This window comes from Myodes glareolus, chromosome 25, assembly GCF_982192425.1.
Source record: "Myodes glareolus chromosome 25, mMyoGla1.1, whole genome shotgun sequence".
Taxonomy (NCBI): domain Eukaryota; kingdom Metazoa; phylum Chordata; class Mammalia; order Rodentia; family Cricetidae; genus Myodes; species Myodes glareolus.
In genome coordinates this window covers 39617392-39689480 of record NC_142050.1, presented here as the reverse complement: position 1 = coordinate 39689480, position 72089 = coordinate 39617392, and the positions used below count along the sequence as shown (strand labels likewise).

Genomic DNA, 72089 nt, shown 5'->3' with positions numbered 1-72089 from the left:
AAGACAAGAACACATGCTACAAAACCCTTGTTGGCATTTCCTAAAGTTTCTTCTGATTGTCAGTTCCTCCATCTTCCAGTCATTTTGCCCCTTCAGTTCCATTTGTCACTGTTATAGCTAAGCTTTGGCTACATTTCTGTAGTCCAGAATACAAATCTACAAATACAAAACCTCTAACATATAGTTCTTATACCTGGGGGTCACTGGAGAGGAAACACATCTGATATGAAGAACCTTGCAGTTGGGTCTTATAAATAGACACAATCTGAGACATAGTCAGGCACTGCAAGCTTATGGCAGGCTTCTATTGTAGCAAAATGGAAACTGGAATTTAGGGGTGATTTAAGTTACAAAAAAATCTGGATTCAATAAAGAAGAGTCATCAATGACAGAGCACAACATTATAATCTTGTTACATATATAACAGAAACATCCATAATCCTCCTATTTTTAACTATACCTCATTCCTGTACAGAAATCATGTTGATCATTGCCCAAAGTCATTCTATTCCTCAAAGTGAGTAGAGAATTCTAACACAGGCAGTCGGACCTAGGAAACAGGGCAGTTATTTTTAAGATAGTTATCCAGGGCAATACAGATAATCCTAGGATAATTATGGTATATACCCATGGCATTGTTTGTATGCTCTCAAGGTTCCTGGGAAGCTTTAATATGACTTGAGAATGAGATGCAAATGTCTTGAAATTGTTGCAGAATTTGATTACCATATTTATGTTGTTCTCTACTGCCCTACAAATTAAGCCATTTCCTACTCAACCATCATCTTCTCATCCAATATGTCTAAAATCCCTGAAACTGGTTTGGAAATGTATTCTCTAAAATTCCACCTTCTTAGCAACTCTGGACCTCCCTTCTTCACATCATTCATGTTCCATAGAGACTTTTTAGTTCTTCTAATTATTAAAAGGATTAGCCAAGATGATATTAATTTAGGTATCACTGATTAATATTTCAGTTAAGGATGTTCAAAGAGTTTCATTATCTATCAGAACAGGGCTTCTTCAAAGTTACCAAAGCAACCTAAATTCATCAAGGTATTTCTTTATTTTCAATCATTTATTTATTTGTTTAACCACCCTACAGCTGTTTTTCCTGCTTCCTCTTTTCCCTCTTCTTCGCATACCATCCCCTCTTTGCACCACTCTCCCCATCCAAGGCCCCTCAGTTTCTCTTCAGTGGACAGAAGGCCTCCCAAGGAAATCGACAAATCTAGGTAGTCTAATGGAATGCTTTGTGATATATACCAGTCAGGATAAGGGTCCCCAAAACTGGAAAGATTCAGTCCCGCTCCCACTGAAATGGGATCCACAAGAAGACCAAGCACATAAGCATAACATATATCCAAAGGGCATAGGTAAGTCACATGCAGACTTCCTGGTTGTCAGTTCAGTCTTTGTGAGCTCTTATGAGTCTCAGTTAGTTGTTTCTGTTGGTTCTTGCAGTGTCTGCCTAGGTATTTCGAAGAATCCCATAGAGTCTTTCTTTTCTAACACTCTTGAATTTAATTTGGTAAAGCAGAGCTGTATAGACAAATGTTTGACTGACACTGGTTTCCCCATTCCAGCATTCTTCCAAGGATCAGCTGTTTCCCTCCACCTTCCCTGAGAATTAAATTTTTCTTGACACCTGAAGGTCTCCTACTGCCAAGAAATCCAAAAGTAGTTGACGTAAGAATCAAACAAGTGGAAAATATAGGCGTGTTTGCTCAATAAGAATTGATGACATCATACCCCCATCTCAACAGGCAGAGTTCTTCCTCTTCAGGCATATACAGTGCTCACTACCTTCTACCATCATGAATGCTCTCTAGATCCTGGCCCTTTGGGGGAGATGCTGATAAATTCTATGCCAAGTCAGGTTCCACCTTTCTAATTAATTCGAAAATATGAACTCCTCCTTCACTGCTACCTCTGTTACATTAATTCTGATATTCATGTTCTTTCTCTAGCATCTATTTTCAACATATTTGTAATCTCACAAGCTTCAGTAAAATTCAGTTTCCTTTAATGCCTTCTCTACAATATCCTTTGTTGAATTAAAGTCCTTGATTATCAAGGCAGAATGGGAAGCAAAACTAAGGGTGACTTTCTTGCTCATCTTCTCCCTCCTTCTGCTCTTCATCTGGACCTTGGGAGCTCAGTTCAATGCTCCAATGTGGGTCTCTGTCTCTATCCCCATCCATCACTGGATGAAGGTTCTACGGTGATATTAAAGATATCCATCAGTGTGGCTATGGGACAGGACCAGTTCAGACACCCTCTCCTCTGTTGCCCAAGAACCTAGCTGGGGGCATCCCCTGGGACACCTGGGAAACCCTCTAGGGCCAAGTCTCTTGCCAACCCTAAAATGGCTCCCTTACTTAAGATATCTTCTTCCCTACTTTCATATCCACCCTTCTTCCATCTCAATCATACCACTCCCCCAAGCTCTCCCCAATCTTCCCTTTCTCCCTTCCCCCTACCCCAGCCCAACCCCGTGCTCCCAACTTTTGCCTGGCAATCTTGTCTACTTCCGATTTCCAGGAGGATAAATATATATTGATTAAGGTATTGTGCTTGTGCAGCTCATTTAAATATGTAATGCATAACTAAGAAATATAGGATAATAGATAATTATTTATAATAGTCAAATTTCTAGTCATACTAGTTAGGTTTTCTAGATATTTAGAGATATATTTCATATAGGTATTCTTTTAATCTTTCAGAAACCTTCAGAACATGGCATTTAAAATGTTTTAATAACTTAGGACTTTTCATGACAATGAGATATATTTGCTCCTGGCAGCACCAATTACTTCAAGAGGAAGATGGGGATTGAAGAGGCTCCTTATGGAGTTTGTTAGCCATTTGGGCAAGAAACTGCTTTTACCTGGACTATTTGATGTTATTCTGTGTGAACTGGACATGCAAGACCCACAGAGAAATGACTGTTAAAGCTATCTAAATAAGGTGAGACAGTCCTTATGGGTTCCTCCTTCATGAAAGAGTCTGCCAGACATTCTGCAGAACACAGAAGAAAGTGACAGACAACCTGCCAATATAGGTGGAACTGTCTTTGAAATTTCCTGCTTCATGGAAAAGTCTGCTGGATATTATGGGTCAGTAGGCTGACTACGGGTGCCTGAAACATTACAGAAGAACTTTGGGTGACTGTCCAGACAGCGAGATGTTTCTGTCAATTCTAGAGTTTTGGAAGTTGCTTACAATGTACTTCTTGTTTACTAATTTTATGTTATATCCTTCTGGAGTCTTTGATGGTTTTGAAGGATATATAGTTATAGCTTTTCTTAGTTATGATGAAATGATAAAGTAGATATAAATATTGTGACTATATTTCTTGCTTGATGCCTCTTTTGTTATAAGTAATTTTACTGTGTTAAATTTAAAACCTTCCTTTTTATTTAAACAGAAAAGGGGAGGTGATGTGGTATTCCCTTCTGTATGCTGTGAAACTGTCTTGGCCTGTGATAGGGCAAACGAATAGAGCTAGGCAAAAGAATAGAGCTAAACTAAAATAGTTTAGTTTTTAGGGGAAACTAAACTGAATGCTTGGAGAAAGAAGTCAGAGTTTACAGACACCACATAGCTGCCACTGGGGACAGATGAGTTGGAACTTTAACTGGTAAGCCACAGGCACCACATTCTTTTGTGTTTTTGATCCACAAAAGAATAGAAATAGATTGAATTAATATGCAAGAATTAGCCAATAAGAAGCTAGAGCTAACAGGTCAAGAAAGCAATTTAGTTAATATAGTTTCTGTGTAATTATCTTGGGAGTCTTAGCAACCAGGAAAGAAACAAGACTACCTCTACAACACAGGGCCCCTGTTATCAACAACCTACCACTCAGACCATAGTCTGTCCAGATTTCCTGTTCCCCAACATTGGCTCTGCTGCTGCTGTTAAATGTAGTTATTTATAAAGTCTGTTTTGCTCGGTTTATCAATGAAGACTCAGAAATCAGATGTTGAGGTGAAAACCTGATAGCTCAGAGAGGCTAAGAAGCAACCAGTTGACCTTCCTTTTTGTCTATACATTCAGCAAGAGAGTGTTTCTTCGGATATCCCAAACCACAAAAGACCACTAAACTCCATGTCCCTCACTACTCCTCCATGTGCATCTCTCTCTGTCTTCCTGGCTCCTCTCTACTCTCTATTTCTATTTCCTGTCAGCTAGTTTCTGGCTTTGTTTCCTGACCAAAGGTTGATATATTGACATAATGTTAGATTTCACAGTGTGATCAAATACCCCATACCAGGTTTGCCCTAAAACTATAAATAAAAATACATCTTTTTACTATTAAGTTGCTTTATTAGTACATTTTAGAAGAAGCAATACAATGAGTAATTAACAAAGTGTGGCTGCTGTGAAAGAGGTTTTCTTTGCTTGTGTTTTTGTGGTGGTTGTTATTTGTTTCTTTGCCATTCTATAAAGGAAACTGCTCTTTAAGAAGATGCCCCACAAAAAACAGGAATAATACACACAACAATAAATATGAAATTTATAACACAAAAACCCAGAATCTCACACACACCACACACACACACACGAGAGAGAGAGAGAGAGAGAGAGAGAAGCAGACAGAGAGATGGACAAGGCATATCTCCTTCAAATGCTAACAGTTCCATAAGTACTGCATTCAAATACATTAAATTAGTTAGAAGGCCAAGAAAATGAAAGTTTACTTGTAAAAATGATGAATTGCTTCAAAGAGTTTATTAATAAGCTCATAAACAACATGAGAAAAAGAACTAAGAGCTTGGGTGAGAAATTGAGCAAGACGAATGGGAAATTTAGCCATGAGATTTTACAATAAAAAACATGAAACATAATTGTTATCATGAAAAACTCAAAAATGAAATGGAATTTGTAGTGGAAAGCATCTCTGAATGACAGGCTTGAACAGAAGAAAGCCAGGAAGAGGAACACTTTAAAAGAAGAGTTAATGCGGATACACCTCAAGTTAATTTACATAACAAAAACAGAGGAATACTGTTCTATTTCTTTTATGTGGTCACTATTACACTGATATCTAACTACATAAAACTCAACAAAGAAAGCATTGGAGTCCTATTTCCCTTGGCAACAATCAAAAAATCGCATTGAAAAAGTCATCCTCCATGACTAAGTATGCTTCTTTGCTTCAGGGTTAAATATATTCAGGAACAATACAGTGTAAGTAAAGCACCACATAAACAGTTTCAGTTACACAACTCGTGTGGTCATTTTCTTTGATAGAAAAGGTCTTTGACAAACTCGAAAATCCCTTCATGCTAAAAATCCTGAAAAGACTAGGGATATAAGGGAGAACATTAGAAATGACAGAGATGATTTACAGAGCAAGTGCACAGCCAACATTAGATAAGTGGATATAAATTTCAAGTATTACCTATAAAATCGCGAATGAGACACTATTAGATACTCTCTCTATATTGAATCAGTATAGTCAATGAAGTCTTAACTAGAGCAGTAAGGAGATCAAGGGGATACAAATAGGAAGGGAAGAAGTCTATTTATTTGTAGATGACATAATTGTGTATATAGAAGACCCTAAAAACTTTACCAGGAAGCTACTATAGCTGATAAATAGTTTAAACAAAGAAGCAGGGTATAAAATTAATACTTAGAAATCAGTGGCCTTTCTATAAGCTAATGACAGACTAAGAAAGCACTTATTAGGCTTAGTGAATTATCAAAAAGGAATGCATAAAGTTATAAGAGAGACAAGTTTGGGGCATGGGAGCTAGAAGGGGGAAATATGGTTAAATGTAATTATATTTCATTGAATAAATGCATAAAGTTCTCAAGAATAAGGAAGCTTTTTTGTTTTTAATTATTTTGAGATTTTACTATGCTTACAGTGTATCTCCCTTCTCTTTTCCTTAAAATTTATAGTTGTATGAAGATATGTATATGTACATGTATATTTTTTAGTTTAATCAATGCAGTCTGTATAATATTACTTGTTTGTAAGTTTTCTGGACTGGTCAATAAGTACTGAACAACCAATTGGTGCACTCATCCTTAGGGAAAACCACTTCTCCCATTTCCAGTTTCCTTGGTTGCTTATATTTCTTTGTATAGGTTTGAGTCCTCATGGGTGCTTTTCTCATCTGTTTTGGCATTTCCTTTGGTGTAGTACTTGTTCAGATATCATTTGAGCAGTCATGTTAGTAAAACTTCAAGGGCAAATCTTTTGACATTACCAGGAGACACAGCCTCATAGAAAATTTCCTAATTCTTTGGATCTTAGAGTCTTTCCGTCCCCTATTTTTGCAATGTTCTCTGAGCCTTAGGTACAGAATTATCTTGTATATATTACCAATGTGACTGGGTATTTTGATTCTGCATTTTTGATTCATTGTGATTTTCTGTAGTGGTCACTGCCTGTTGTAAGGACAGTATAACTTGATGAGAAGTTAAGATTATACTTGTCTATGGGCATAGGAAGAAATTTTATTCTTAAGCTGTTTACTCAGCTTCATTAAAATCAGAAACACTCCATTCTTTAGCAACATAATAGGACACATACTCAGTTTTCGTAGGAGGAGTTTCAGATATCACCTCTAAATTTCTTTCCCAAGCTGCTATGAAAAGTCAGTTCTCTTCAGAGATACTAATTCTTCATATCTGAAAATGAGATTTCACTGTCTATTATCTGCCTGGTTTATAAATCAGGGGAACAGAGGGTACAAGATCAAGGCAACAAGAAAATTCTTGCAAGAATGTGCTACGATAGAGTATGACTATCATGCTAGACTTTTATATTAGTTGTTGCTTAAATTTGATAACCTTAATTCTACTCTGTAAAGCCCACTAGGTCATCTAGAATTGCCAAATAATGGCATAAATATAAGATCCACATGGGACTATAATCAACAATGTGAAATGCAAACACAGAAATTAACTATAATTTCCCAAACTGAAACATAATGATTTAACATGCCAAGTATTGAATGGAGATTAGGATACTATTTTAGAGAAAGACATAAAATTATGTATGTTAAGAGAAATGTTATCAGGAATAGCACAGACTTTCAAGTGGAGTTTATACCGCTGGTTTGGTGAATCTACCCTACTCACCTCAGTCTAGAATATGAGGTACTAATTGGGATCTATAGCAGTCTTAGCCTATGATTATTGATAGCTTGGGGAAAGCTGATCTTAAGTGATAAATATAACCACAAAATATCAAATAATTATACTTCAAACTTTAGTAATAGTACACCATTGTGTCATGGCTATCAACATTATTTTTAGAACCTGAAGCCCAGTTAAGAACGTTCCCTAATCCACCCGTGCCTACCCAACATAACCAACAACTGCCCCTCCTCTCCTTGTCATAATATACTGGTCCACATATTTGGAGGAAGTTTACTTTTCCTTCAGAGGCCAGGCCAGCATCCTGAACCCCAGGAAATACTGCCCCTGCTCTTCCTGGAATTACTCAGCCTAACTCCAGCTGCCCCTCTTCTCCTCATCACCATATCTAAAACAATACCTCTGATGGAAGCCTTCCACCCCTTCAGAGATCCCTGATCCTGAACCCCAGAGGATCTCCAGCTAGATCAATGGCAATGCACATACACAGCCAGAACTTCAGCTTCAAACTTGGGCAGCGATGATCAAGCTGCTCATTGAGCCCACCCAGATCATCAGAAGTCAGCACAATGGCAGAAACCCTCAATTCAACTACAGGCCACAGAATTCCAGAGAGAAAATAGAAACAAAGGGTGAAAATACTTATCCAACAAAGACAAATTCAGAAATTATCACCTGGACCTATAATCACTCCAAATCCAGATGTGTTGGCAGAAGTTTCTGTCCTGCCCAGTCCTACAGCTATTCAGTGCCAAAGAAACACACAGAGGTCTACATTAATTATAAACTGGTTAGCCTATGATCTTGGGCTTCTTATTAACTGGTACATCTTAAATTAGCCCATAATTCTTGTCTGTGTTAGTCACATGGCTTGGGACCTTTTAAAAGTGAGGCATTCTCATCTTGATTCCTCTGTGTCTGGCTTCCTCTGTAATGACTACAGACTGAGCCTTTCCTCTTCCCAGAATTCTCCTGTTCTGGCCACACTGCATATACTTCCTGCCTGGCTACTAGCCAATCAGCATATTATCAAACCAGTACAATTGACAAATCTTTGCAGGTGATAAGACCATTGTCCCACAGCACAGATGCCTAAATGTAAGTGCTAGAATACAAACAGCAACAGTCAGGGTGGTGTGTCATCAGCAAAGCCTAGTCATCCCACTAAAGCAAGCCCTGGATGTTCCACTATAGTGGAAGAACAGGAAAATTAGCTTAAAACAAAATTTATGATGATGACCAAGGTTATTAAAGAGGAATTTAAAATCTGCCCTAAAGAAATCAAGAAAAAGACAACCAAAAAACTAGAATAAATCAACGAATCCCTTAAAGAATACCAGGAAAGTCAAGAAAAACAAACAGGTAAAGAAAACTACTCAAAGGCCTGGTACACTATGGAGGACCAGTCCAGTTCTTTTGCAGGTACCTAGTGTTAAAGTAGGAAGAATTTTCCCATGAGTCTGTCTGAAACCTGGCATTAGGCTGTCTGTTTTCTCATAAGAAAACATCATCAGTCCAGATAAGGGGAAAAATTATTTTGTTTGAAGCTCTATGCTGTGTCTTTGAAGAGATGACAGGAGTCTGTATAACACCAGTAAGACTAAAGGGGAGACAAAGATCCACATTCTGGTCTGGTGCTTTCTGCCCAGTGCCTAGAAAAGAAATCGTGTGCTCACGTGGCACCTGATGGACTCTAATACGGTGGGGTATGAAAGAGAAAAAGATAGAGTTATTTATATTCTGTAGAAAGAGGAAGATCTGAAAAAGTGAAATCAGGGAGGAGCAGGCTGGGGTAAGTAGCCTACTTGTCACCTGAGACCATGATGGTGTTCAAGCCTGAGCTGCAGCCAAGGGCCATGTCTTCCCTTGTAGCCCTGCTGCAGCTGTGGTCTTTGTTGGTGTCCTTGGCTCCTGTTACCACTCAGGGCTGAGAGAGTAGGACTTCATAGAGTTGGATATTATTGGCTTCAATACTAGGGAGAAATAATTTGAAACCTCATCAACTGCAGCACTAGGGAGGGCAGTACCTGCACCTGCATAGGAAGCTTAGTGGAGCCTATCCTATAGACAGTGATGTAGGCTAGATGACACTGAGATTGTGAATAGGGCAGATATGGCCTTGCCCTAAAACCTTAGCTTGCATTACCAGCTCAAACTTACCCTTTTATGTCCCACAACCACATACATTTTATAACTCTTTGTGAGTTTTCCCCTGAACTTAGTAGTAACAAGGAGAACTATAACTCTCTAGTCTTCAACTCCATTAGAGACCTGAGAAGGTTATATTATTGCCTGAGTAAACAGGAAGTGCAGAGCAAACAGCTTCCAAAACTTAGAAATGACAGAAACAGCTCTCTTTCTGGACATTTACCCAAGGTTCCTCTGTAACTTTGGGTCATCCATCTTGGCCTGTAGGCCTAGAATATGTGACAGACTTTTCTGGGAAGCAGGATTTTGAAGGACAGTTATGCCTTGCCTTGACAAAGTTTGGTAGTCACTTTCTTTTGTGTCCTCCTTGTCCAGTTTGGACAGCATACTGTTAGTCATTGAGGCAAGGGCAGTCTCTTGCCCAGGATCTGACAATTGCCACAAAGAAAATAAGCTCAATATGGAGTTTCTTTTATGCCCATCAACTTCTCTGTAGTGGATTGGTGTTGGCAGGAGCACACATAAATCATTGCCATTAAAGGCTTTGTTATTATACAATTTTAAATGCCACATTCTGTAGATCTTTGAAGTACTTTAAGACCACCTGTCTATCAAAATATATCTCTTTGACCTTGAAAACATACCTAATAGGACTGCAAGTTTGACTGAAGTAGGTGACTAACAATTAACCTATATTTCTTTATTATCCTAAATAGTTTGTAATAATAATTTTCAAGGGCTACAAATTTACATGATATTGTTGAGTGAGTTGTATTGGTATAATGCTTTGAAAAAGAATAAAAATGTATGTACCATAGGTTCTTAAAAATAACCTTAAATCTGTATCTATATAAAAAAATATCTTAAACAAAAGTATAAACATGTGTATAGTATAAAATGACCTCAAGTTTGTGTTAATATACAAAAATTCACACTAATATAAAATATTTAAGACTAGTGGTTTCATTTTTGGTCTAAAAGTAGATTTAAAAATCTACATTCTTATCCTATTACTTCTATACCCCCTTTTAAGAACAAGATCCTTAAATATAATTTTTGTTTAGCTTTATTTCAACTATTACCAATAACAACTTGCAACCAACCACAAAAATGAGGACAAATATACATAACACATGGAAGGATCAAACCACCCACCTCATCTCTTAGGAATGTGGGCATTATGTTCTTAGAATTACTTCCTGCTGTCTGGGGCTCATGGCACCATTTGGGGACTCTAAAAAAATTGGGATAATTGTCAAGTACTGATAGAGCTAGCTGTAATATTCATTATTCAACTTCTGTTTAATGGGAAAGTATAGGGCTTATTTCAAGTCATGGGTAGAGTATTTTGTGAGGCTGGATATTTTCAGGTAGACACCCTGAAATAATGCAGAGCAGTTTGTAGTCCTGAAGCTGCAGGGCAATTGGTAATGAAAAGTCCCCAGACTTTCTTAATACAAACTATACAGCTTTAATAAACAGAAGTAAGACTTACACCAGCATACACCAGAATCCAAACGATCTGACCTGATGCAGGAGCCAGGCGAGAGAGAGCTAGCGGGAGCACGCTTGCTAGGGTTATAGGCAAGCTTTAGCCCACGGGCGACACGCCCCACAAACAGAAAGTGATTGGCTGAACTTCCCTATCATCTCCCCCTTTTTTCTAAAATAAGACAGAACCAAACCAAATACAACTATATACAATAGAAGCAAATAATAAATATAAAGTTACAAACAACAAACAATGTTAAGAAAGAAACATATAACAAAAGTTCTGCTAAACATTCTATCTCAGGGAGTCTAAATAATGTAGATGGTAACTACAACTATCTAATCTTCAACTCCATCAAAGATCTGAGAAGGAAAATAATTTTACTCAAGCAGCCCAGAAGTACAAGCGGGAAACTTCCGAAATGTGCAATGAGTGGAAGAGACAACTGAATACCTGGTCAATCACCCAAAGTCTCGTATGCAATGTTGAGTCAACCAGGTTTGGCTAAGGCCTGATGTAACTGACATGCCATTTTTCAAAGGCAAGATACCTTTTAGGACTCTCTCACCCTATCTTGGCAAGATAAGACAATCCTGCTTTTATCCATTTATTAATATTCTGTAATTCTGTCAGTGGTTGAGGTATGGGCTTTTTCTTTGCCCAAAGGCCAGTTCTGCCAGGAAGAAGACAAGCTCCATGTGGAGTTTCTTTGGTGCTCAACGTTCTCTCGGGAGTAGAGCGGTGATGCCAGGAGTGATTGTGTCTCACTACTATAGAACTATGAGTTAGATTAAAGGCCATTTTCCACAGCTCTTTGTAGAGGTTGAAGATTATACTATCTATACTAAGTATGTTCTCTATGCACCTAAATAACCTGATTAGCCTAAATATAAATATAATAAACATATATGACTATGGATTTCTGTCTATCTAACTTGAAGACTAAGAGAATGAACAACTGTGCAATGAGTGAGGACAATGACCTCCAAATGCAAACGATGTATATCATTACATAAATATCTTAATCAGAGTTAGGAATGTAAATATATGTATATATATTAATACAAATATAGGTAGAAGCATACTAACATACAATATTCAATATATCAATGTACAAAAATCACCACCAATACAATTTTCTAAAAACAGTAACTCACAAATACCAATATATTATTATCCTATCACCAATCAATACCCCTTTTTTTGATAAACACCCCTGAATTTATAAAATACCTCCCCCATTCCCTCATCCCTATATCAATTATAACCAATCCCTAAATGATGTCCCTAAACCTGAGAGCAAATTCTACTGGGAGAGGGGACATTGTCCTCTAAAATTGCTTCCAGCTGTCATGGGGGCGGCGTTACTCTTAGGGGGTCCTGTGAAAATAATTGATGGTAAAATTCCCATATAAACATTTGGTGTGAGAGAGTTGTAAATAGTCTCTGAATAAGTTGAGGAGGTCTGGCCAGAGTGTTGTCAAATATTGTACATCATCCGTAACTGTTTTATGTAGCTGGTACCAAAAAACAGGTCTAAAAAATAGCGCTATCAACATTATGACGTCATAGTAACCAGGTGGAGTTGGTGTTGTGGGGCCCCATCTTCATCCTAGAAGCTTTAAAGATTACTGCAGGAAAATTTATTGTTTGTCATGGGAAAGTTAAACATTATCTACAAAGACATACACAGACATATATATATACATACATATGTATATATATATACATATGCATATATATATATTAATAAAGATAGAAACAGATGTAGGGAAAGGCAAAGAAAATTTATCAATTATAGTTATTCTGTCCCGTATCTTGGCTCTTGACATGAGACAGAAACTCTGGGATATCTCTTATCAACAGGCTTGGAAATGAAGAGGGACTGAGCCATTGTCCAACTTCAAAACCAGCTCTACATATTTATAAATAAATGCACATTTGTACATATTAAAAAAATAATAATACTTACCTAAACTATTTGGATTCATTGTTGATCCTCTTTGGGTCCTAGGCGGTTTCTATATTCAATTATCAAGGGTCTCTTGGATCCTTTGAAAATGAGTCTTCTCCTGTGGAGACAAGAAGAGAATTCTTCCCCCAACCTATATATTTCTCTTACCTTTGGTGTGATTATTATCCTTGGAAGTGAGTTATCATTTATCTCTTCCAAGAGGCTTCTCCTCTTCAAACTGAACCTTTATTAATTTTGATGGTATCCACAATTTTTCCTCTCCTGTGGAAACAAGAGCAAAGCCCCTTCCTCAATGCAGCACATCTCCTGGTTTCTACTGTGAGGTCAGCACATCCTTGAAATAAATTGGTTGATTTAATTCAGCGGACTTTTCCAATATCCAATGTCTTTCTGCAGCCGTTGTCCCCTTCTCATTAGCATTGAGAAAATTCAAGGTTAATAAAGCATTGTGTAACCTATTCCTGAGGGTATTTTCCACCCCTTTCTGTTTGTTCAACATATCTTTTATAGTTCGATTTGATCTTTCTATAACTGCTTGACCTGTAGGATTGTATGGTATACCTGTACCATGCTTAATATTATAATAAGTAAAAAATCATTTCATTTTCCTAGAAACATAAGCTGGACCATTATCTGTCTTTATCTGTGTAAGTATATGCATGATGGCCATAACTTCTAATAAATGAGTGATTACTGAATCCGCTTTCTCTGAGCTTAAAGCAGTTACCCATTGGAAACCTGAGTACGTGTCAATGGTGTGATGTACATATTTTAATTTGCCAAATTCTGGAAAGTGAAACACATCTATCTGCCAAATTTCATTCCTTTTAATACCCTTTGGATTGGTCCCTGCAGGCAATGGTATTTGGTTATAAAAAGAGCAAGTAGGGCATTTCTTTACAATCTCCTTAGCTTGTTGCCATGTAATAGAAAACTCTTTTTTCAAGCCTTTGCTATTGACATGATGTTTTTTATAAAATTCAGATGCCTGCAGCATACTACCAATCAATAATTGATCAATATCTACATTACCTTGTGCTAGAGGACCTGGCAGACCCATATGGGATCGGATGTGTGTTATATACATAGGGCAAAGCCTATTCCTAATCATGTCTTGTACCTGGATAAACAATGAGGTCAGTTCTGTATCATCAGGTATAAATTCAGCAGTTTCAATATGCAAGATAACTCTTTCTGCATATTGTGAGTCAGTAATTATATTAAGAGGTTCTTTAAAATCCCTAAGCACCATAAAAATGGCATATAATTCTGCCTTCTGGACAGAATCATAAGGACTTTGTTCCACTTTACTCAATTCTTCTGATTTGTAACCTGCTTTCCCTGATTTATTAGCATCAGTATAAAATGTATGCGCTCCGGTTATTGGAGCATCATGGACAATTCGAGGAAGGATCCAAGAAGTTCTCTTTATAAAATTAAGTCTCTTGCTTTTTGGGTAATTGTTATTGATTTCTCCCAAAAAATTAGCACAAGCTCTTTGCCATGGTTCATTGTCTTCCCACAACTTTTTTTTTTTTTTATCTCATCAGCAGTGAAAGGCACTATAATTTCTACTGGGTCTATACCTGCTAATTGACGAAGTCTCAATTTTCCTTTTATAATCAATTCAGAGACTTTTTCCACATAAATTTTTAATTTTTTACTTGGTTTGTGTGGCAAAAAGATCCATTCCAAGATAATATCGTCTATTTGCATCAAGATTCCTGTAGGAGAAATTCTGGAAGGCAATATAACGAGAATACAATTAAGCTTTGGGTTTACCCTGTCCACATGAGCCTCCTGTAATTTTTCTTCAACTATTGTCAGTTCTTTTTCTGCTTCAGCTGTTAATTCTCTGGGACTGTTCAAGTCTTTTTCACCATCCAAGGTTTTGTTTAAATGAATTATTAGATCAGGTGTTATCCCAACAGCCAGTCGTAGGCTGGGGATGTCTCCTAATAATCTTTGAAAGTCATTAAGAGTTCGTAACTGGTCTCTCCTGATTTGTGCCTTTTGTGTCTTAATTCTTTGTAAACCTATTTTATAACTTAAATAATTAACAGAATCTCCTCTCTGAATTTTTTCAGGAGCAATTTGCAATCCCCATTTAGGTAACACTATTTTTACTTCTTCAAACAGCCTTTCTAAGGCATTTTTGTTTTGATCAGAGATCAGGATATCATCCATATAGTGGAATATTATGGATTTAGGAAATTGTTTGTGTATAATTTTTAATGGTTGACTTACAAAATATTGGCACAGGGTGGGAGAGTTTAACATTCCCTGTGGGAGGATGGTCCACTGGTACCTTCTTGCAGGCTGAGAGTTATTATAAGTAGGCACTGTGAAGGCAAACTTTTCTCTATCTTTTTCTTGTAAAGGTATAGTGAAGAAACAATCTTTCAGATCAATAACTATAAGAGGCTATCCCTTTGGTAACAGGGAGGGCAGAGGAATTCCAGATTGCAGAGGGCCCATTGGTTGAACAACCTTGTTGACAGTTCTAAGATCTGTCACCATTCTCCATTTACCAGATTTTTTCTTAACAACAAATACAGGAGAATTCCAAGGGCTGGTAGATTCTTCTATATGTTGAGCATTTAATTGCTCTTGTACCAGCTATTCTAAAGCCTGTAACTTTTCCTCAGCTAAAGGCCATTGTTTAGTCCATATTGGTTTCTCAGTCAACCATTTTAGAGGCATGGCTGTTGGTATCTCTGAAGGGCCATCAATTGTGTTGTGTTCTTGTATAGCTCTAATGGCCGGTTTCTGCCATCTGTAATATCTTGTAATATTTTCCTCAGAAATATAGGCTCTAGAAGCAGCAGGAATGTTAAATTGCGTATTCCATTGCTGCAATAGGTCATGGCCCCATAAATTCACTGCAATATTGGCTACATATGGCCTTCATTTTCCTATTTGTCTGTCTGGACCTATACAATTGACCCATCTCATGCTTTGTCTTACTCGAGATAGAGTTCCAATTCCTAGGAACTGAATATCTACCTCCTGAAGAGGCCAATGTGGATGTCAAGATTCTGGAGTAATGATACTTACATCAGCACCTGTGTCCAGTAAGCCAGTAATAACTTTGCCATTTACACACACTCTTAGCTGTGGTCTTTGTTCATTTATAGAAGTCTGCCAGAATATGCGCGTACTTTGTCCTCTTAGATTTCTTGATTCATTCACCACATTTAACTCATCCTTCAGGCCAGGCATGGGGCATTCTAATTTCCCTGAAGAGGCATGTTCTCTGCAGTGATCAGAAATGACTGGAACACATTTGCCATGGGGGCCTGCGTGAGGCCCCCCATTGAGTTTCCCGATGGCAATGGGTTGCCCTGTTTATCTCTTGTTGACCTACACTCATTCGTCCAATGCCTGCCCTTTCCACATCTCCTACATAAACCTGAAGGCTGAGTCCTCCTATTCCTGTTATTCCTGGAAGAGGCATTATTCCTGGAATTCCATTGTCTGCAGTTCCTTTTCATGTGTCTCATTTTGCCACAATGAAAGCATTTTGTAATCTGATGTCTCCTTTTACCTTTGGAAATTGCTTCTTGCACCCATGTTTCATTGCCATAATCAAATGTATCAACATTCACTGTATGTAAAACCCATTCATCCAAAGGTGCTGATCTGATCTTTAAAGGCCCCAGGATCCTTTTGCATTCTACGTTGGCATTCTCACAAGCCAAAGACTCAATAACTATATTTCTTGCTTCTGGATCAGGTATCCCTATTTGTATAGCTTTAGTTAGTCTTTGTAAAAAGTCACTAAAGGGTTCTCTCTGACCCTGTTTTACCCTGACATATGATTCTACTCTCTGACCTGAGTCTTGAACCCTGTCCCAGGCCCTTAGAGCTGCTGTGGCACATATGGATAAAATGTTTTCATCATAAAGAGCTTGTTCCTGAGGATCAGAGTAAAGTCCTTCACCTAGAATTTGATCTAGAGAAACCTCAATTCCTTTCGCTGATTCTTGTTGTTGTGAAAGTCTGGCTTCTTGCTTGAATAGGCATTTGAAATGTCATAAAGGTCCGTTCTCCAAGACAGCTGACGTGAGCTGCTTCCAATCTTGAGAGGTGGCCCTGCTGCTAAGAGCCCAGGATTTTGACATCTCTCTAACAAAGGATGAATGTAGTCCATAATTCACAATTACTTGTTTAAATTCTTTCAGGTCATTCATATGTATAGGCTCCCATGTATGTTCTTTAATGACCTTAGGGTTTTTGGAGCCAGTTATCTTTTCTGATGTTATTACTGGAAAGGTAGGTATAACTCTGTATAGACTCAGAGTTTTTGGAGGTAAATGTTGTCTTTCTACCTTTTGCTCCTGTTCATTAGAGTCTATGATTTCCTCAGTCTTATTAAATCTGCTCATCATTGCCTTCTGCAAGTCCTGACTCTCCTGTCCAGTATTATGCTCCAAAGCCTTCATTAACGATTCTACAGCATGGAGCTTGTCCATCAGAGACACCATTTCCTCCCTGGACACTATCGCCTTTATTGATAATTCTAAGGCATGGAGGTTGTCTGTTAGAGATACCATATCCTTCTTGGACATAATCCTCATGGCATGTACTGTGCCTTCTTGTATGGAAATCCTGTCAATTAATCTATCATACCCTTTTGATAAAGTCCAATTTTCACATTCAATGGTTTTAATCCTCTCAGCTAATGTTTCAGCACTTACAGTCACAGACTGGAAGTTACGAGTCATTTTGATTGTCCCCTCCTTGAGAACTCCAAACTCTGATTTAGTTTCCTTCTTGAAAACTCCAAACTCTTTTTTGAGGAGGTTGGTGTCAGTCTGAATTGTCCTTAAGGTTTTAATCTCTGCCCTCAGCATTGCAGATTCAATCTGGAAGGACTGCATCGTCCTTATAAAATATCCAAACACCAGAAAAGTGACAAGCCCCAGAAATAACCAAGTAAGAGGAATATCAGAGACATCCTTCAGAATATCCTCCATAGCACAATTAAAAAAGCCATTGAACTTTTGGATAGTAATATTTTCTGACATTTTCAATCAAAAGAAATTGTACTTGTATGTATGTATGTATGTATGTATGTATGTATTTATTTATTTATTTTCAACCGAAAAGAAAAATCTTACCTGTAATGACTGTTGCCTGCCAGTAGGTGGCGGGGTGCACCTGAATCCACATGGCAATGGCAATCCAACAAGCAAACTCTAAAATGTATGCACTCAAATCCAGAGGTTAAATTCACAGATCGAGCGCTGGGGGAAGGCAGTGCCCAATGGGAGTAGCAAAAGCCAAGGAAGTTAGTTGCGTGGCCCCGCAAATTTGGCTAGGAGCTGGCTAGTCAGGGTAAAGGCCATGGGACTGCAAATAGACCCAGGTGAGGTGTGCTCTCAGACTGCTAGGCCCGAGCCACGAGGGAGGAAAAAGGCCCATGTTCGGGCGCCAGATGAAGCCGCAGGGCTATTGGTAATGAAAAGTCCCCAGACTATCTTAATACAAAATAAGCAGCTTTAATAAACAGAAGTAAGACTTACACCAGCTTACACCAGAATCTAAACGATCCATCTGGATGCAGGAGCCAGGCAAGAGAGAGCTAGCAGGAGCGCGCTTGCCAGGTTTATAGGCAAGCTTTAGCCTAAGGGCGACACGCCCCACAAACAGAAAGTGATTGGCTGAACTCCCCTACCAGTAGTCCAAAGCTCATCTTCAGGCGATGTGTATCGCTTTAGTAGTGTTACCATAACCCAGGTGGAATCATCACTGTGGGACCCCATCTTTCTTTTGGAGACTTCAAAGGTCACTTTTTAGGCATGGTCATGGTTCACTGCAGAAAACTTAATCATTTTAAATGCCTTATGCAACAGATCTCAAAGAAGTTAAAGGAAAATTATTTGTTATGTACATTTAGAGAACAAAAACTTAATTCCTAATTACCTCATACTCAAACCTGAAATCATGTACAAGAAGATAAACGAACCCCTTTCATAGAATTAGTTTGTACTTTGCATGATTGTTAATACTGTGACAAAAATTAAATATATGCATATATACATAAATTTTATAAACTTTGACATAGTATTTATAACTTAAGAAAATTCATAAAGAGTTAATATAAAATCAAAGAATTATAAGACTAATGACAAGTGAATAGTTCCTTAATTTTAGATTTTTTTTTGTCCCATATCAAGTGTCTCTTCTGACATGAGGCAGAGATTTTGGATTTTCTTTTAACAAGCATGCCTGAATTTAGGGAAAGAGAGAGCCATGCCCCAACTCCAAAGCCAGTTTTAATTTTTAATTGAACTAAGACTACAAAAAGACCATTTGCATTATATGTTTGTAGAGAACAGAAGAAAGATTTGAAAAGATTTTTGAAATATTGTCTTGGTAGAAAAGTGGTACACCAATAGGCCAGTTTACTTTTTTTCTTGGGACATTTTTTTCTGGATGATTTGTCCTTTTCCTTCAAGTGTCTCATTTGTTCACTGGTCTTCATATTCCCTAATTGGATGCCTTCATTTTTTTGGAAAGACAAAAACAAAACCCTGCTCCAACCTAACTTTTGGAAGTTTCCCTTTTGGCAAATTATATCTGATCAAATGAAAAGCATTTGTTATTCTTTTAAATCAGTTTAGATTGAATAGTCATAGTGTTTGTTGAAGTAGTGCTTCTTCTAATCAAGAGGTACCTGTCATTAGGTGATTATTTTGTATGGTGACTGGATAAATTAAGGTTGTTTGGGGCTGTTCCTCCCTAATTTCATAATGTAATAGTTGGATTGGTTCACCTTTAAATTTCTCTGTCTATATCTGAATATCTCTCTTACATGTTTTAATAAGAATTTTTTCCTAAGGCTTGTAATTTATCAGTCAAAATTGCATTATTTTCCTTAGTTATTAGTTGTAGAGCTTGCATCTTATCAGTAGTAAACTTTTCTAAGACCTGTATCAAATGAATATCCTCTCAACCAGTTGCAGCCCTACGCAAAGTGACCCCTACATCTGTAGTAGAAAACACAACATAGCTGGCTCAGTTGTGTAAGTGTGGGAAAGCTGACTCGAAGGTCATGAGTTCAGAAGAAGCAGCCCCACGCCTTGCTGCTTACTACAAAGGTTGAGTTAGTGAGGGTGGGCATTAATGGAGAAGTCACCCTGGTGTTGGGGATGAAGAAAAGCTCTTGGGTGGACCAGTGCAGCAAACCACCCAGACCCAGAACTAGAGCTATGAGTTGGCTGACTTCATCACTCACCCTATCTGTGATCAGCTCGAGCATATGAAGTGGTTTGCTCTGCAATCCAAAGAGACAGGATCTCTATGAAACAGGATAACAACGTGATATCCAAGGGGAGAACCAGTGAGGGTCTCATATTGAGGATATAGCAAAAACCAGAGACCTCAAACCAGACCAATGACTCAATTCAATGAACACTTGCAGGTAACAAATTTATGGACGAAAGGACTTTAAGAGTCACCGTGTCACAGATAACTTCCACAACAAGGCTTTTCTTTTCTTTCTTTCTGATTTATTTTAAATTTTATCTTGTTTTACCCTGGGATGGGGGTTGTGAGTGTAGAGAACAAATGGGAAAGGAAGCAGAGATGAATGGGATAGAGATGCATGATGTAAAATCCACAAAGGATCAACAAAAAGAAAGCTAAGTGTGCAAAAATGTTTTCTTTTTCTTTTTCTTTTTGGCAGCACATTCTCTTGTGTCATCTAAAACCCTAATTTTTCTCCACATACCCTGATGGTAAACCATACATCTCCATCATCTGTTTTTACAGCATGGTTTTGGACCTTTAGTGTAAAATAAGTATTTATTCAACTAAAAAAATCTCAACTTTTTAAGACATGAAAATCCAAATAGAAGCAATAAAAAAAACACAAATTGAGGAATTTCAGATATGGAAAATCTGGATAAGTGAATAGAAACTACAGATGCAAGCTTCACCAATGGAATTCAAGAAGTAGAAGAAAGAATTCCAGGCATTCAAGATACATTAGAAGAAATAGATTCATTGACCAAAATAAAATTTAGAACTAAAAACTCATTACAGATAATATCCAGCAAATCTAGGACATCATGCAAAGACTAAGCCTAGGAATAATAGGAATAGAAGAAATAGAAGAATCTCAGATCAAAACCCATAAATACCCATAAATTATATCTAACAACAAAGTAATAACCAACATTAAATTAAATGAAGAGAAACTCAAAAAAATTCCATTAAAATCAGGAGCAAATCAAGGCTGTTCTTTAAACTGTATGATAAAATTAAATGTAATCTCATATATCATTTTTCAATACACACCCTCTGCACAGGTTAGGTTTCAATAAATTTCAAGGTTGACCTTAGTGGCTTTGTTATCACACATTCACAGATCTTCTACAGGAACATTTACTCTTAGCTAAGTCTGACATGATAGCATTCCTGAAATAAGTACACAGAATATCAAAATCCTCCTATATTTTAAAGATTGATTCATGTTCATCCTCCTTGTCAATATACTAATCTCTCTACTGAAGGCAATTCTCTAAATAGAAATCTGACTTACCATTGTTCAGGCCTTTCTCACATCTAATATGGATTATGAACTTCTACTCAAACTTCCTGAATCTAGAAGATTAGGTAGTATAAATCGTTAATGCAGATTGCTAATAGAACCATGGAGGTGCTAAAACTTGACCCATAAAAGCATGAACAGTGAGAGTCAAAGGTCATGGCAAAGAAGAAAGGAGAATGTTGTATTGATTATTCTCTGAAACATATCAAGGAAGCTCCTACTCAAACTATGTCTCTCATACTTCAAATCACTTGCTATGGATGAATTTTGATAGAAAGGAAAGTCAGGTCACAGCCAGTGAAAAGCATGTCTGTTTCTCCCTTTGTCATGTTACTTCATACTCTAATTCTGATTACTAAAGTCCTTGGGTATGACATTTCTATATAATGGATTATTCTAGAGATAAGAAACATCAGCCCACAGTTATTTATTTATTTATTAAAAATTTCCACCTCCTCCACTCCTCCCAATACCCTCCCACGCTCCCACTCCATCTCCCCCTCCCTCTCCAGTCCTAAGAGCAGTCAGGTTTTCCCGCCCTGTGGGAAGTCCAAGGTCCTCCCCTCTCCCTCCAGGTCTAGGAAGGTGAGCATTCAAAGAGATTAGGCTCCCAGATGGCCAGTCCATGCATACAATCAAAACTCAGTGCCATTGTCCTTGACTTCTCGTCAGCCCTCAATGTCAGCCACATTCAGAGAGTCCAGTTTGATCACATGCTCCATCAGTCCCAGTCCAACTGGCCTTGGTGAGCTCCCATTAGGTCAGTCCCATTGTCTCAGTGCGTGAACGCACCCCTCGCGGTCCTGACTTCCTTGCTCATGTTCTCCCTCCTTCTGCTCCTCATTTGGACCTTGGGAGCTCAGTCCAGTGCTCCAGTGTGGGTCTCTGTCTCTATCTCCATCCATCGCCACGGAACTAGTTGGGGAAATCCCCTTTATGCTGATCAAGCTCTCTTTCCCTGTGACCCCCAATGCCCAAGTGGCCACTGGAGCTCTGCCCACCTCTTGTGCATCTGCTGGCACTCAGTCCGTTTTCAAACTTAAGCCATTGACTTGTAACCAGCAAGGACATGCCAGTTCCCAGTATACACAGGGTTCTAAGGTGGGTAGAAGGCGTTCACATACAGAACGCTCTCATTCCAAGAATATAAACAGGACAAATGTGTTATTATTACTTCCAAGAATGATACCAATAAGGACTATTCTGGGATTTAAGTTTCCTGCTGAACCCTACTACTTTGAAGAATGCTCCAGAGGTTACATTTATTTTTGCTCCTTTCCTCAAAGTGAACAACCCAGACATGCTCCAGTGCCTGGGTGCCACACTGCTGTCTCAGGCTGACTGTGAAGCCTCCTACCCTGGAAATATCACCAATAAGAGGATCTGTACTGACTTCCTGGAGAGAGGCAAAGATTTCTGGCATGTAGTTGGCTCCCTTCTCATATAAACTACCTTGTTTTCCCAGGAGTAGGAGTGGAATTCCCAGCTGTATGGGTCAGGAAGTTTCCTGTGATTCTGTGGAAAAGAGAAGAGGAATAATATGGATGGAATTTCAACACATTAGCAAGTATATTGGGTGGGAAAACAAATGGAGACATAGGGACGCTAGAATGGCATCTTCAGGTCAGAGGACTTGTGGCCGTTTTCTACACCCTTCTTTCTCAAACAATGCATTCCTACATGCCAGGGTGACTCTGGTGGCCCTGCAATGGAGAGTTCCAGGGCCTCGTCTTCTGGGTTTATGGCTGCACCCTGAAGGATAGCCCTGGAGTGTACACCAGTATCTGCAGGTATGTCAACCAGATTCAGAGTACAGCACTGTTGTTGCCAGTTAAGAATCCTTAATCCCTCTGAAATCACTGTGTCAATAAAGTGAATTCCTTACTTTCTGTGTCTTGGTCTGATCTCTTTATACTCTTGTCTGTGAAAAATACACACCCATTTGAGGTCATTTTTCTCTACCCTTGAGATGCGGAGAGCATGATACACCTCCAAACATGTTGCATGGAAGAGTAGGTCAACAGCAGTTGAAAAGAAACAAAACAAAACAAAACAAAGCAAAACCTAGAGTTAAATTGTAGAAGAAACAGAGGTTATATATTCTTTTTTCAAAATCCCATATTAGAATGTAGATGTTAAAAAATCTTGCTTATTTTTCTTTTACATTTACGTGTGATTTTTAAATGGACACTTTCATGAACATATTCGTAGTGAAGGAATAAATATCATGTATTTCAAGTATGAGTTTTTCTATTAGGTTGTAACGGGTCCTGAAGGTGTTGACATATTCATTCACTATCATGGACAGTAAGATTTTTCCTCATGTTGACTATTGTGTGACTATTTCATCCTCAGAGAAAATATGTAGGACTTGTTCACGTGCCCACAGGAATAGCTTCCTCCTATCTCTACTCTTCCTATGCCTATAACATTTCCTTCCACTTATCCTTGATATGAGAATATGTATGCTGCAGTCTGAGAGCTACGTAGACATTCCCACACTTAGGTTACTCTCCCAACAGAGTGATTATTATTGGAGTGGCAAGGCTAGACAACAAATACACTGAGGGCATTGTCGTACAGCACCCTTCTCCAAGCAGATGTTAAACCTTGGGTTGCCTCTTCTTCCTTGTGCTCACTGCCCTGCTTTGCATTCGCTCCTGTAGCAACTCTGCTAACCATGAGGACATTGTGGTGAAACAGCATCGCAAAGAAAGTCAGCTCAGACAAGGCACACCCAAATTTAAAACTCCCTTATGTTTCTTTATCACTAGATATAACGTTGAACAAGCTCAACAATTTCTCTATATGCTACATTGCAACCTATAAAATCATATTTTTTCTTTTTGAGACAACATAATACTCTGATTCCCAGGTGACCCTTGAACTTTCAGTGGTCCTCTTGTCCAGTTTTCCATATACTGCAATACGAACCATCATGTCTAACTCTAATAAAGATTTCTATTAACTTAATTTTATTTTTGCACAGAAATAAAAAAAAGTCTTAAAATTTGCATTCAATAATGGGGTAAATTTGATTTCCTCTGAGTCACCTTTCTGTGTGTTACTGATAGACATTTTCTCTCTTCTAACAGCCTCTGCACATATCCACAATTCTTTTACAAAATTGATTTTAATTTAAATAGACTTCCATCATGTTGCTCTCTGTTTCCACCTTTAGCCTCTCACAGATACCATTATTCAAGCTTCTTCCATTGCCCGCTACTCTAAAATTTACAGCCTCCTTTTCTTTGATTATATTTGTCACACTGCATTTATGTCTTCATATATGTGTGTTTGTGTGTGTATGTACAAATAGATTTTTAAATGACAGTTTTTTATAAAATGTTAAGAAACTATTTCTAGGCTTCATGACTGAGTAGGAATGTTGGTGCTTCTGTCCTCAGGGCACTTGCTAGGCAACTTCTGGTATCATGAAAGCTAGTCCTCAGAGAGAAGGCACTCAGATAAGTTTAGTTCAGAAGCCTTTGGACCCAGTGTCTGAAACACATCCTGTATTCAGCAAAAGGGACTTATATTCTGCCTCTGGGGACAACCATGGTCGATAAGCAATAGCCTGTAATGTTTCGGGACTCTCTTGGACAACCATGGTGAACAGCTCAAAGGAGGACTTTTCAAATATAGGATAATGGGTTTTTGTTAGATAGTTTTTAGCTCTTGGAGAAGCTATTCTTAGCCAAGGTAAGAATTATTTGTATATATATATATATATATATATATATATATATATATATTCATACATATTCCTACGTTAACAGTAAAAAAGAGTCCAAGACTTTGAAAGACTTTGGAAGGGTTTAGAAGTATGGGAAGGGGAAAAATGATGTAATTATATTATATATAGTCTCAAAATTAAAAGAAATAATAACAAATTGATAAGTTATGTATATAAAAGACATTTTCCTTTTCCTGATCAAGACAAAACAATTAAGACTTAACCATTGAGTAATCTCTCAAGCCTATGATTAAACAAACTAGTGATTTTAGTACCTAAATTTGTTTGTCAGTATGATGCTGGCATTTTCCTAAAGTTCTATTTGATTTGCAACTTAGATTTTGCCATTTTTGGAAGTTTTATTATTTACTAATGATGGTTTTCTTTCTTTTCATTCTTTTATGCATATAATATCCATATTTATTATGAAGTATCACACTATTAAAGTTAAAAATGGAGAAGCAGTGAGCTGTAATGAACCTAGATCAACAGTATCATTTTACCATATGTTCTGCTAATACTTAGAAAATACTATTCTTTTTCAAGGATATATATCAACATTTACAGGCATAATTCAGGTATTGTTGTCCAACTTCCATGTCATACAACCAAAATCAATGGCAAGTTAAATGAAAAAGGATCAATTTAATGGAAGAAATTCATGCATATGTCTTTTCTTTTGCTATATACTCAAGAGGTGAATATGGAATCATTTGTCATCTCACCTCATACTTTCTCCTATTAAGATATCCACTATATTAACATACCCATAGAGTTTATGCCCAGTGAATCTCCACCTCATAGCAACACCCAGCTCTGTTTTAGCAGCTTGTTTCATTCCTAGTGATAAACTTATAGAGTTGGAGCCACACATTTTCTACTTCCCCGCTCTGTTTACCACGTGAGTATGGAATCACTCAGTGTACAGTTAAGTGTCACAAAACAAAGCCTGGCACTATTTCCTATTTAACTTTTTGATTAGAGCTCAGATCACTGGCACTGTCTCACAGAATTCACTGCATATTTCTTGAGTAAACAAACAAGGCTTGAGGGAAAAAATTATTGCCCTCCTAGGACGAGATGGAGCATGAACATGTATGAGTTATGGTATAATAAAAGTGGGGAAGTGTCAGTATGATCATGGATCAACACCATGGCACCGTGCCTCTCTTCTCAGGTGCTGTTATGTTATGTAAAGTTGACAGTTAAAACTAGCCAACATGGCACTCAATTTCTGCAAATCCTTCCCTCATATAGAGTATGCATAGAAAGCACTGAAGCTGATCCTTTACTACTGTGTTCAGTATTCTGTTTGCTGCCTCCTATATTCAAGTCATCTACAGAACATCTCACTGCTTTAACATAAGTCAAACAAGTTACAGAAATTAGGAAGTACATGGAATGAGTGAGAACTTCCCCTGAACACAGAATGCAAAACTTGGAAAGGCCATCAGGGGTTCCTGGTTACAAGAAAGGAAATACCTAAAATGAAAGCAATTTTGAAAGATAACTGGGACTTGAGTACTCTTGATTCAGTACCTATCAAAATGGAAATAATTAAAGAAGAGCCCAATGTCAACTGATGAACCTGCACATGGTAAATATCAATACTATGGGACATAAAGGGAAGTTGATCTAATATTTTGTCTCTTCTGTAAAGAATGCTTTTTATGTTTAATTTCTTTTACTTTTTATTTTCTTCCACTGTAATAACTAAGTATACCAAGCCTTCTTTAAATCTCTCTCTCTCTCTCTCTCTCTCTACACACACACACACACACACACACACACACACACACACACACACACACATATATATATATATATATATATATATATATATATATCTTAGCTTTCTTTATTGGTAAAGCATTTTTTTCCCATGGAGTGGAATCTTACATTGTTTTCTTTGAAATTCACATTTGTTGCCTCTTTTCTCTTTAGTCATTCCTTACCTTAAATCGCAATTTTTCTTTTTCAGTTATGGTGAACCCTACTATTGTATATTCACTTGCATTTTTTTTATCATGCTCTAAATAATTATTGACTTTGAACCTTAGTGTATATTTTTGTCATTTTCTTTTATGGTCATTGGTGGTACAGAAGAATACTTTATTAAATTTAAGAGTTTCTACGTTCTTTGCTATTTGGTTGGTGTGCTGTATATATTTATGTCCATTGGGCTTGCTACAGAATCACTTTGGAGAAAAGCCTCTGTATATCCCCATGAGAGATTACATACATTATATTAAACATTGAGCACTGAAAGCTACTGTGAAAGATTGTCTGAGTTAACAGATGTGGAAATGTTTACCATAAATAAGGGTGGCATCAATAAGTGTGTTGTAGTGCACACTGCAGAAAAAAGAAAACAGCCCAGACTGTTTCTGTCCCTAGAATATGAGCTGGATTTTTGGAAACTATTCCCAATGTAAGGATGCCTTGCTCAGCCTTGATGCAGGAGGAGGGGTAGGGGATGAAGCTTGGTCATGCCTCATTGTGATAGGACATGCTTTGAAGACTCCCATGGTAATCCTGCCCCTTTTCTAAAAGGAGGAGGAAAGAATAACAGGGATAGAGATGAGATGGGAAGAGGAAAAAGGAAGAGTGAATAGAGGGGAAACTGTGGTTGAAATAAAATGTTAAAAATGTTAAAAAGCAATTACCCTCTGGCACCTGAATGTGCACATTATGTGACCAGTGACCCCAATTTATGTGCCCACGTGATTATCTTTCCTATCATGATGTGCCCTAAAACTGTGAATATAAATTAATTCTTTAACTCTTAAGTTGCTTTGTTGGGATATTAAAAGCAACAAAAGGAATAATTAGTGAAGTGTGGCTTCTGCGAAAGAGTTTTTCTTTGTTTTTGTTTTTGTCGTTGTTCTTATTTGTTTCTTTGTCAGGAAGGTAACAGACACTTATATTCAGGCTACTTCCTAAGAAAATGTGGGATGGGCTAGAGGCAAGGTAGGAAGGAATGAGAGGAGAAATGGGAGAGGGAACTGAGGATGAAATTTGAAACGAAATTAAAAAGTATATTAAAGAAAAACATCCCTCTCAAACTGAGTTGACCAACTTATGAATGTGCAAATTGTGACATAAAAACATGCACAGGACAACATAACATTGAAAAAGATAATAACTCCACAAATATTGAGTTCAAAGATATCAAATTATTTAGAATATCAATAAAGGAAAGTTTACTTGTAAAAATGATGAATGACTTCAAAGAGGTTATGAGCAAGTACATGAATAACATGAGAAAATTGGCTAAGAGTCAGGGAGAGAAATTCAGGAAGACAGAGGGGGAATTTAGCTGTGATGTTGAGATTTTTATTTATTTATTTATTTATTTGATGAGAAAGTAATTTTATTAAATTATAAAAGCTTCCATTTCTGCCCCTCCTCCCAACACCCTCCCACTCCCCCCACTCCCTCTCCTCCTCCCTCTCCATCCCTAAGAGCAGTCAGGGTTTCCTGCCCTGTGGGAAGTTCAACTTCCTCCCCCCTCCCTCCAGGTCCAGGAAGGTGAGTATCCGAACAGACTGGATCCCCAAAATCCAGTATATGCAGAGGAAACAAGTCCCAGTGTCATTGTCAATGGCTTTTCAGAAAGACTCCGGGCCAGCCACATTCAGAGAATCCGGCCACATTCAGAGAATCTGGTTGGATCACGTGCTCATTCAGTCCCAGTCCAAATGGCCTTGGTGAACTCTCATTAGATCAGTCCCCTTGTATCAGTGGGTGATCTCATCCCTCGCAGTCCTGATTTACTCTTTCATTTTCTTCCTCCTTCTGCTCCTCATCTGGACCTTGGGGGGCTCAGTCCAGTGCTCCAATGTGGGTCTGCGTCTGTATCGCCATCCATCGTCGGATGAAGGTTCCCTCTGGTCTTGCCTTCTTTGCTCACGTTCTCTTTCCTTCTTCTTTTCATTTGGACCTAGGGAGCTAAGTTCAGTGTTTCAGTGTGGGTCTCTGTCTCTATCTCCATCCATCGCCAGATGAAGGATCTATGATGATAAGCAAAATATTCATCAGTATGGTTATGGGCCAAGGCCAGTTCAGGCACCCTCTCCTCTGTCCAGAGAACAATCTGGGGATCTCTCCTTGGACCTGGTATCCAATATATAATCAAGTCTCCTGTAAACCCTAAAATGACTCCCTTAGTTGAAATATATTCTTCCCTGATCCCATATTCATCCTTCCTCCCTCCCCCGCCCCCATCCCGGTCCACCGAGCTTTCCCCATTCCTCCCCTACTCCCTTCTCTCTAACCTTCTCCCCTTCCAACAACCCTCCCACCCCACCCCCATGCACCCGAGGTTACCTGGGACTCTTGTCTATTTCCTATCTCCTGGCGGATAGCTAAATAATCTTCATCAGGTTCACCTTCTTATTTAGCTTCTCTAGGATCACGAATAATAGGCTCAAAGACCTTTAATTATGGTTAGAATCCACTTATGAGTGAATACATACCGTGTTCCTCTTTTTGGGTCTGGCTTACCTCACTCAGTAAAGCATTTTCTATTTCCATCCATTTGCATGCAAAATTCAAGATGTCATTGTTTTTTACCGCTGAGTAAAACTCTAATGTGTATATGTTCCACACCTTTTTTAACCATTCTTCTATTGAGGGGCACCTAGATTGTTTTCATGTTCTGGCTATTACAAATAGTGCTGCTATGAACATAGTTGAACAAATGCTTTTGTAGTATGTTAGGGAATCTCTTGGGTATATTCCCAAGAGTGGAATTGCTGGGTCCTGAGGGAGGTTGACTCCCAGTTTCCTGAGAAACCGCCACACTGATTTCCACAGTGGCTGCACAAGTTTGCATTCCCACCAACAATGGATGAGTGTTCCCCTCATTCCACATCCTCTCCAGCATAGGCTATCATTGGTGTTTTTGAGTTTGGCTATTCTGACAGGTGTAAGATGCTATCTCAAAGTTGTTTTGATTTGCATTTCCCTGATCGTTAAGGAGGTTGAGCATGACCTTAAGTGCCTTTTGGCCATTCAAAGTTCATCTGTTGTGAATTCTCTGTTCAGATCAGTATCCCATTTTTTAATTGGGTTAATTTAGTGTCTAGTTTCTTGAGTTCTTTATATATTTTGGAGATCAGACCTTTAACAAAGCAAAAAAAAAAAACCAAACATAAATGTTATCAAGGAAAAACCTCACAAAATGAAATAGAAATGGCAGTGGAAGAGAAGAAAGAATATCAGGTATTCTTATAGAGGGAGACTTTCAAAAAAATTAATGATAATGCTCTTCAAATTATTCTACATAATAAAAACAGAAGGAACATTATCCAATTTATTTTATGAGGCAACAATTACACTGATACCTAAGCCACAAAAATCTCAGCAAAAAAGGGAGTTGCAGTCCAGTTATCCTATCAAAATAGACACAAAATTTCTCAATAGAGTACTTACAAACCAAATGTTAAAATACGTTGAAAAATCATCCATCATGGTTAAGTATGCTTCTATGCTTCAACCCAGGAATACATGGATGATTAGACATGAGTAACTCATTAAATATAATCCAGCACATTCACAGACTGACGGACAAAACCCACATGATCATCTCATTAGGTGAAAAAATAACATTTATGAAAATCTAATATCTCTTCATGATAAAATTCCTGGAAAGACTAGAAATATAAGGGACATCTCTAGAAATAACAGAGGTGATAAACACAGCAAGGCCACAGCCAACATCAAACTTAATAGAAAGAAACTCCAAGGATTACCAACAAAATCAGGAACAAGACATGGTTATCCACACTATACCTATTCAATATAGTGCATAAAGTCTTCCCTAGAAAAATAAGACAACTAAAGGAGATCAAGGGGATATAAACAGTAAAGGAAGAAATCTATATCTTTCCACAGATTTTATGATTGTGTTCATGAATGACCCTATAATCTCAATTAGAAGTTATGACAACTGAAGAACACTTTCAGCAAAGAAGTAAGATATAAAATTAATACAAATAAATCAGTTCCCTTGCCATACACAAATGACAACCAGACTGAGAGGGAAACAATACCTTTCACAATAGCCTCAAATACATATATTTGGGTAATTCTAACCAAGCACATGTAAGACTTGCATGGAAAACACTTACACACATTTAAGAAAAAAAAGAATAGGATATCAGATTGTGGAAAGATCTCCATTTCCCCTCTGTCACTATCTGCAAGGGACCACAAATATCTTCTCCTTCAAACTTCCTACTTTCGATTCATCCTATAAAAAAGCAGTATCCATTCTTCTGCTGTATACAGGAAACCTCAAGGACAGTCATTAACTCAGAGTACAGGGATGGGAAAGGATTTTCCAATCAAATGAACCCAGGAAACAAGCAGGTGTAGCTATCGTAATATCTAACAAAATAGAGTTCAAAGTGAAAACAGTCAAAGGAGATGGAGGACACTTCATACTCATCACAGGAAAAATACATCTGAAGTCTCAACGCTGAACAATTATGCTCCAAATACAAGAACACCCACATATATATAAGAAATATTCCAACCAAACTTAAAATATACCTTCTTCTTAGCACCTCCTGGAACTTTCTCTAAAATTGATCACATATTCAGTAACAAAGCAAACCTAAACAGATACCAAATAATTGGAATAACCCCCTGTATCTTATTAGATCAGCATCGTGTAAAGTTAGAATCTAACAACTACACTAATTGCAGAAAATCTACACATTCATGGAAATTGAACAGTTCTCAATTAAATAACCCCTGGGCCAAGGAGGAAATAAAGAAATAAAAATTAAAGACTTCCTAAAATTCAATGAAAATGAAGGCACAACATACCCAAACCAATGGGGCACTATGAAAGTGGTGCTAAGACAAAAGTTCATACCACTTTGTGCCTACATAAAGAAAGTGGAGAAAGCTCACACTAGTGACTTACCAGCACACCTGAAAGCTCTAGAAAAAAGAGAAACAGACTCACCCAGGAGGGGTAGAAGATAGTAAATAATCAAATTGAGGGTGGAGATCAATAAAATAGAAACAAAGAAAACATTACAAAGAATAAATAAAACAAAGAACTGGTTCTTTGAGAAAAATAGCAAAAGAGACAAACCCTTATCAAAACTAATCAAAAGGCAGAGAGAGAACATCCAAATTAACAAAATCAGAAATGAAAAGAGGTACATAAAAACAGACACTAAGGAAATCCAGAGAATCATTAGGTTATAGTACAAAACCCTGAACTCAGCAAAATTGTAAATGTAAAAGAAATGGACAATTTTCTGGCTAAGTATCATTGCCAAAATTAAATCAAGATCAGGTAAACAATTTAAATAGATCTATAAACTGCAAGGAAATATAAGTTGTCATCAAAGCCTCCTAACCAAAAAAAAAAATCCAGTACTAGATGGTTTTCGTACAGAATAATACTAGAACTTCAAAGAAGAGCTAATACCTATACTCCTCAAATTGTTCCACATAATAGAATTGAAGAAACATTGCAAACACTTTCTATGAGGTTACAGTTACCCTGATACCAAAACCACATAAAGACTCAATCAAGAAAAAAAATTACAGACCACTCTCCCTCATGAACATTGATGTAAAAATACTCAACAAAATACTGGCAAATTGAAACCAAGAACACATCAAAAAATTATTCACTGTGATTGAGATGGCTTTATTCCAGAGATGCAGGGATGTTTCAACATATGAAAATCTATCAATGTAATCTGCTATATAAATAAACTGAAAAATATGTTCATCTCATTAGATGCTGAAAAAACATTAGACAAAATCTAACATCCCTCTATGATAAGGTTTTGGAGATATCAGGGATACAAGGAACGTATCTAAACATAATAAAAGCAAAATACAACAAGCTGACAGCCAACATCCAATTAAATGGAGAGAAACTCACAGCAATTCCATTAAAATTAGGAACAAGACAAGGCTGTACGCTCTCTCTATATTTATTCAGCATAGTTCTTGAAGTGCTAGCTAGAGCAATAAGACAACAAAAGAAGAGCAAAGTGATACAAATTGGAAAGGAAGAAGTTAAACTTCTGCTATTTGCAGATAATATGATAGTATACATAAGCAACCCCAAGAATTCTTCCAGGGAACTTTTACAATGGGTAAACACCTTCAGTAATGTGGCAGGATACAAGATCAACTCAAAAAATTAGTAGCTTTCTTATACACAAATGACACAAAATCTGAGAAAGAAATCAGGGAAACATTACCATTCACAATAACCACAAATAACATAAATTATCTTGGTGTTACACTAACCAAAGAAGTGAAAATCCTGTTAGATAAATTATCCTGGGGCTACACTAACCAAAGAAGTGAAAATCCTGTTAGATAAGTACTTTAAGTCTTTGAAGAAAGAAATTGAAGATATCAGAAAATGGAAAGATCTCCCATGCTCTTCAATTGGTAGGATCAACATAATAAAAATGGCAATCCTACTAAAACAATCTACAGATTCAATGCAATCCCCACCAAACTCCCAACATAATTCTTCACAGACCTCAAAAGAAAACGCTCACCTTCATATGGAAAAACAAAAAACCCAGGATAGCCAAAACAATCCTGTATAATAAGAGAAATTCCAGAGGTATCACCATTCCTGAAATTAAGCTCTATTATAGAGAATCAATCATGAAAACAGCTTGGCATTGATATTAAAATAGACAGGTGGACCAATGAAATCAAATTGAAGACCCAGATATGAATTCACATACCTATGAACAACTGACCTTTTTATGGAAAAGCTAAAATTATACAGTGAAAAAAAAGAAAGAAAGCATCTTCAATAGTTGGTACTGCATAACTGGATGTCATCATGTAGAAGATTGAAAATAAATCTATATCTATTCTCATGCACAAAACTCTAGTCCAAATGGGTTAACTACCTTAATATAAAATCTGAACACACTGAATCTGATAGAAGAGAAATTGGAAGGTAGTTTTCAATGCATGGGCACAGAAGACCACTTCCTAAATGTAACATAGTAGCACAGACACTGAGAGCAACAATAAATAAATGGAACCTCCTGAAACTGGGAAGTTTCTGTAAAGCAAAGGACACAGTCAATAAGACAAAAAGGTAGTCTACTGTATGGGAAAAGATCTTCACCAACCCCACATCACACAGAGGACTGATCTCCAAAATATATAAAGAAATGAAGAAATTAGACATCAAAATATCAACGAACCCAATTAAAAATGGGGTATACATTTAAACAGAGAATTCTCAACAAAAGAATCTCAGATGGCCAAAAAACACTTACAGAAATGTTCAAAATTCTTAGCTATCAGGGAAATTCAAATCAAACAACTCTGAGATAACATCTTACAACTGTCAGAATTACTAAGAACAAAAACACCAATAATAGCTTATGATGGAAAGAAAGTGGATTAAGGGGAACACTCCTCCATTGCTGGTAGGAATGCAAACTTGTGCAACCACTCTGAAAATCAGTATGGTAGTTTCTCAGAAAACTAGGAATCAACCTACTGCAAGACCCAGTAATGCCACTCTTGGGCATATACCCATAGGATGCTCAACCATACTAGATGGATGTTTGTTCAACTGTGTTCATAGCAACATTGTTCATAGTAGCGAGAATCTGCAAACAACCTAGATGCCCCTCAACTGAAGAACTGATAAAGAAAATGTGGTACATTTACACAATGAAGTACTACTCAGTGGTAAAAAAAGATGACATCTTGAAATTTATGTGCTAGTGGATGGAACTAGAAAAAAATTTCCAGAGTTAGGTAACCCAGACCCAGAAAGATGAGCATGATGTGTACCCACTCATGGGTGAGTACTAGTTGTAAAGCAAAGGATAAGGAGCCTATAGTCCATCTCCCCAGAGAAGCTAAGTAACAAGGAGAACCCTAAGCAAAACATACATAGATCCCCCTGGAAAGGGGAAATAGATAAGATATCCTCAGAAAAATGATAGTGTGGATATGGGTGGAGAAGGGAGAGTAGAAGGCAAAGAGGAGAGAGGATAGAGAAATGGGAGGAGAACTTGAGGGAACAGGATAGTCCAGATGGGGGAAGGACAGAGTGGGAGAGCAAGAAAGAGGTATCTTGATTGAGGGAGCCATTAAGGGGCTAGCAAGAAACCTAGCACTAGAGAAATTTCTAGAAATCCAAAAAGACCTCAGCTAATTCCGTAAGCTATAGTGGAGAGGGTACTTGAACTGGCCTTGCCCTGTTGTCAGATTGTTGACTATCTTAAATATCATCATAGAACCTACATCCAACAACTGATGGAAGCAGAGTCAGAAAATCACAGCAGAGCATTGGGTTGAGCTCCTAAAGTCCAGTCAAAGAGAAGGTGGAGTGAGAATACTAGGAAAGAGAGCAAGACCATGATGGGCTTACCCACTGAAACAGCTTACCTGAACTAATGGGAGTCTTCCAACTCTGGCCTGACAGGGAGAGAACCAGCATAGGTCAAAACTATCCCCTCTGGATGTGGGGAACAGCTGTGTGGCTGGGGAGACTATGGGGACACTGTCAGTGAGACCAGGATTTATCCCTACTGCTTGTACTGGCTTCTCCAGAGGGATATCTTGCTCAGCCAAGATATACTGGGGAGGGTCTTGGTCCTGCCTCAAAGCAATGTGCTAGATTTTGCTGACTCCCCATGGGAAGTCTTATCTTCTCTGAGGAGTTGATTGAGTGTGGATAGGGAGGGTGAAAGGTGGAGGGAAAAGGAGGAGGGGAGGGAGTAGAGAATAGATTTGGCATGTAAAATGAGAAAAACTGTTTTTTTTTAAGAAAAAAAAAACAAGAGTAAGTACTGTGTCAATTCTTTGAAGGATTATAATTGTGTGGTTAATTGATTTGGGAAGATTCATCTTGAAAATGGCCGTCATTCAGTAAGAAGTGTAAGGAAGGAATAAAAATATTTAAGAAGTTAAAATATTATATCATTATTGTCTTATAACTATATGTGGATTCTGTACGACTATCTATCTCAACCTTTCATTGTCATGAAATTTCTGCCATGATGGACTGTTTGTAAACCGTACACCAAAATAAACTCCTTCTATCTTAGTTTACTTTTGTCTACAAAATTTAAATTAATGAATAAAACAAGTAATTAATAAATTATTACAGCCATGATAGTGGTGCTTTTTTTGTTTTGTTTTGTTTTCTGTTCTGTTCTGTTTTGTCAACTGACGAATGACAGGGATAAACTTCTGGGGAGATGACTATTCATTAAGAGGATACTCACAAAACAACTGGAAGAAATAGCATCTTAAAAATTATATATGTTGTGACATAATAAAATAAGAATATCTGAAAGATAAATAGACAGCATAGCTCCTTCCAAAATGTTAGCTCTGGAAATACTAGGTTCAAAGATACTAAATTAGTTAAAATGACAGGCAATATTTGAAAATTTACTTGAAAAATATTCAATAAGGGTAATGTGATTACATTATTAATTCATGATATAAGGAAATTCATTGAAAGCATTGGTAAGAATGACAGCAACATGGGGAAGAAAAGTGATCTTGAGATTTTGGAACAAAGCAATGAATCAAAAGTACCACACATAAGTATTAGATATGGCATAATCAAAGAAAGAGAAATCATATTTGAGATATCACTGGTAGACTGGCTTTTAAAGAAGAAGAAAGGTCAAGGATGGAAGACAAAAATAGAGTAAATACTGTACAAGATATGGGTAAAATATTTTAATAATCTAAATCACACATACATATACATTACACATTTTAAAGTTAAGTATTGGAAACAACACATGGTTTTTTGTACGTATAATTGCTAATATTTCATTACCAAAGACATCTATTCATTACAGACTTACGTATTAATGATTTTTGATATCTTAGTATATTAGTTATTAGGTTCTCTAATGGAACAGATCTGGCAGACATATATAATCACATTAAAAGGGAATTTACTGTAAGGGGATACAACCATGGTCCAGGTAATCCAATCATGGATGTCTCAGGTCAGAAAAGCTAAGAATTCCATAGTGGTTCATTCCATGAGAAATTGATGTCTCAGCACCTCCAGTGTACAGTTAATCCTAGAGAGCTCTTAGATAGATACTGGTTTTGAGTCTATGTTGGACTCCTGGCTTATTTATAGTTTCTATTGTTGCAATGAAATACCATGATCAAAAAGCAAGTTGGAGAGGAAAGAAATTATTTGGTTTATACTTCCATTATTTGGTTTGTACTTCGAAGGAAGTCAGGACAGGAACTCAAACAGGTCATTAACCTAGAGAAGGAACTGATAAAGAGGCCATTGAGAACTGCTGCTTACTGGCTTGCTCCCCACGGCTTGCTCAGCCTGATTTTATATAGAACCAAGGACCAACAGCCCAGGGATGACAGTTCTCACAATGGACTGGGTCCTTCCACATCAAACATGACTTACAGGCTCACCTGCAAACACTAATTAAGAAAATGACTTATAAAACTTGCCTGCAACTTGATCTTATTGAGAATTTTCTTAATTGAGGTTCCCTCTCTGAAATGACTTTAGCATGTGTCAAGCTGACAAAAAACTATCCAGCACAACTCTCCAGACTTAGGTTTTAATACCTGTGAAGCAATGACTCAGCATATTATAGGTTATGCATACTTGCCAGTGAGTGTGAGAGTAAGCATGAGAAAAGCAAAAGCTACCCTCTTCTACATACTTTTAAGGGAGCTGTCACTAGAAGGTATGGCCCAGTGCTATGGTGGACTTTTCCAGCTAGTCAATAAAGAAAATTTCTCTTTCTCATTCAAAGTTGCATGGATATGGTTTTAGTTAGCAACACATGAGTCAAATTAACATCCATTATTAGCCATCAGCACATATCTGATCTTGGAGATACAGCCTCTGAGGTTTAGTTTCTTCTGCTGCCAAAATGATGAGACAATTCTCTGTTTCATATATATATATATATATATATATATATATATATATATATATATATGAAATAATATATATATTATCTGAGTTACCTGTTTGTGTCTTTGTAGCATTTAAGGGTCCTGTTACATGTTCCTTGTCTTGCTGTATTGCTTCTTTCCTTCAAATTTTGGAATGAAGACAGCAATTTGTTAAACATGACCTAGTAATCCCAAACAACTCTTGATCCCTTGAAACCTAGAGAGTTCTCATTTAGGATTTAGATTTAAAAAAAAAAACGCTTGAATAAATAAAATCCCCGAATTATGTAGGACACGAAAAGTCCTGAGAAATTATCTATTACTGACTTGCAAAAAGTCAAGATAAGGTGCCACAAGACAGCTAGATAGAATATATCTGAAATGAGGTGAATACCTATGGTCAGTCTTGGCATAATAGATATTGACTAAACATGGTTTTTTGGAGAGAAAGACACAAAGGATTTCTTCACTCCACAGAGTAGAGAAATATTTGGTTTCATATTCAGGAAGCAAAGTTCATTGGATAAAATTAAAGTATGACATGAAAAATGATGGAAGAAAATAGAGATTAAAGAGGAACATGTCCTCAACTTACAAAGTCGAACTATAGAGCAGTAACAGATATAAGATATAAAGAAGTGTGACGAAGGTGATCTGATAAAATTGGAGAGTAGTTTAAAAGTATATGAAAACAACCATGTGGAGTCTAGAAACTTCCACCTTTCTTCCAGCAGACATCCCATAGTAACTCCATTCCACAGAAACATGTCAGGAGTAATCTGGACTCCATATTCCAGATACACAGACTGTCCTTAAATGGGTCCCTTTACACAGTTTGGCAAAAAAAATAATGCACTATTAGAGAGACTATACATTCTATGTTCAGGTTCTTTGAGGTAGAAAAATGCCAGAAGGAAAATGAATATGCAGTTTGTTCTATTGGTACTTCTGATTTGATTGCCAGCAACCCATTTTGCTGCCACCTGCAGGCAGTCTCACATACTCCAACAATTTCCATATCTTCCTATGGCCTTGGAGCAGCATGCCAGTTATAGATAATTTCTCGGGTGAAAACCAAGACATCCAAATAAGTCCTTTCTGAATACCTACAACCAATATGATTGCAAAAAATTAAAGTATATGAATAGTCTGAAAACTTTGACAGACATGGCAATATGACAGCCCTCCCAGTTTGGAAAGACCCAGAAGGAAATAAAGGAGAAGCAGGATGCAAAGATGATAAGTCCAAGTGGCTGTTTGGGGATGTGAAGCTGACCCAGCCATGCCAGTAATAGGACAACATATGCTGTGAAGCCCATACTGGCATTTCCTAAAGTTTCTTCTGATTTCCAGTTCCTCCAACTTCCAGTCAGCTTGCTCCCTCTAGTTCAATTGCCACAACTGTAACGATGCTTCTCCTACATCCGGGGTTACATTATAACTCCAGAACCATTACTAGTCTTCAGAGAACTCAATCCTCATCTCATCTCCAATATAGTTCCTATATCTGTGGTGAGTGGAAAGAAAAGCAACTGAAGGCAACGACCCTCCAATTGGGTTCTATAAATACGCATAAACTGACTTACAATCAGGTACTATCCTGAGAACTTGACAGAGTGGTTCATTTACACTGTAGTAAAACAGAAACTGAGTTTTAGGGATGATTTAAGATAAAAAATAACTGGATTCAATACAAGAAGAGTCATCACTGACTGAACAGAACACCACAATTTTTATGTATGTAATAGAAATATCTACAATCCTCCCATTTCTGCCTGTACCTCATTCTTGTTCAGAAATCATGTGGAACATGGTCCAAAAACATCCCATTCTTCAAAATGAGTATAGACTTATAACATAGGCAGTTTGACCTAGAACAAAGGGTAGTTATTTTTTATATAGATATCCAGAACCATATTGATAATCCTTGAGATAATCAAGGTATATGACCAATGTTATTGTTTGGATACTCTCAAAGTTCATGGATAGACTTAATATGCCATGAACATGAGAGGCAAATATCTTGAAATTGTTGTAGAATTTGACCACTGTATTCATGGACTTCTCTACTACCATAGACGATAAACTACACCCTATCCAACCATCATTATTCTTGTCCAACACGCTAAAATCTGTAAATCTGGTTAGAAAGCATATTCTTTAAAAGTCCATACTTACTAGGAACTCTGTACCTCCTTTCTTCATCTATCTATCTATCTATCTATCTATCTATCTATCTATCTATCTATCTATCTATCTATCTATCTATCTATCTATCATCTGTCTATCTATCTATCCATTTATCATCTATCTATCCATCATCTGTCTGTCTGCCTATCTATCTATCTATCTATCTATCTATCTATCTATCTATCTATCTATCTATCTATCTATTTATCTATCTACCTATTTTACTACCCTGCCTTGTTTACCCTCTTTTTTCTTTACCTAGTCCCAACTTCCAATCTCCCCTTTGCCATCCTTCATCCTCCTCAGTTTTGATTGAGAGAAAAGCCGGTTTCCCATAGATATAAACAAATCATGGCATACCAATTTGAAGGCTGGATGAAGTAGCCCGGTATGAAGATAAGTGTCCCAAAGACTAACAATAAACTGAGACAGACCTTGTTCCCACGATAATGAGGTCCACAAGAGGACCAAGCTCCACAACTGTAACATATATGCAGAGGGCCTAGTGCAGACCCATGCACGCTCCCTGGTTGTCAGTTTAGTCTCTGTGAACCCCTATAAGCTGAGAATAATAGATTCTGTGGGTTTTCTTGTGCTGCCCGTCAAGGGAATTCCAAGCATCCCATAGAGTCTTTCTTCTCCAATACCCATGAATTTAGTACAGTAAAGCAGAGCAGTGTAGACAAAGCTTGACTACCATTGTTCCCCCCATTCTAGCATTCTTTCAAGAATCAGCTGTTTTCCCCCCCCTCTTCCCTGAGAACAATTTTTTTTGACACTTGAAGGACTCTCACAGCCAAGAACTCCAAAAAGAGTTGACAGAGAAACCAAGGGGAAAACACAAGTGTGTTTGCTCAGTAAGAATCAATGACATCATTTATCTACCTCAACAAGCAGATTTTCTTCTCCTCAGGCATATAAAGGCATGCTCACCTTCAACATTCACTAATTTCTGCCACCATGAATGCACTCCTGATCCTGGTTCTTATGCAAGCTGTTGGTAAGACTGATACCATGTCTGATTGTACTTTTCTAATTAATTCTAAAGTATGGATTCCTCTTTTTCTGCTGTATCTACTATATTAAATTTAAAGTTTATATACTTTCTTCAACATAACAAAACATTGTTTTCAATTTTTGTAATCTATCAAGCTTGACTTTACAGCTGTCTAACTCAATACAACTCTCTACAACCTCCTTTGTAGAATTAAGCGTCTTGATTATTGAGCCTGAGAAGGAGGTCAAATGGAGGGGGCAAAAATGGACCAGAAGACATAATTCTCAGCACCACCATTCTTGGACTGAAACAGCAGAGTTTTTGATGAATTTTAGAGGGAATCAAGCAATTGTCTAAACAACTGACATGTAATCAGATCCTATGAAGTGTGTTCTTGGATAATTTATTCTACTCTTTTCCTGGAACTCTAAAGAGTACTGAGCCCACTAGGATATAATTAATTGTCCTGCAGTCATTTACCTGAGAAGATATTGAATCTTATTTCTAACTACTAAGGATAGTGTTTTCCATGATTTCTCTTAGTTGTTCCACTTAGAAAGTAATATTAAAACAATGGAAGGTGATATGGTACTGAGAAATCCACCTTCCAACAGCCTGCTGAATTTGGTTCTTCTTTCTATCTCCTCTCTAGTTGCTTTTATTGCTGATGCTCTGAAAAGCCAATATTCGGGTGGCACAAACATGCAATGGACGTACAAATAAAGCAGGCCATGGCAAAAGGATCCCACTAAGTATGTTCTTAGGTAGTTCTTGCTGTCCCAATCCTGATACTCAAAAGAGATCTGAGCCCTGTGGGAATTACGTATCTTTCCCACAAAGTCCAAAATCTGGAAGCCCTACAATCTATGTTACCTATTGGAGATAGCTATCCACTCTTTCCTATACTCATTGTGCTAGGTAAGAAATCCTAAGGTTTATGATGCCATAGAGCTAATGACTACACCTTCCAACACCCTGACTAACTGGCTTTTTATCATTTTCCATTCAAGTTGCTTTTTCTTGTGATGACAATGACAAGATCATTGGAGGCTACACCTGCCTGGAGAATTCTATGTCCTACCAGGTGTCTCTGAATCTGGTGACCACTTCTGTGGAGGCTCCTTCACCAACGACCATACGGTGCTGTCTGTAGCTCATTGCTACAAGTTGAAAGTGATGGTTTCCTGAGTGAAGTGCTCACAAATTGGGGCATCTTTACACGAGACAACTATATGGGCAAGCAGTGAAGTTTTAGGAGAACAGGAAAGATGGGGAGAAAAGGAGGCTCTGACAACATCTGATGTTCACAGTCTTTGAACAAACACTGACATACAATAGGATGTTTCAACACCACACACACACACACACACACACACACACACACACATTCACTCTCTCTCTCTCACACACACACCATAAAATAGGCAAAAGAGTGCATCTTAAAGGAAGAAATGCTTGTTTTCTTCTTCTACAAACCCATGAAAAGCTGGTAAAGATTTTTCACAACTGCTATTTCTAATTTTCCCTATTAGAAATAGAACAGCAATGAACATGGTTGAACAAATGAATCTGTAGTAGGATGAACCATGCATTTAGTATCTATTCAAGAAAGGTGTAGCTAGTGCTTAATGAAGATCAATTCCCACCTGCCAGAGGAAGTACAGTGCTGATTTCCATAGTATCTGTCCAAGTTTGCACTCCCCTGGCAATTAATGAGTGTATGTTGTAATGCCCAGATCAAAGAGTGCCCCCCCAAAACCAACTCAGAGACTGAGTCCTGTGTATAAAAGCAAAGAGTCTTTGCTTTTATTCTTACACAAGTTTGCAAACTCAGTCTCCTCGTGTTCCCATGTATTGGAGTTGTCAGAGAGGCTAAAACTTAGGTGGGGTTGGATTTTTTATAGTATTTAAGGTAGTGGTTTCTGAGGTCTAAGACCCCTCCTTGGCTGACATTTGTCTAGAGGTGTCTTGGTGAAGAGCTATCAGTGTGCACTGACCGGTGATCCTACCTACAGTATTTGGAATGTTAGGAATTTCTTATGGATGCTCTGTCCCTGGATGGTAGCAGTTTATGGCTTTTCCTGGAACCCAGTGCTGCCAAATATGACAGCTGTGCAGCTGGGTCCCCATGTGTGGCCAGGCTATCGTGGGCCCCACATATGCTTTAGGACACTTTCTTGCCATTTACCACACCTTCACCCAATCCTTTACTCCAAATGTTGTTGGAGGAGGGAGCTGCTTGTTGATTCCCAGCCACCCGACTACCTTACACCCAAAGTAATCACATAGAAATTGTATTAATTAAATCACTGCTTGGATCATTAGCTCTAGCTTCTTATTGGCTAACTCTCGCATATTAACTTAACCTATTTATTTCTATTAATCTGTGTATTGCCACGTGGCTGTGGCTTACCGGCTAGAATTCCAGCATCTGTCTCCAGCAGGGCTACGTGGTGTTTTTCTGACTTCATCTTGTTTCTCCCAGCATTCCATTTAGTTTTCCCCACCTAGCTGTGTTCCCTTATAGCTTTGCTATAAGCCCAAAGCAATTCTTTTATTAACCAATAATATTTAGAGCATACAGAGAGGAATCTCACATCACCTCCCCTTTTCTGTTTAAATAAAAGGAAGGTTTTAACTTTAACATAATAAAATTGCATTAAAACAGGTATTAAGCAATAATTACAGTTTCAATATTTATATCTACTTTATCTTTTATCATAATTAAGAAAAACTATAACTATAAATTCTTCAACTCCATCAAAGACTGAAGAAGTATATGATATTACCTAAGAAAACAGGAAGTATATTGTAAGCAACTTCCAAAGCTCTAGAATTGATGGAGATATATTGCTGCCTGGGTAGTTACCCAAACTTCTTCTGTACCATTGGGGCATCCATCTTCAGCCTACAGACCCATAGTATCCAGCATATTTCTTCACAAAGCAGGAAATTTCAAAAACAGTTCCACTTATATTGATGGTATGAATAGTATTTTCTTTTGTAACCTGAAGAATGTCTAGTAGAGTCTTTTATGAAGCAGGAACCCCAAAGGACCATCTCACCTTTAGACAAGTTCAGCAGTCATTTTTGTGGGTCCTGCATGTCTAGTCAAGTAGTCCAGAAAAGAGCAGTTTCTTACCCAAATGAGTAACCAACTCCATAAGGAGCATCTCCAATGCCCATCTTCCTCTTGAAGTAGATTGATGCTGCCAGGAGCACATGTGTCTCACTGACATAGAAAGTCCTAGATTCTTAAAACATTTTAAATGCTTTATTCTGAAGGTATCTGGAAGACTTGAAGAATATATGTCTCTGAAAAGCTTCCCACCTCCTCTTTCACAGAGGCTTAGGTACAGGAATTATTTTGTTGATGTATTTATTGGGACTGAGCTCTACAACTACAAATTTTTATTGGTCATGGTTTTCTCTAGAGTTCTCCATTTGTTGCAAAGCAAAGCAAATCAGCCCACAAATCAAAATCCCAGATAATTTAGATAACGATGAGGACCCTAAGAGAGACATGCATAGATCTAATCTACATGGGAAGTAGAACAAGACAAGATTTCCAGATGAAACTGGGAACATGGGAACCTTGGGGGATGTTGAGGAGGAGGGGAGAGGCTGGAAGAGTAGCAAAGAAAAATGTAGAGCTCAATAAAAATCAATAAAAAATAAAATAAACTGAGATATTTTCTCAATAGAGAGGAAGGACTATGTATATCTGTAGGCACAAAGACAAATATTTAGAATGTAATTAGGGATTTTACTGGTTTAGTAAAGTAATGGTTGTAGCTTTTCCTTAAGGATTTGTGACGGAGCTAGCCCTGGGTATTTTGTCTTTTTCAGTACCAGTCATACATTCCCACCTTTTAAGTAGGTTTTATAGTCCAATTAGGGAGCCATTGTTTACTGCCAGGTTTGATATTAGAGACAGAAATTGTAAACAACCTAAATATCCTTCAACAAGATGAGTAGATATGAAAGTGTGGTACATATACACTATGGAATACTATTTCCCTGTAAAGAAAACAGAAATCATGGACTTTGCAGGTAGATGAATGGAGCACAATAAAAGATCATATTGAGTGATGTGACCCAGACTCAAAATTACACATATTCTTTCTTATTGGAGGCTCCTAGCTCCAAATATTGAGATGAGAATATATATCCTGGAGGAAAAAGGAAAAGTTAAAAACTATAAAAGTAAAAAGAGGTCATGGTCAGAGTAGAGGCCTGGGAGAACAATGACAAAGGAAAGGCAGAATATCAAAGATCTTATTGGGTAAAAAGGACAATGACAGGTGAGAGAGTGGCAAGGAAAATAAACACAGAAGAAAGAGGTCAGGGATTAAAATAAAAGCAGTAAATACAGTAAAGAATTGTAACAACAAACTTTTAAAAAGAAACTCTAAAATACATATAAGCTCGTGTCTGTGTGTGTGTGTGTGTGTGTGTGTGTGTGTGTGTGTGTGTGTGTGTGTGAACATATATATTTTCTTATCTGGGCTAAGAATCCTCGAGAAGCAAAACCTCTAAACAGACCCAATATCCTAGATTAGGAAAGCCCTCTTTTGAGTTATTCATTTGGGATGTCCAAGAGGCTCCTGAAATCTAAAGGCTATTGCTATTGCATTTATTTGTGCCCAGAGACGATAGGTAAGTTCCTTTTCTTGAATACACCATGCATTTCAGACACAGGACCCAGAGGCTTTTGAGCTGAACAGAACTGAGTTTCCTTTATGGGACTAGGTTTCATGGTACCAGAAGTTGTTAGCAAGACTGCAGATGTCAGAAGCTCCAATAGTCCTAAACAGTCATGAAGCCTAGGATCATCTCACCTTAATGAGAAACTATCATTTAAAAATCTATTTGTGCATATAAAACACACAAACACACATAAACACATGTACACATTCACACACACAAAGGCATACAAACCTTTTTAATAAATATAATCAAAGAAGTAGAGGGCCATGGGAGAGGTCTGAGGGGAGGGTTTTTGGGAGAGGTTAGAGGAGGAAAGGGAGAATGAAGTGATAGAAGTTTTCAAATTAAAAACACTTTTGAAGGACACTGTCAGTAAGACAAAAAGGTTGCCTTCTGACTGGGAGAAGATCTTCACCAACCCCTCATCAGACAAAGGTCTGATCTCCAAAATATACAAAGAACTCAAGAAACTAGACACTAAAACTCTAATTAACCCAATTAAAAAATGGGGTACTGAACTGAACAGAGAATTCACAACAGATGAACTTCGAATGGCCAGAAGACACATAAGGTCATGCTCAACCTCCTTAGCGATCAGGGAAATGCAAATCAAAACCACTTTGAGATACCATCTTACACATGTCAGAATAGCTAAAGTCAAAAAAACCAACGATAGCCTATGCTGGAGAGGATGTGGGGTGAGGGGAACACTCATCCATTGTTGGTGGGAATGCAAACTTGTGCAGCCACTGTGGAAATCAGTGTGGCGGTTTCTCAGGAAACTGGGAGTCAACCTCCCTCAGGACCCAGCAATTCCACTCTTGTGAATATACCCTAGAGATTCCCTAACATACTACAAAAGCATTTGTTCTACTATATTCATAGCAGCACTATTTGTAATAGCCAGAACCTGGAAACAGCCTAGGTGCCCCTCAATAGAAGAATGGTTAAAAAAGGTGTGGAACATATACACATTAGAGTTTTACTCAGTGGTAAAAAACAATGACATCTTGAATTTTGCATGCAAATGGATGGAAATAGAAAACGCTTTACTGAGTGAGTTAAGCCAGACCCAAAGAGAGGAACACGGTATGTATTCACTCATAAGTGGATTCTAACCATAATTAAAGGTCTTTGAGCCTATTATTCGTGATCCTAGAGAAGCTAAATAAGAAGATGAACCTGATGAAGATTATTTAGCTATCCGCTAGGAGGTAGGAAATAGACAAGAGTCCCAGCTAACCTCGGGTGCATGGGGGGTGGGTGGGAGGGTTGTTGGAAGGGGAGAAGGTTAGAGAGAAGGGAGTAGGGGAGGAATGGGGAAAGCTAGGTGGCCTGGGATGGGGGGGAGGGAGGAAGGATGAATATGGGATCAGGGAAGAATATATTTCAACTAAGAGAGTCATTTTAGGGTTTACAGGAGACTTGATTATATATTGGATACCAGGTCCAAGGAGAGATCCCCAGATTGTTCTCTGGACCGAGGAGAGGGTGCCTGAACCGGCCTTGGCCCATAACCATACTGATGAATATTTTGCTTATCACCATAGATCCTTCATCTGGCGAAGGACGGCGATACAGATGGAGACCCACATTGGAGCACCGGACTGAGCCCCCCAAGGTCCAGTGAGGAGCAGAAGGAGGAAGAACATGAAAAAGGAAATCAGGACTGCGAGGGATGCTATCACCCACTGATTCAAGGGGACGGATCTAATGAGAGTTTACCAAGGCCAGTTGGACTGGGACTGAACGAGGACGTGATCTAATCAGATTCTCGAAATTTGGCCGGATTCTCTGAATGTGGCTGGCCCGAAGTCTTTCTGAAAAGCCATTGACTATGACACTGGGACTTGTTTCCTCTGCATATACTGGATTTTGGGGATCCAGTCTCTTTGGATACTCACCTTCCTGGACCTGGAGGGAGGGGGGAGGAACTTGAACTTCCCACAGGGCAGGAAACCCTGACTGCCCTAAGGGACGAAGAGGGAGGAGGAGAGGGAGTGGGGGGAGTGGGAGGGTGTTGGGAAGAGGGGCGGAAATGGAAACTTTTATAATTTAATAAAATTACTTTCAAAAAAAATTAAAAACACTTTTGAAAAAAAAATGGTTGTTCAAAGGAGGCTGGAAATGGAAGAAGAGAGAAAATGTCAACCAGTAACTCACAGAGAGACAACTCAGAGTGATGATTTGGGTTTGTTTTGCCTGAGATGAGATTCTTTGCCTGATGATTCACAGCACCTAGGCAGACAATGTCCATGCTGTACGAAGTCCTCGTGTTTAGCAGAGTTGCTACAGGAGCAAATGCAAAGCAGGGCAGTGAGCACAAGGAAGAAGAGGCAATCCCAGATTCATCATCTGCTTGGAGAAGGGTGCTGTACGACAATGCCCTCTGTGCATTTGTTGTCTAGATTTGTCACCCTAGCAATAACTCTATTGGGAGAGCAACCCAAGTGTGGGAATGTCTATGTAGCTTTCAGAATGATACATACATGTTTTCTTATCATGGATAAGCTATTCCCGTGGACACATGAACAAGACCTACATGTATTTTCTCTGAGGAAAAAAATGTTTCTACAATAATCAATGTGTGTAAGAATCTTAGCATCTATGATGACATATAAGTACATTAACACTTTCAAGTACCACTGCAATCAAATAGAAACACTGCTGTTTAAAATACGTATTTATACCTACCTAAGAATGAGTTCATGAAAGTGTTCATTTAAAAATCACACAAAAATGTAAAAGAAAATGATCACTTTTTATCAACTACATTCTGATAGATGATTTTCTAGAAAAAAACCAAAGCCACTGCTTCTTCTACCGTTTAATGTTAGTTTTTTTTTCAACTGCAGTTGACCTACTATTCCACAAAACATGTTTGGAGGTGTAGAATGCTTTTCATATCTCAAGGATAGATAAAGATAACTTCAAATTGATGTGAATTTTTTATAGAAAAGAGTATAAAGAGATCAACCCAAGACACAGAAAGTTAGGAGTTCAGTTTATTGAAATAGTGATTTCAGGAGGATGAAGGATTCTTAGTTGGCAGCAATGGTATTCTGAATCCAGTTAACATAGTTGCAGACCTTGGTGTACACACCAGGGAGATTCTTCTGGGCACAGCCATAGCCCCAGGAGACAATGCCCTGGAGCTGTCCATTGCAGACCACAGGGCCACCAGAGTCACCCTAGGATAGAGGAATAAAGTGTTTAACAAAGGGGCATGTGAAAAAAAAAAGACCACATTCACTCTGACCTGAAGATACAATTCTAGCCTCCCTGGGTCTGCATTTTTTATTCAAGCCCCTATTCTTGTTAATCTGGTGAAATGACATCTGAAATAGATCTGTTCCTTTTTTCATGGAACCACGAGAGGAAACTTCCTGACCCACACACTAGGCCAATCCACTCCCACTTCTGAGAAAACAAGATATTTATATGAGAAGAAAGTCAATTACCTGGCAGGAATCTTTGCCTCCCTCCAGGTAGCCAACACAAATCATGTTACTGGTTATCTCTCCAGGGTAGGCAGATTGACAGGCAGACTGAGTCAGAATTGGGGCCTTCAGGCACTGGAGCAGGTCTGGGTTGTTCACTTTGAAGAAAGGAGAAGAAAGAATGTGATAGAGACCAGGCTAGGGATCAATATTTCAGTATTGTCCAGTATGTGACCCCTGAAGCTGCCACTGAAGAGGCACTAGAGTCACCCTGGGATAGACTAGTATAGAGGATTTCTGTGGTTTTCTTCAAGATATTAAGAATAGTCATTATTGATGTCTTTTTGGATCTGATGATAGTACATTCTGCCATTCTCCTGTTTACGTTCTGGAACAAGATCATTCTGTAGGTCAATACCTCTTGTGATCATTTTAGAACCTTGTGTTTACTGGGTACTTCAGTGTTTTTATGGCCTAGAAGCCAATCATTTATGTGTAGAATCTGGCTTCGTTCTCAAAAGATGTGGATGAAGTACTCACCACCAGAGCTCAAGGTGTTGCCCCAGCCAGAGATGAGGCACTGAGTGCCAGCAGCTGCACAGGAGGTGGGCAGAGCTACAGTGGCCACTTTGGCATTAAGGGTCACAGGGGAAGCAAGCTTGATCAGCATGATGTCATTGTTCAGGGTTGATGAACTGAAGCTGGGATGCTTGATGATCTTGGAGGCAGTGACATACTGCTCAGTGCCTTCCGCGACATTGATGTTGTGTTCTCCCAGTCTCACTTGGATGCGGCTGTTGGAAAGAAAAGACATGGCAGAAAATTCCTATCCATTACCTCAGATACTCGGGGTCATGTAATTGTTTTAGCTGGATATATCTAAAGATGGGATGAGGCCTGGTTTAACGCTACAAAAGTAGCCGATGTGTGATGTGGAAGTACCAGCTTGAAACCCAAATTCCTCTCTATTCTAGGATAAGTAATATAAGCAGATGGTGACTGCTCACCAACCTACTCTTCCCCAACAGATGCACACCATCCAATAAAATGGTCTAATGCTTGGCAGCGGATACACACATGCGTATAGTCCCTCACTCAGGGGCAGAGGCAGGAAGATCTCTGAGGCCAAAGCCAGCCTGGGCTACAAAGTGAGGTCTAGGACAGTCAGAGCTACACAGAGAAGCCCTATCTCAATAAAAACAAACAAACAAACAAACAAACAAAAAGAATAACTTGAACCATGCAACCATGGCACCACTAAAATTGTTTTGAATTTTAGCAATCTGGATTTATTTCTCTACTTTGTGAATTAGATTCTCGATGATCCAGATTCATGATCAGATGAGAAAACCTCTTGTAATGAAATTGACTCCTGTTTTTCTCTATATAATCAAATGAATTGAAATAGGCAGTTTGACTTCATGGCCTTAGCTTCACTGTGTCTTCTCAGCATGCCCTTGGTGTAAGGAGGCCAAGGGGACAAGTATGACATTAGAATTCCTGATATTACTTTTCTATTTCTACAGGTGACACCATTTCCCAAGTCTATCACCCCCAATCATGGCTTCATTCTCTCCCATTAATAAAATGCAGATATTGTCCCATATTTTTACAAACCTCCAATTACCCTTTTACAATCCTGGGACTTAAAAACCAATACTGTATTGCTGAGGGATAATAGTCTTGTACTCTGTAAAGGTTTGTCACTTGTACTGGTGTAATAAAATGTTGATTGGCCAGTAGCCAGGCAGGAAGTATAGATGGGGTGACTAGAACAGGAGAATTCTGGGAAGAGGAACGTCTCAGTCAGCGGCTGTTACCCAGACACAGAGGAAGCAAGAAGAGAATGCCTCACTGATAAAAGGTACCAAGTCACGTGGCTAACACAGACAAGATTTATGGGTTAAAATAAGTATACAATTTAGTTAATTAGAAAGCCTGAGCTACTAGCCCAAACAATTTATAATTGATGTAGATATCTTTATGTTTCTTTGAGACTGAACAGCTGCAGGACCAGGCATGACAAAAAGCTCTGTCAATACTACATGTTGCTGAGCAACATGATTTATAGAAATTATGAAATCATAAAGACTACATATGAAAACATTTAAAGACAAAAATTGTAGAAGTATCACAGAAATGTGGTTGATTTTGACATCTAAATTTTATAGCTAAAGTAATATTTTTTATGTTCTCCCAAGGAACTTCTGTCCTTGTCTCATATGATAATGAATATATTAAATAGTCTTTAAATTCCAAAAAGGCTTACAGATACTCTAGAAAATTCTGTTTGTCTCCCTGCTGCTATGTACTTATCTCCCAGTGTAATGATGTGAAAGTCTTTTTGTGAGCTTGTGTTGATTCTTAAACACCTCAATTGATGCCTGACCTAATCCCATTCCCTTGAAAATGTCACATATGTTCTGGAAAGACAGAGCCCATCACTTACCTCTTGTAGCAATGAGCTGCAGACACCACCCATTGGCTATTGATGAGGGAACCTCCACAAAAGTGGTAGCCAGAGTTCAGAGACACCTGGTAGGGGACAGAATTCGCCTGGCAGGTATATCCTCCAACGATCTTATCATCGTCGTCGACAGGGAAAGCAACTTGAGTAGAAAAGAAGACAGCAGACAATTTATCAAGATACTGGAAATTGCAGTCCTCAGTTCTGTGTCAACCTTAAGCTAATAAGGAATCCTTATTTATTACAGTAACTAAAGGCAAACAGACAACAATAGGCCTATGGTATCTTCTGAGATGCCATAGAAAACAGAGTGCTGCTCATAATACAATATAAAGATTCTCTGTAAGTAACAGTGTTCTGATGGGCTACAAGGGACAGGGAAAGGTATGCCCTCCGAATGCAAGAATGGGGCACAGGCATTGCTGTCTGATCCACTACTTGATTTGATCTCATTTTCATAATTCATTGACACTCTTTTGTCTAACAGAATTTAAGGGAATTAAAATATTTGAAACTATCTTGGAAATTATCCTGGTTATGTAAACGACAATATGCCAAAAGGTTTTTATAGCTCAGCCTATGTATTAAGGTCTTATGTAGGATACAGGGATAGAATGGTATTGACCAACATCATTGATTTTTAACCTTGGTTGCATGTTTATAAGTTTTAATAAAATTTCAGCATCAAAATACCAATATATAATAGAAATTATAAAATATATTAAATTCCAAAGTTTTACACATATTACAACACACACACACACACACACACACATATATATATATATATATATACAGAAATGTCTATTCTATTACAAAGTGACTCCGCCAGACAAAAAAGTCCCCAGTATAATGAGGTTTTCAATTTTCAAATTTAGAGTATTTATCTGTAAAATTATTCGTGGCTGAGCTATCCCCAAACTGCTCATATAGCTCATTTCATGGAACCTCCAAATGCCTTTCATTTCTAGGTTTTCGTACCACATAATAAACAACAGTACGGGGCATAAGAAAGATGAAGCTTACAGAGAAATCAGAAAATACAGATGCAGAGCTGCTGTAGGAAGACAGGGGGCATTAGAATACAGATAAAAGAAAACAGCATCTGTATCAGTGAGGTTCATGGCCTCTAGGAGAAGGAAGAGTAGGACCTGGGTTAAGGCATGGAACTCACCAGCAGCTCCCACAAGGGCCAGGAAGAGGAGTGCACTCATCTTGGCAGAAGGTAGTGAGTGCTTGGGGAGAGCCTGCATTTATACTCTGCAGGAGGGAGAAGGAGGCACAGAGGGGAGGTGCCCCACTGCTCCTACCCACGCACACCTGTGGGTTTCCCTTCCTAGGTCATGCATTATCTCTGCTTTATTTGTCCATTCTGTGGGTAGGTGAGGAACATGTGATAAGGAAACTTTTCTTCTTGGTGTGGAGAACAGCTGATTCTTGAAAGGAAGCCAGGATGCAAAAACAGTAGAGCTATAGATTATCTACTTAGTCTTATAGAAAGACATTAGATGGTAGAGCACAATCATGGTCCTTAGACATAGCCAGACATCAAATAAACCTAATTTCAGGAAGAGCTGGTATTGGTAGTTAAGTGGATATTCAGAGGTCTAGAACCCTCTGAGAATAATTACATTGTTTCTGTATCTGATAACTATGAGCTGAAGATTCTTATCTCTAGAATAATCTATCATATTGAAAGGTCATATTCAAGGGCTTTTGTAATAAGAATTAGAGAATGAATTCATGAAAAATGGATGAATGGACTTGCTCAAAACTGGTGGCTTTCATCTGCCTATCCTCTGTAGCAAGGCCCATACTTAGCAAGTGATTTGAAACATGGGGGACAAAGTGAGAGTAGGAGCTTCCTCAGTGTGTCCCAAAGATAGAACAATACCACTTTCTCCTTTCCTCTGTGTCATGACCTTTGACTCTCAGTGTTTATGCTTTTATGGATCCAGTTTCAGCATCTTCATGCTTGTATTAGCAGTCTGCATAAAAATTAATACTTCCCTGTCATCTAGAAGTAGGCAGTTTGAAACAGAAATCCATTCTTCAAATGAGATATGAGAAAGACCTTCAACAATAGTCAGTCTGACATCTGTTCAAAATAAATTTTCATCTAGAAGAACCATGAGTTCTAAAAAAAAAGAAGAAGAAGAAAAAACACAGTTCCAGTCTTGAAATCTATTAAGAAATAACCTGCCAGAAAAAAGTACATTGAAAAATGGTGTGTGAGATTGTATCTACTTTATACAACTTGAGGAACCCTGTTGTAGGATCTATTTACTTTCTAATTAGTCTGATATTGGTATTGTGGAGGGACAAGAACAAGCAAATTTCATGACTGAATTCTCTAAATTTAAGATAAAACATTCAAGAGGTGCTTAAAAGAGTGGAAAAAATCTGAATTCAGAATTGTGATTGGTTTTGATGTACTGGGCATGCAGGATGTTGTAAGAAATGGATACCAGCATGCACTGCAGCAAACACCCTTGAGAGGCCTGTTAAATATCTCTGTACCCACTCCTGCCATGACTAGCTAGCTGCGCAATGGAATTAGTAATTTGAGCTCTTACCTTTATACTCTAAATGTTAGAAAACTGTTTGTGGGAATCATGCCTGAGTAGAATACTATTTTATTTCTAAAATACGTCATGGATTTTCAAGACGTTTCACACAAGAGACATGCTCTACATTTCCCTTGCATGGAGCCTCATTTCTTTTAAAAAACTCTTTTATGGTGAAGTACGAAGAAAGCATTATTCTAATTAATAAGGACGGTACATTGACTCAGATGGATTTATTTTTGTTTATGCAAGAAACTCTCTAAAATTGGCATAAAGTCTCAAGGCTTCAGAAAGATATGGAAACTCATGTGAAGTATCAAACTGGTCACAGGTGGCATGCGAACAGGTACTGCCAAAAAGCCAATGGTCCTTAGGAAACAAGGTAAACATCTTTCTCCTCTTGTCATTTTTTCCCTTGACACAAGGTGAACACCAAATTTATATTTTCCTGGCACTGTGTCTTAGAACCTTACTTTATCATGACCCACCTGTGCCATGTATAACACAGGGACACATACTTTGGACCTCATAGCCAGATGATGGAGTGTGATGGTATTATTTTTAGTTTGAATAATAAGAAATTTTCTTGCAATATTGGTAAATCTAATTGTAAAATTGGTGTTTTTCTTTCTAACCTGAAGTATTTTTAGGCCTACTGGTTTGGAGGAAAATGTCAGACATTTCTTCTAGTATCTCCACATTCCACTATTTACTAACCAGGTGGCCACAATAGGATTCTCCCTAATGAGTATGGAAAATCAACTTAGTCAGAGGGATGGTCACTCCATTGATTTCACTATGACCCTATCTGTAAAGCAATATTGAAAGGTATAGCACACCAGTGTTCTATAGCTAGAGCTTGAATTTTAGTCATTTAATATTTGTGCTCCCATTTGTGACCAGAAGTCAGCCTTCTCCAGGCTCTCAGGAATCATAGTTTAGAAGACTACTGTGGATCATAACTATTTTTTATGCTTTAGTCTGAGGTAAGTAGTGTGGATTCACAAAAAGAGCTGTTTACACTTCCTTTGAAAGTCTGTACTATTCCCGACCCTATTCATCCTAAACTTTAAATTCCTTTGCATCGTTCTCTAAAACATTCTCTTAGTCCCCATTCAATTTTTGTCATGTCAATGATTGCATTTCAACTTTGGAAACAGTGGCTCATTTCTCTGTGTGCATTTCACAATCAATTATAATCTTTATGAGCACAATATGTATCCTACCATTCTGTATTTCTAGATGATCAGGTAGGAGTTACAGTGTGTAATTAAGGCTTATTATTATTATTATTAAAAAATTTTCGCCTCCTCCCTACCTCCCATTTCCCTCCCTCTCCCCCCCACTCCGCTCCTCCTCCCTCTCCAGTCCAAAGAGCAGTCAGGGTTCTCTGACCTGTGGGAAGTCCAAGGTCCTCCCCGCTCCATCCAGGTCCAGGAAGGTGCTCAACAAAACAGACTAGGCTCCCACAAAGCTAGTAAATGCAGTAGGCTCAAAACCCAGTGCCATTGTCCTTGGCTTCTCAGTCAGCCCTCATTGTCTGCCATGTTCAGAGAGTCCAGTTTGATCTCATGTCTTTTCAGTTCCATTCCCCCTGGCCTTGGTGAGCTCCCATTAGATCAGCCCCACCGTCTCAGTGGATGGGGACACCCTTCGCGGTCCTGACTTCTTTGCTCATGTTCTGCCTCCTTCTGCTCCTCATTTGGGCCATGGGAATTCAGGCCAGGGCTCAATGTGGGTCTCTGTCTCTATGTCCATCTATCTCCAGATGAGGTTCTATGGTGATATGCAAGATATTCATCAGTGTGGCTATAGGGTAGGGCCACATCAGGAGAGGCCTCCTGAGTGGGCTCCTCAGCTGCCCAAGGAACTAGCTGTGGACATCTCCATGGACACCTGGGAACCCCTCTAGAGTCAAGTCTCTTGCCAACCCTAAGATGGGTTGGCTCCCTTAAGATATCTTCTTCCCTGCTCCCATATTCACCCTTTCTCCATCCCAACCATCCCATTCCCCCAGAACCTCCTCATCCTCGCCTCCTCACTTTTCTCTCCCCATGTCCCCTTACCCCCCACCCCTCCTCCACCCCCAAGATCACAATTTTTGCCCGGCAATCTAGTCTACTTCCAATATCCATGAGGATAGCTATATGTTTTTCTTTGGGTTCACCTTCTTATTTAGCTTCTCTAGGACCACGAATTATAGGCTCACTGACATTTATTTATGGCTAGAATCCACTTATGAGTGAGTACATACCATATTCATCTTTTTGGGTCTGGGTTACCTCACTCAGAATAGTGTTTTCTATTTCCATCCATTTGCATGCAAAACTCAAGATGTCATTGTTTTTTTACCACTGAGTAGTACACTAATGTGTATATATCCCACACTTTCTTTATCCATTCTTCCATTGAAGGGCATCTAGGTTGTTTCCAGGTTCTGGCTATTACAAATAATGCTGCTATGAACATAGTTGAACAAATGCTTTTGTAGTATGATTGGGCATCTCTTGGGTATATTTCCAAGAATGGAATTGCTGGATTCTGGGGTAGGTTGATCCCGAACTTCCTGAGAAACCGCCGCACTGATTTCCAAAATAATTGCACAAGTTTGCATTCCCACCAGCAATGGATAAACTGAAAGAAAAAAACCATATCATTATTTCATTAGATGCTGAAAAAGCATTTGTCAAAATTCAACACCCCTTTATGATAAAGGTGTTGGAGAGATTAGGAATACAAGGTTCATACCTATATATAATAAAAGCTATTTACAGCAAGCCGACAGCTAACATCAAATTAAATGGAGAGAAACTCAAAGCTATTCCACTAAAATTAGGAACACGACAAGGCTGTTCACTCTCTCCATACCTCTTCAATATAGTGCTTGAAATTCTAGCAATAGTAATAAGACAACATAAGGGGATCAAGGGGACTTGAATTCGAAAGGAAGAAGTGAAACTTTCGTTATTTGCAGATGATATGATAGTGTACATAGGCGACCACAAAAACTCTACCAAAGAACTCCTACAGCTGATAAACATCTGTAATTAAGGTTTTAAAGTTTATGCAACAACTAGTGTAAAATAGGACACTGGGATTATTTTCTATACTGGTAAACTCAGACAAGAGCTATCCTCTTGACTTGCCCTTGACTATATTTGCTTCCATATCATGAAAGAGGTAGAAATCAGATAGTGTTATCTCATTTTCAGGTTTGAAGAATCTACATCTCTGAACAGAACTGATTTCTTCATAGACGACATCTGCACCTCCTTCCTCTGAAAATTGAGTTTTTTCCCCATTATGTTGTTTCAGAATGGAGTGTTTTTGAATTTTCTGTAGTTGAATAAAGAGATTAAAATATATTTTCTCTGTATGCTCATAGGTAAGTAAAATTTTCACCCCCATCAAAAGAAATTCTTTTTGTAACAGATAGTTATCACTACAGAAAACTATAACCAATCAAAAAGCAGAATTATGAAACCCAGTCACAGTGACTATCTGCAAAACAGACGAAATACCTAAGGCGTTAAGAACATTTCAGAAGAGGAGGAAAACCTCTAAAGCCAGAAGAAGAGGGTACTTGTTGTGTAATTTTTTTCTGTAGTAATGCCAGTAGCTATACCCACTATTCCTCACTAACATTACTTCTCAAATAAGACTTGAACAAATACTAGACTAGTTGGCATGCCAAAGTAGATAGGAAGGAAATAATTACTTAGACCTACACAAGGAACCATAAGCATCCAAGCAAAGCTAGAAATGGAAGATGTGGTATTCCCTAGAGAAGAGCATACTAATTAGTTGTCCAGTGCCAAATGGTAAGCCCTGAAAACATACACACAAGAAACATTTACAAACTGATAAGATTATAGTCAGGAATATAATATGTATGAATATAGATGCATATAAAAATGAAAGGAGAGGCCATGAATTTTAAGGAAAAATGGAAAGGCTAAATGTTATAATAATATCATAATCTCAAAAATTTAAAGGAAATTATTTTCCTTGTTCTTGAGAATTTCATATATTTTTTCAACGAAATATGATCATGTTTAACCATATTTCTCCTTTATCACACTATATTCCCATAACCTGTCTCTCTCCCAATTTTATATCTTCCTTTTTGATAACTCCCTAAGTTCAACTACTGCTATCCATATGCTCAATAAATGGAAATATAAAATTAAGGAGTGAAATTATTGTGTTTTGCAAGTTGATATGATCTTATACCTAATAAAACTAAAAGACTTCAATAGAAATTTTATGGACATGATAAACACCACCAAGTAGAATGATAAAATCAATATATAAATAAAAGTAGCCATTACATAGAGCAACAATAAGCTTGTTAAGGAAAAAAAATCAGGATAAAACCCTCATATACAATATCAACAAAAACTAGTGATACTACCCATGCGGGTAAAAGATATTATAATGAAAATGACAGAACATTAAATAAAGTAACTTTAAAATTACATTACCAAATTTGATAGACATTGTTAATTTAATCTCTATCACAATTCTAATTTTATTCTTTAAAGATCTAGATGAAATAAAACTAAAATTTATACCAACTTGAAAAGTCAAAGTAATTCTAAGTAGAAAGAAAAAAGCAGGCTATATTACAGTACCCATCCAAGTTATGATATATAGTCATTGTAAGACAAAACAACCTAGTACCAACAAAACCCAGATATGTAGATTAATTTAATAGACTGGATGACTTATTTTAAAATTCACAAAACTACAGTTACCTGATCATTACAAAGGTACCCAAAACACTCTTTAAAAAGATAACTTTCTCCACAAAAAATGCTGGAGAAAGTATACCTTAAAGGAGCAGAAAAAATCAGAAAATTCCAAAGCTATGACATCTACTACTAGGTGATGTCATCTAGACATGGCATGGAAAATGCAACCTTATAATAGCAAATATATGGTTTTCTGAGAAAAATAAGCACTGTGACAACATCAGTTGACATGTTGACATAGATGGGTGAAATTCCATGTGATTCAATATCTGGATGAAGAACTATAAGTAGTCAGTGGCTTTGGAGAGAAGCATAAGTTGTTTCCTACATAGATAAACTACTCCTTAATGTTTCTAGCTCTAAATGGTTAGTAAAAGATACATGTACATATGAATAATGCTAAATTAAATTGATAGGTTGTTTATAAATGTTTTCATACATACCAACACAGGACATATGCACACACACACACACACACACACACACACACACAGGGAGAGAGAGAGAGAGAGAGAGAGAGAGAGAGAGAGAGAGAGAGAGAGAGAGAGAGAAATAATATTGAAAAGAAGACCATGAATTTGGAAGTGATAGTGGAGTTGGAGAGGAGAAGGAGGGGGTGGTGTAGAAGGAGCATTCACATGTGAAGTTCTCAAAAAGAAAAGGAAGAGAATATACATAAAGAAAAGTATAAAAGTGGATATTCATCTCTCACCCTTGACAAAAAAGCCCCAAATGATTCAAAGATATTATCTTAAAACTTTGAAACATCTGGATGAAAACATACAGAAAGTGCTTAGGTATATAGGCATACACACGGACTATCTACAGTATTTTGATATTTTGATTGTAGTGATTATCAGATTCAATAATGAAAAAATTAATAGCAAGAACTGCTAAACAGAACAGCATAAAATTGAAAGTTTCTGAACAAAAAAGTCAGTGTTTGAAAAAGCTAGAATTCAGTAAGAGAGAAAAAACATAGCTTAGGGACAAAGAGGGAGGAGGAGAGGGAGGGGGGAGTGGGAGGGCGTTGGGAAGAGGGGCGTAAATGGAAACTTTTTATAATTTAATAAAATTACTTTCAAAAGAAAAAAAAGAAAAGTAAAAAAAAAAGAAAAGATTAACATGTGAAATTGATGAAAGAACTTATAACCTAAATCACCAAACTGAGTATGGGCATTGAAAAGTCTTTCTTACAAGATAGATGTACAAATGGCCAATAAATACTTAGGAAACCTCAATAACCTTAGCTATAAATAAAAGCCAAATAAAAGAGTCATTGGAATTCTGTGTTGCCTCAGTAAGATTGGCTGTCATTAACAAATAAAAAATTCTAACACTAGTGACATTTATAGGGGCTATCATTAAGTAAAGGGCTGGAAGAATATAAATTAGTACAGCCACTATGAGAATTTACACAGACATTTCCAAAAATTATAAAAAGATCTACCATACAAACCTGTGATATTACTAATAGGTATATGTTGTGTGATATTTTGTTTATGTTCTGACAAATACAGCTTACTTGGAGTTAGATAGCAGAGCTAGGTTATTTTTTAATGACAATAAGACATGTCTGATTCTGATAATACCAATCTACTTCAGAGAAGATTATGGACATAGAAGAATCTCCTTGTGGAGTGTATTTTCTTTGTAGCAAGAGTTAACTGCTGGGCAAGAAAATGTTCTTGCCTCAACTGCTGACAGTATACTGTCCAAATTGGATAAGAAGGACACAAAAGAAAGCAACTGACAAACTTTGCCAAGACAAGGCAGGAAAGCCCTTCAAAATTTCCTACTTCTGAGAAAAGTCTGCCAGATATTCTGGGCTGACAGTCTGAAGATGGATGCCCCAATATCACAGAAGAAACTTGGATGATTTTTCAGGCAGTCAAATGTTTCTGTCATTGTTTAATTTTGGAAATTGTTGGCTCTAAACTTTATATTTATTCAGGTAATAATATTTCCTTTTTAGGTTTCTGATGGAGTTGATGACTAGATAGATATAGTTAGTTGTAGTTATAGTTATAGCCATAGCTTTTCTTCTTACCAAAATCAGAAAAGAAACTCACAAAAAGGTTACTAAGTGTTTATGTTTGACAGACATAAAAAGATAGTTTTAGATTGGTAATACATGTTATGATAGAAGGTGAATTAAGTACAGCATTTTGACTGACCAAGATATGATACATAATGGAGTATTTCATCTGATTTTGTCAATGCATTGGATACTGTGAATGTAATTCTTGTCTATATATATTTATATATAGTTATTGTACTTATTTTATAGTTTTTTATGTTAGTTAAAAGTTTTGCTTTTTATTTAGACAAAAAGAAGGAAATTCTTTGTGATATTATTTGTGTTATTACAAATAAAGCTTGCATGTAATCACTGAGCAGAGCTAGCTACTAGTTATTGAGGTCTGGAGGACTATACAGAGAGATAGGAAATGATAAAGTGGGTGGGGAGAGAATTTGGGTATTTTTAGATGGAGGAACAGAGAAAGTTAAGAAGCAACTGGCACCTTTTCCCAGTTCTCTTATCTTCCAGGTTTTTAAAGAAATATATGACTCCAGGTTTTTATTTATTAAGATTAATTATACTAACACCAGGTATATGACAGATTAAATGATAGCAGATACTCAAAGTACTGGGAAACTTAATGCTTACTGAGATAGCATTAATAGTAACCAAGGCTATCATCAATAGATGAGTAAGGGAAATGTGGTATATACACACAGCATGCTACTCATTCATAGAAAAGAATGAAAATTTAAATTTTGTATTAAAATAAATAAAATTGAAAATTATTATATTAAAAAATTAGGCCAGACTCACAAGGACAAACTCTTCATTTTTCTCTTATTTAGAGTCTAGATATGTATAAAATGACAGAAAAATACAATAGGGTGTATTCTGAGGAAGGGTTAACAACATAAGGGGTAAGGAGAAAAACTGGGAAAAAGACCCCACAATGTATACATGTGTAGAAATATCATCGTGGAAACCATTATTTGTAACAGTTAATATATAATGAGAAGAAGAAAGGAAACGTTCATGATAGAATGGGAGATACTGATACAGCAGAAATTTACATGCTAATTACTAACAATATTTTAATATTATTTATTATTTTATTTATATATATTTTTGTTTGCATATATGCATGTATGTCTGTGCACAATATGTTTCCCTGGGACTAGAATTACAGATAGTTTTAAGCTGTCATGTAGGTGTCATAAATGGAATCTGGGTCTTCAGGAAGAACAGTCCAACTTCTTAATTGGTGAGCTATGTCTCCAGTCTCCACCCAAAATAGTATGTACTTTGTATGTATCGCAATTCTACCATATCAAGGTCACTTAATATGGTAGAATTGCAAACACCTCTGCTAAAAGAACATTGCTGAGAAAAGAATAAAGCAAGCAGTGAAATAACTCCAAATATGTACATCCCAATTCAGTAATATGAAGAAAAGGAACAGTATAACTTATCAAAACATAACTAATTCTACAGTAATGACATCTGGTAAATAAGTAAGTTAGATGAAATTCCAGACAGAGAACTCAGAAGAATGATCTTAATGGTGATAAGTTCAAAGAAGATCAGAGAGAAATGAAAGCTCTGAATGAATATACAAACAGCTGAATAGAGAGAGGAAAAGGGTGTAAAACAATAAAGACAGAATTTTTAAATTAAAACAGATTTTTTTTTCTGAAAAGCCATTGACTATGACACTGGGGCCTGTTTCCTCTGCATATACTGGATTTTGGGGATCCAGTCTGTTTGGACGCTTGCCTTCCTGGACCTGGAGGGAGGGGGAGGGAGCTGGAGCTTCCCACAGGGCAGGAAACCCTGACTGCCCTGGGGGACGGAGGGGAAGGAGGGGGGGAGTGGGGGGAGTGGGAGGGTGTTGGGAGGGGGGGCGGAAATGGAAACTTTTATAATTTAATAAAATTTACTAAAAAAAAAAAGATAGAAGAAAATCAAACCTGATTTTTTTTTAAAAAAAAGATACAGAAGAAAATCCAACCTGAAATTCTGGAAAGGAATCAAGCATAATCAAATGCAAAGCTCCATGGAAAGTCTCATTAGGTGAATCAATCAAGGAGAGGTTGGAATGTCTGTGCTTGAAGACAAAGTAGAGGAATTAGAAAAAATCCAAAATGGACAAAAGTAAATGAAGGTGGAATATGAACTCTCACATAATTTTCTATGAAAAGATAAAATGTAGAGGTTACTAGCCATGGAAAGAGAATATCTATCTAAAGTCATAGCAAACATTTTCAAAAGATTCACAACAACATTTCCTAGGGTTGACCAAATATTACAGATACAGGGTGTATTTAGTTCAGCAAATAGATAAGACTGTGAGTCTCACCTCATTATATTATATTCAAAACACTAGATAATACAGAAAATATAAATTATGTTGAGTGTTGAAATCTAGAAACACCAAATCACATATAGAGGTGGTCCCATAAGACTAACAGTAGAATTATTTCTTAAAAATTTCAAAGACAGAAAGAATCTATTTTAAGTCTTGAAAGAGAAAATCTGTGTCATCCCAGACTATTAAACCAAGATGTTATATTATAATTGATTCTAGGATCCGCTAATGATTTTCAACATTGCTAATGCTGTGACCCTTTAACACAATTCCCCAACCATAAAATTATTTTTATTGCTACGTCATAACTGTTATGAATTGTAACATAAATGGATTTGAAGATAGAGGTTGGCCAAGGGGGTCTCATCCTACAGGTTGAGAACCACTGCCCTAGAATATGTAGATGTAAGAAATAGAAATATAGCTCCATAGTATAGCCACTATGAAAAGTTCCCATAAATCTTTAGAGACACTGAGGGAATGAATTACACATAGCCACTTTGAAAAACAGTTGGAGAATTTATTGCAGACATTTTTATTTAGGTTTTAGAATAAGGATTGGGAGAAAAAGAGACCCACAAGGAGAAAGTAAGATTTACCCAAACATAGGTATAAACTTCCCAGGTAGCCTGACATCTACAGTGGAAAATCCTAGTATATCATGAGATTTTTTTTCTAGACTCTACCCTAAAATAGGCTATAAGTATCATTTAATTTTTCTGAGAATTTACATGATTAGAAGGATGAAGACTGTCCGGTTTCTCAGAATGTATCTTTAGTTCTGACATAAAATTTGAATTTTAGATAAATTTTTTATTTATTTTAAAAATCTTTAAACCAACTATTTCTAGGGGCCTTACTAGTTTTTTGTTTGTTTGTTTGAATTTTTAAATTCTTAAAAGTAAAACAATATTTTTCCATATGTACCAATCCAATTCCCCACTATCTCCCTCCTCCCTTTCCATTTGCCTGCCCTGGTACCCCACCTCTATCCACTCTTCAGAGAGGGTAAGGCACATTGATTTGGGGAAGGTCCAAGGCCCTCTCTACTATATCTAGGCTGAGCAAAGTATACATTTAAAGAGAATAAGCTCCCAAAAAGCCAGTATAAGCAGTAGGGATAAATCATGGTGCCACTGCCAGTGGCCCCACAGTCCTCCCCAACAATTCAACTGTTATCCACATTCAGAGTGACCTGTTTGGACCTATGCTGGTTCCTTCCCTCTCTGACTGGAGTTGATATGCTTCCATTACTATAGGAGGGAGGGCCGCTTGTTGGTTCCTGGCCACCTGGATAGGTTTGATGTGAAATAATCACATAGAAACTGTATTGATTAAATTACTGCTTGGCACATTAGCCCTAACTTTTTATTGACTAACTCTTACATCTTAATTCAACCAATTTTTATAATTAATCTTTATATCATCATGAAGTCATGGCCTAGCAACAAAGTTTCAGCTCATCTATTTCCAGAAGCTCCATGGTGACTCTCCAACTCTTCCTTCCTCCTCTCATGTTATAGACCAAACCAGGTCTTTATTCATTAACCAATAAAAAAAACATAGACAGAAGGACCTCCTACATCATTTCTCCTTTTCTGTTTAAACTAAAATGGAAGGTTTAAACTTTAACATAGTAAAATTACATATAACAAAATAGTTACCAAGCAAGAATAACAGTTTCAATATTTATATCTTCTTTATCTTTTATAATAACTAAGAGAAACTATGATAATAGCTATCTATTTTTCAACACCATCAAAGTCTCCAGAAAGATATATTATTACCTAAATAAACAAGAAGTGCATTGTAAGCAACTTCCAAAGGTCTAGAAATGACAGAGACATCATGTTGCCTGGAAAGTAACCCAAGGTTATTCTATACTGTTGGGGCATCCATCTTCAGCCAACAGACCCATAGTATCCAGCAGACTTTTCCATGAAACAGGAGATTTCAAAGACATGTCTGCCCATATTGTCAGTTTGTTAAGTCATTTTTTTCTGTGTCCTGCAGAATGTCTGGCAGTCTCTTTCATGAAACAGGAACCATGAAGGACTATGTCACCTTTAGGAAAGTTCATAAGTCATTACTCTGTGGGTCCTGCATGTCCAGTTTATGCAATAGTCCAGGCAAGATCAGTTTCATGCCAAAAAGCTAACCAACTCCATAAAAAGCCTCTTTGATGCCCCTCTTTCTCTTGAAGTTGCTAGTGCTGCCAGGAGCAGATATACCTCATTGTCACGAAGAGTTATTAAAATGTATTAAATGCCATATTCTGAAGTTCTCTGAAAGATTTGAAGAAAACCTATCTAACTGAAATATATCTCTATACATCTAGAAAACCTTACTAACATGACTACAAGCTTGACTATGATAGATGATTATCTATTAACCTGTATTTCTTAATTATACATTATATTTCTAAATGAACTGCACAAACACAATACCTTAATCAAGAGCAGAAATACAAATACATGTAACAAAGTAACCTTAAATTTATATCAATAAACCAAGATTCATACCAATGCATATTAATCATATGTATATCATATTCCCATTTAAATATTAAGAAACATTCAAAAATAATATTTGGAAATACTGGCTAAGTTCTGTACAAACTTCTTCCTCCTCTTTATAGGGAGAAGTAATTTTTTTGAGCAATGTTCCAGGCAACCTTTTAGGAAGTTTTGTTACATCAAACCATACCAGTCTGGAAGCAATCCACAGGTTCTTATCCTCTGTGAAAACAAGACAAGAATCTCTTTTACACAGCAAGATATTATAGACTCAAATTTGGAAGTCGTGATACATTTATAATATATATTCTGGTTTATCTTAGCAGCCCATACAATGAAATGTCTCTCTGTGCTTAGCTCATTTACAGTCAAAAAATTCAAATATAACACAATAATATACATATTACAGACTCTATGTATATAGTCCATCTTTACATGGCTTATTTTTCTTTACATCTTTAAATCTATGACTATCTATACTCTCTCTCTTTAAAGACTTTACCTTCTCTTTTTAAAAGCATTTAGTTTAATTTATGACTCTCTATACTCTTTTTCTACTCTCTTCTAAGCCTCCATACATTTATCCAACACTTTGACTCACCTGGATAGGCTTTATTGAATATCTATAATTGTTTACTGTTCAGGACCACATTTTAAAGTGTTAAGCACTTCTTAAAACTTAATGTGCATCATTACTAGGTTATATATGGTACTGTTGCACAATCCAGCATGGCAGAGCCACTTGCACCTCTGAGCCTCTCACACCATTCCAGTTCCAGGCATGCAACCAGTTCATGTTGCCATCGAGCAAACTGCAGAACACTGCTCACGAATGCCACCCAAATGCTCAGTTTCTTGAAAGAGTCAGAGTTCATGCTACCAGCATGGCCCACCTCTTGGAAACTGCCATTTTTGAAACCATGCAGCTGCTAGTGATGAATCAATAAGACCTCTCTTAAAGAAGCAGCTGCCTGCAACCTCAAGCAAACCCATTTGGCAAAACAATGCAACTAAACTTTGTTTTTTAGTGTCTATAATTAATTTTCAAGCCCTCGCAGGTTTTAAGTGAATTTTAGGTAGACACATGAGTTCCAAACTCTCATATGGAGGCTTCTTTTTTATCCTGGCCACTCATAACCAAAATAAACACACAGAAACTATATTAATTAGAGCACTGCTTGGCCCATTAGCTCTAGCTTCTTATTGGACAACACTTACTTCTTAGTTTAACCCATTTCTATTAATCTGTATATTACGATGAGGTCCATGGCATATCAGCAAAGTTTCAGCATGTCTATCTCCGATGGCTCCATGGTGTCTCTTCAACTCTTGATTTCCTCCTCCTATGTTAAAGGCCAAGCCAGTTCTTTATTCATTATGCAATAAAAGTAACACATAGACAGAATGACCTCCCATACCACATTTTCTCAGGCAAACTGTTTCAGTGAGTATCCCTTTCATGGTGTTGAATCCGTTGCTCATATTCTCACTCCTTCCACTCTAACTGGACAATGGAAGCTCAGTCCAGTGTTCTTGTGTGGGTCTCTGTGTCTGTTTCCATCAGTTGCTGGATAAAGTTTCTATGGTAATATTTAAGATATTTATCATTCTGACGAAAGTATAAGGCAAATTCAGACACTCTCTCCTCTATTGCTTAGGGTCTTAGGTAGGGTCATATTTGTGGATTTGTGGAAATTTTTCTAGAGCCATGTTTATTCCTAAACCCATAATGGCTCCCTCAATCAAGATAGCCCTTTCCTTACTCTCATTTCTGTCCTTCCTTCATCTCAATTATACTGTTCCCTCAAGTTCTCTTTGCCACTCCACTTCTCCCCTCCTCTACCCTTTTGATCCACCCTTCTCTCCAGACCCATATATTCCCAATTTTGTTAGGTTATTTAGTCTATTTTAACTTTTCAGGTGGATCTATATATATTATTCTTAGCGATAACCTTGTAACTTAACTTCTCTAGGATCATGATCTAGCAGCTCAATATCTTGTGTTTATGCCTAGTGTCTGCTTATAAGTAAGTACATACCATATTTATCTATTTGGGTCTGGGTTACTTTACTCAGGATGGTGCTTTCTATTTATATCTATTTGTATGCAAATTTCAAAGTGTCATTTTTTTTTACCACTGAGTAGTACTCTAAAGTGTAAAGATGCCACATTTTCTTTATCAATTTTTCAATTAAGGGGAATCAAGGATGTTTCCAGATTGTGGATATTACAAGCAATGATTCTAAGAACATAGTTGAACAAATGTCTTTGTAGTATTGTTGAGTATTGTTTAGATTTATGCCCAAGACTGGTACTGCTGGATCCTGAAATAGATTAATACCTAATTTTCTGAGAAACTACCGTATTGATTTCCAAGTGGTTGTAAAAGTTTGCATTCCCACGAGGATGAATTAGTGGTCCCCTTACTCCACATCCTCTCCAGCATAAAATATCATTGATGTTTTTTATCTTAATCATTCTGACAGGTGTAAGATGGTATCTAAGAGTTGTCTTAATTTTCATTTCCCTGATCGCTAAGGATATTGGACATTTCCTTAACTGTCCTTTGGCCATTTGAGATTCTTCTATTGAGAATTCTCTGTTTAGTTCTGTATCCCATTTTTTAATTGGGTTATTTAGAATTTTTATGTCTAATTTCTTGAGTTCTTTAAATATTTTGGAGATCAGTCCTTTGTATGATTTTGGTGAAGATCTTTACCCATTTAGTAGGCTGCCTTTTTGTCTTATTGACTGTGTCCTTTGCTTTACAGAGCCTTCTCAGTATCAAGAGGTCACATTTATTTATTGTTGCTCTCAGTGTTTGTGCTACTGGGGTTATATTTAGGCAGTGGTTTCCTGTGCACATGCTTTGGAGGCTATTTTCCACTTTCTCTTCTATCATGTTTTGTGTAGTCAGATATATATTGATTGAGGTCTTTAATTCACTTGAACTTGACTTTTATGCAAGGGGATAGATATGGATCTATTTTCATTATTCTACATGTTGACATCCAGTTGTGCCAGCACCATTTGTTGAAGATGCTTTCTTTATTCCATTGTATAATTTTAGCTTCTTTGAAAAAAACAAACAAACAAAACAAAACAAAACCAAAAACCTCAGGTGTTGATAGGTATGTGGATTTATATCCAGGTCTTTGATTTGATTCCTTGGTCAGCCTCTCTGTTTTTATGCCAATACTAAGCTGTTTTCATTGCTGTATCTCTGTAATAGAGTTTGATGTCAGAAATGGTGATGTCTCCAGAAGTTTCTTTACTGTACAGGATTATTTTGTCTATCCTGTGTTTTTTGTTTTTTTCATATGAAGTTAATTATTGTTCTTTCAAAGTCTTTGAAAAATTGTGTTGGGATTTTGGTTTGATTGCTTTTGGTAGAATTGCCATTTTTATTGTGTTGATCCTACCTATGTAACAGCATGGGGGATCTTTCCATTTTCTGGTATCTTGTTCAAATTCCTTTTTCAAAGACTTAAAGTTCTTGTTACACAGGTCTTTCACTTCTTTGGTTAGTGTTTCATCAAGATATTTTATGTTATCTGTGGCTATTGTGAAAGGTGATGTTTCTCTGATTTCTTTCTCAGCTTCCTTATCTTTTGTATATAGGAGGGCTACTGGTGCTTTTTAATTTGATAATCTTGTATCCTGCAACATTATTTAAGGTACTTATTAGCTGAAGAATTTCCCTGGAAGAGTTTTGGGGTCACTTATATATACTATTATATCATCTGCAAATAATAAATTTTGACTTCTTTCTTTCCAATTTGAAACCCCTTGATCTCCCTTGTTGTCTTATTGCTATAGCCAGAACTTCAAGAACTATGTTGAAGAGATATGGAGAGAGATGACAGCCTTGTTTTGACCCTGATTTTAGTGAATTGCATTGAGTTTCTCTCCATTAAATTTGATGTTGGCTGTCAGCTTTTAGAATATTGCTTTTATTATGTCTGGATATGTTCCTTGTATCCCTGATCTCTCCAAGATCTTTATCATGAAGGATTGTTGGATTTTGATGAGTGCTTTTTCAGTAACTAATGAGATGATCATATGGATTTTTTGTGTCAGTTTTTTTTACATGATGATATACATTGATAGATTTTAGTATGTTGAACCATCTCTGCATCTCTGTGATGAAGCCGACTTGATGGTGGATGATTTTTTGATGGGTTCTTAGATTCAGTTTCCCAGTATTTTATTGAGTATTTTTTCATCCATGTTCATGAGAGATATAGGTTTGTAATTATCTTTCTTGATTTAGTCTGTGGGGTTTTAGTATCAGAGGAACTGCAGCCTCATAAAAAGTGCTTGGCAATGTTCCTTCTGTTTCCATTATGTGGAAAACTTTGAGGAGTATATGTATTAGCTCTTCTTGGGATTTCTGGTAGAATTCTGCACTAAAACCATCCTGCCCTGGCTTTTTTTTTTTTTTGGATGGGAGATTTTTGATGACAGCTTCTATTTCCTTGCAGTTTAGAGGTCTATTTAAATTATTCAACTGGTCTTGATTTGATTTTGGTATATGATATCTATCTAGAAAATTGTTCATCGTTTTTATATTTTTTGATTTTGTACAGTACAGGGTTCTGAAGTATAACCTAATGATTCTCTAAATTTCCTCAGTGTATTGTTACAGGGTGATTACCTGTTTGTTCACTTGTTCACCCCATCCGCTCAGCTATCTTAGCCCCAAAATAACCACACAAAAATTGTATTAATTAAACCACTGCTTGGTCCATTAGTTATAGCCTGACTTATTGGCTGACTTTTGCATCTTGATTTAACTTATTTTTATTAATCTGTGTATTGCCACATGGCAGTGGCTTACCCAGAAAGATTTAGAATGTCTGTCTCTGGCGGCTCCATGGTGTTCTCTGTATCTGTTTTCTTCCTCCCAGAATTCAGTTCTGTCTTCTCTGCCTACCTAAATTCTGCCCGTATCAGGCCAAGGCAGTTCCTTTATTTATTAACCAACATAAGCAAAACAGAAAGAAGGACCCCGACACCAGTGTCTCTCACTATGTAACCCTTTTAACTTCTGATTTTGTTAAGTGGATGTTCTCTCTCTGCCTTTTGATTAGTTTACATAAGAGATTGATAATCTTGTTGATTTTCTCAAAGACCAGCTTTTTGTTTCATTGATTCTTTGTATTGTTTTCTTTGTTTCTATTTTATTGATTTCTGTCATAAATTTGATTATTTCCTGTTTTCTACTCCTGGGTCTGCTTCATTTTGTTCTAGAGCTTTCAGGTGGGCTATTAAGTCACTGAAGTGAGCTTTCTCCATTTTCTTTAAGTGAGCATTTGGTGCTATGAAGTTTCCTCTTAGCACTGCTTTCATAGTATCCCATAGATTTGGGTATGTTGTACCATAATTTTCATTGAATACTGGGAAATTTTTATTTTTTTTTCTTCCTTGACCCAGGGGTGGTTAAATAGTTTACTGTTCAATTTCCATGAGTTTTTAGACTTTCTGAAAGTAGTGTTGTTGTTAAGTTCAAACTTTAAATTATGGTAATCCAATAAGATACAGGGGGTTACGACAACTTTTTTCTTTCTGCTTAGGTTTGCTTTTTACCAAGTATGTGATCTATTTTAGAAAAGGTTCCATGAGGTGCTGAGTGTTTGGGTGGAATTTTCTATGGTTGTCTGTTAAGGCCATTTGATTCATTACATCAGTTAGTTCTTTTATTTCTCTGTTAAGTTTTTGTTTGGTTGACCAGTCCAAAGGCAAGAGTAATGTGTTGAAGTCTCCTACTGTTAACGTCTGAGGTTTGATGTGCAATTTAAGCTTTAGTAATGTTCCTATTGCATATGTGGGTTCTCTTGTATTAGGGGCATAGATGTTCAGGATTGAGACTACACCTTGATGGCTTTTTCCTGTTATGAAGATAAAGTGTTCTTCTCCATCTCTTCTCATTGATTTTAATTTGAAATCTATTTTGTTAGAGATTAGGATAGCCACACCCATTTGTTTCTTAGGTCCATTTGATTGGAAAATCTTTTCCCAACACTTTTCTCTGAGGTAATGCCTGTTTGAGGTTGAGGTGTGTTTCTTGTATACAGCAAA

General features: G+C 37.4%; 1 protein-coding gene across 1 annotated transcript; it reads right to left on the bottom strand.

Moving 5' to 3' along the window:
* Window positions 1-48864: 48864 nt before the first annotated feature.
* On the bottom strand, window positions 48865-53111 carry LOC146889621 (trypsin-4-like). The gene is made up of 5 exons (XM_087901878.1): window positions 52954-53111; window positions 51762-51921; window positions 49853-50106; window positions 49334-49470; window positions 48865-49063 (listed from the first exon to the last, which is right to left on the bottom strand). Exons 1-5 carry the CDS (start codon window positions 53030-53032, stop codon window positions 48914-48916), a joined length of 780 nt encoding a protein of 259 aa, XP_087758004.1. The 5' UTR covers window positions 53033-53111; the 3' UTR covers window positions 48865-48913.
* Window positions 53112-72089: the final 18978 nt, after the last annotated feature.

Bases quoted from the DNA above. Each gene is read 5' to 3' on its own strand.
- LOC146889621 (XM_087901878.1), bottom strand. From the start codon at position 53,032: ATGCAGGCTCTCCCCAAGCACTCACTACCTTCTGCCAAGATGAGTGCA. The intron at 50,107-51,761 runs GTAAGTGATGGG...TCTTTCCAACAG, and splicing joins GCAGCTCATTGCTACAAGAG to CCGCATCCAAGTGAGACTGG. The intron at 49,471-49,852 runs GTGAGTACTTCA...CTTTCTTCAAAG, and splicing joins CAACACCTTGAGCTCTGGTG to TGAACAACCCAGACCTGCTC.